Below are 72,089 nucleotides of genomic sequence, written 5' to 3' on the forward strand. Positions count from 1 at the left end.
ACCATGTGTTCCTAGCTCTTACAAGAAAAGAATTACAGACTTCTTAGTACATCATTTTATTGATATTTTCTGAAGAAAAAAACATTGTGTCACTTTTTTGTTACTTTCTCACACCCTCTACAACAAACAACAAATCCTGTAAGTTTGGGCCAGTTACTTGTGGAAAGAAAAGGGTGAAAATGTGGCCATCATATCACTTGTAACAAAAAAGTTACAATGGGATTGAATGTGACATACCAAAATGTCCAAAAAAAGGGCTCAGCACTGGAAGGGAAAACCCTCAGCAGTTAAGGGGTTAGGCAAGTACTCTTCCAGCCACTCAAGTGTGTTTGCCATTTTTGGCAAAATGTAGAATGGTGGTATTTGCTTATGAGAAATGTTTATATAATGAATGGTAATTGTAGAATAATAAATAAAGTATACTGACTATTTGGTTACAGATTATTTTCCAATGTGGTGTTGCTGTATCTCAATGTGTGTGAACTGTTGTACTGAACTGATAATATGAGGTGCAGTTATGCTTTGTGTTTGGTATATTCCATAAGATTGTCTTCAAGTGAATATTTTATGTTTACATTTGAAAATGTTGAATCGTACATAGATGCATATATGGGTGAGGTAAATATTAGTAATGTTGGTTTATGTATATGTTTTTGTTTTCAAATGGTACATAATGTTCTGTTGAACCCTGCACTTCTGGGTTTTGTTAATGCTACCATGTGTCCACATACAATTATACTGTCCACAGACACTACAGCTGCTACATGGGAGATGAGTGTGATTTTTGGTTATAATCATTAAAAATTGCTAAAGGAACATCGAGGAAATTAGGGTGCACTGGTAAAAACATATGAATTTCAGTGAAAGAAACATTGTTAAAGGGACATTATGGTTACAAGTAAAGTCGAATAACCCAGGAAAATCGCCCGTTTTTGTAAGCTATGCAATCATAACTCGCACATAACTAGCACCATCACCATACACTGCTAGCACTAACACCCAGGACATCAAAGATGGCATCACATATTATATTAATTATATTAATTCTAATGAAAAATCCCTACAATTGGTTCTGTTTACACTGTGGCTAGGAATATGAGAAGGCTGATTTGGAGACCTCTCACAAACTCTCCATGTATCAAAAAAAGTCCTCATTTAAAAAGAAATATCATAATGAAGTGTCGTTAATACAGACATGTAATAAAATGTACACATAGGCAATGGTTGCAGCATGGACCATTGAAGTACAATATTTGTAGTCTGGTACTATTGGCTAGTACATTTAAAAATCACATTTTATCTGAATCTTGAATAATGTTAAACTTTGAATTAACAGCGAACAAAACAAGAATTACTACAGACATGTCTTCTTCAAAATGTGCATGAAGAACATCAATGTGTACAAATCTGACGCAAATACAGAGAAACTCTAGTCAGGAGGAAAGAAATAGCATGACCAGAAAATTACAATAATAGTACATTTCATCGTGATGTATACAAATTAATTGTCTGCTTGAGGCCTGTTTATTGTCCCATATATGTGCACAATGAGGTGAGGCCCAAGCATAAAACAAGTAACTTAAGAAAAAATAACAAGTTAAATGTTTAGCTATGCAGCACCTTTATGATTTTTAAATTCTCACAATCACTGAACAAAATCATCTCTCCCAGATATGCCATGTCATCATTGATGTCATCAATTATGCCATGTGTGATGTCATCTTTGATGTCCTGGGTGTTAGAGTTAGCAGTGTATGGTGATGGCATGAGTTATGAAACTGGCACAATAAACATCACAGTTTGGCACAGATTAAATTTGTGATCCTCAAAGTGGTTCAGAAATACAATAAACAAGAAAACTTACAAAAGAGACTTGATCAACGTGAAACATTTTGGATAGATCGTTTGGGCACCTTGACACCGACGGGCATTAATGAAGAAACAAATTGCATGTGCTATTTGTGATCACTAACAGCTACCAAGAGTGATTTCCTACCCTTTCTAGGGTATCGTTTGTATTATCTGGACATTACAGCATTATTCTTTTTTGTAAATGCCATTATCGACTACCTTGAATTATAGTTTTTTTCATCTTGAGCCTTTGATGTACATTTGAGCATTATGTGTTGAAATATGACCGATATGGATCAGCTTTGCTAATAATTTGAAAACATAGATGTTTAACATTTACTATGTCAACATACTTGTGAAACGCCTCAGCGTGGTGACCCACATGAAATCCTAGCCAATTTTGGCTCTGCCTCATTGAATTTGATATGATAATATTCTACAAAAGCAACATAAAGGGATGGGAATAAACATTTCCTTCAAGCACTATTTTTGATTGTGCCAATTCATTGCGAATACTTTAATATATGTTCACGTACTGGATTACCCAATAGTGCAGCCCTCTTTAGGGCCAACTGAGAGCACCAGTTTTTAATAGAGTAGATTAACTCTATTTTTTCACTTTTTGTTGTTTGGTCCCGATGCCATCGGACCTCTTTATAAATGGCTGCCCCAGGCTAAAAACTTTTACGAACACAGAACACCGATTAATGAATACATGAGTTACACTGCAGTGCCCACCTTCACCCTTCATTCATGGTTGCATAGCTTACCATAACTGGCAAGTTTCTTGGGATTTCTGACTTCACTTTTAACCATAACATCCCTTTAAGAAAGTTTTTTTTTCACTGAATTGCATTGGCTTTCATTAGTGCAACTGAACTGTAACATCCCTTTAAAATATATATATATATATATTTATTGTATAGGGCAGCATAAGCCACCCTATATTTAAGGTGAGTGACTTCATCCATTGGAAATGCTGGAATTGTATTGCTAATAACCTTTGTTTTAAAGGACAGATTGGGCTGAAATTATCCAAACAATGAGTCTGTCACAGACCCCACTGGACATTTTAGGAATGATTTATTAAGAAATTCAAAAGTTCTTAAAAAAAGAAATATCATGTTGTTTTCAGTCTACTCCCATTCATGTTCCTATAGAGAACACGTCAAAATGTTCTGAAGCTGAATCACAAACACTGATGAAAGGAATTGGACCAAAAGATAAAAAAATTGGGCACAAAGGATTGACTCGATTTCCTGGACAAGTTTGAGGTAAATTCATGCAAGTGTTTTAAAATTATTCAACAGGGAAGGGGTTGCCCTCTAGACCCCAAACATTTCTATATCTCCCACAGTACTTTCCAGCAGAGAGGCTGAGATGCTTTTCAGAAATTGAATTGCAGGATAGATTTAGATAAAATGTTCAAAGCAAAATGGTGGACAAGCCCCTCCACCCCCGACCCCCAAATGCAAATTTTGGAAACAATAATTTCTAAAATGAAAAATGCATAAAGAAAACCAAACACCACAGTATTCATCACATTTGTCTTCCCATAGGAAAAAAAAAAATACCCGTAGCTTGAAAACTGCTTACCAGATTTGTATCAAATGAAAAAGAATGTGTGCACAACGCGTTTACTTAATTTTCTTTGCTGGTTTGGGGAAACTCCATTCAGTAGTTTTTTAAAATATTCAACAGAGAACAGGGTGCACCCTCCTCCTTAAAACCTATATGTTGTTCCTGGTGTTTTGTAGCAGAGAGACTGAGAGAAGCTAATAACCTTCGACTTTCTCAAAGGGTTTGGAAATTTTGGGAACAATTTGTTCAAAATGAAAAGGTTATTAGAAAACATAAAAACACAGATTTCATCATATGCCCATGTATTTTGCCATACAGAAAAAAAATGCTGTTTTTGAACAGCACCAGTATGGAAACCGCTGACCAGATTTAGACCCAATAAGAAACCATGTGGTCACTATACATTGACTTAATTTCCTTGACTCGTTTGCGGTAAATCCAACAAGTAGTTTTACAAATACTTAACAGAGACAAGTGGGTGCCAGATGTTCCTTGAAAACTTTATACATAGCAACCTTGACACTTTGAAGCAAAGAGGACGAAAGACTTTTCCAAAATAAAAAAGCCAAATTTTTTTTTTATTGAAGAACGCAAGTGATTCCCATGATATTGCGGGTATATGCTGCAAATGAAAGAACTCACAATGCTATTTGGAAGAGGACAAAGGATGCCATCAAACTTTGGAATTGCCTTCCCTATGGCATTACAGAGTCTAATAATGTTCTCAATATCAGAGAGAGACTCAAAACTTTTACGTTTATGTAGTAGCTCATAGGGGATCACTGATTGTTTTGAACAACAACACTTAGATTGCCGGGCCGTAGGCTCTATTTAAATACCCATAGCAATCACATCAAAGTTGATGTTTGGACACCACGTGGAGTTAGGGATTTGAGGGTGGGTTTGGTGAGCTACTTATGGGTAGAACATATTAAGTTTATTGTGAGAAGAATGTGTGAATCCCATGAGATCACAGTGGCAATGGCGCAAGAGGTGCTCAGAAAATAATTGATGCTACACTAAGCAGTGAGTGGTAGTGGGTAATGGGAAAGGGTTATGGAGTGGAAAAACTGAAACAATTGAGTGGAGTAAAGGGACAAGGAAAAAAAGAAGGGGGACCCATGTTTAGAGCCTCTGTGTACATGTAAGACTTTTTAAATCCAAGCAATTGTTCCCATTATCATGGGAATCTGCGATCCGTCACTACCACAGGAATTTCTGCTATTGGAAATGATTACTGTGAAATTAAGGAGTAAGGAGTTTGAAAAACAGGTTTAACATCTGCATTGCCTACATCTACTAGGCATGGGGCAATGGGTGTTTGGTTACGCATTAATGGTGTGACATGGCCAGTGGCCATGACTAGTGGGTCCAAAAGAAAGATATTGGTGTAACAAGTACAGAGGCCATGGCCGAAGGCTATAGCTAATGAGACCTTAAGAAATTATGCAACATGTTCGGCTGTGGCCATTGCTAGTGCACTCTGAAGAAACAAAGGTATGGAAAAACCCTTGAATTTAATTGTAAAACTATTTGTTGACAGAGTTAAGGTGATCAGATTTAACACAACAAAACCCCAGAAATGCAACACTCACATTTAAATCAAGTCCACCTCAGAGAGGAAAATCTGTCAAACAAACCAAACTGTGATAGGGGGTAAAGGCCAGGAGAGGACCAGGGAGGAAAAAAATCAATTGAAGGGTGGGGGGGGACTATGGAAAGAGGAGGGAGGCAATTGGTTAGTACCGGTGAGATTAGGGCAGAGTTTTGGATTGTCAAGCATTATCAGGGAAATCCATGGGCATGGTTAGTTCAATGCCACTCTGTGCATTTTGTTTGTATTATCAGGGGAATATTGGGGCAATCGCATGGGAACTGGGAAACAGTGGAACAAAAAGTAATTTTACACCTGCATTGATCTCATTTCCTAGGCAGGGGGTAATGGGTCTCTGCCGAAGGTCATGGCTGGTGGACATGTATAGTGGCAATGGCCAAAGGCCACGGATAGAGCACCTCAAAGAAACCAATTGTTGCAACATTTCTAGTGGCTGTGGACAAAGGCCAGGGGCATGGCTAGTTTGCTGCAAAGAAAACTATTGGTTCAGCATGAACAGTGTCCATGATTGAAGGCCACAGTTATTGTATCCTAAATAAACCTCTTGGTTCAACATGTACAGTGGCCACAGCTGAATGCCATGGCTGCTCAGCCCAACAAAATGTATTGGTGCAATATGTATAGTGGTCTCAGCGAAGGTCATAGCTAGTGGACGTCATAAAAACTATAGTATAACAAAACCCTTGAAATTCAGTGAAAAATGTTTTCTTAGGAGAGAGTTAAGGTGATGAGATTTAACGTGAAAAGTACATTGCAACAAAACCATTGAAATTCTGTCTAAAAAGATCTAGGTTAAGAGAGAGTTAAGGTGATTTGATTTAAGACAACAAAGCCATGACCACAATGACACCACAGATTTCATCAATGATGAAATCACTGATGGTGTCACTAATTACATCATGCATGACATCACTGGTTTGATTAATTACCTTTTGAAATATGACAACTGTTTTTCCACTTGACACATATATACATATTTCAAACATACAAAGTGCAATGCATTCTGCCCTTGTTTCTTTAACCCCTTAACTGCTGAGGTTTAATCAAGTTTACATAAAAGGGATAAGCATACTCCTTAGCACTTAAGGGGTTAAATGTATTATGCTGTATACAATTGTAAGTACATTCAGAAATTATTACAACAAAGAATGGTATGTAATATGGCGAGTCAGAAGAAAGACATGAACTCTGAGGACATGGCACACAATCTTTTATTAAAGTAAGACTAAAGGGCTGCCTTTCCTTATCGCTATGGGTGATCACTATCCATGTTACTAACTAAATAAGTGCTCATCAGTCAGTCATGAATGTCTAAAGAAATATATCAGTTGTCCAAAACTATCCTAAGTGAACTTACCATCATGAAAACTAACGTAGGTAAGGAAAATGACTCCTTTCTTCTGTGGATAGTTCTAGTACTAGCCTGAAGGATTTCTTTCAATACATAATCCTGAAATAGTCTCTTGTGACTTCTTGGATCAGCCTTTGTAGATTTTCAAATGGGCTACTGAGTTTTCCCTTCTCTTTGGGACAAATTTTTGGGGATCTTTTATAAGATCTGTATTCCTGTTTTTATGGTCTCAGCATATTCTTGGAAGGCACTATTGCTCTGTCAGGCTTTGCTTCCTTGTTTTGGTCTACCTTCGCCCTTTCCCAGTGTGTAGCTATGCACTGATCTTCTTTATCATTATTCAGACTTTCAGTGATTTGTTCTCCTATATCACAACAGTTTATCTTCATGGATTTCCAGCTTAACTTTGCCTTTTCACCCTTTTCCCACAGTATAGTAATCTACTGTTCTTTTCTCTCAGTATTCAGATTGTCAATAATTATTTCTCTTATATCACAACATTTGGAGTTCATTTGTTTCAATATTAACTTTGTCTCATGGCTGAGATGAGTAGCTTGTGGCATATAATTATTCCCTCTGGACTTCCCGTGCTTCCCATTCTGCCTGTTATCTTTGCTTTTGCTTGTTATCTTTGCTTTTGAAGGAGAACATCTATGGGAGCAATGTTCCTCTGGGACCTTCTCTCTTGTCATGGATCACTGCCAAATTATCTTCATTGTTGTTCCTTTCCTTATTATCTCTCACTTTCTCATGCTGTCCTGATGCTTCTCTGCATGACCCTGTGGCTCTCTATTGTCAGTAATATTCGTGATGGTTTGTAGACCAGCTCCCCACCATGGATCATCCTTCATGGTCTTGCCACCACCTTCCTCAAGGCTCCGGCCTGCCTGGCTTCTCAAGCTTCAGATTCACTGTATCTATGGCATCCACCTCTTCGGTACCTAGCTTCCACCTTTTCCAGGTGTTATGCAGCTTGGGGCCTTACGAGGCCTTTGTATGCTTTCCTCTCTCTTTTTTATCTCTCATCTCGTCTGAATGGATTGGATATTTTGACTTAAAGATACATGTTGTTTTTCCATGCGCTAATGGCATCTATTAGGTGTTTCTTTGTCCCAGTCTGGGTATTTAAAATTCTCTGGCATTCTGGAACATCTAATGTAGGCCACAGAATGCACAACTTTAGGGAGTCCCTCACAGGAACGGAAGTCCTTTTCCTGTAAGGGGGAGAAGTCTCTCCCGGTGAGGTCCCACTTGCCTCAAACCCTCAGCAGGGTGTCGCGGAACAGGCTCATCCCAAGCCTGAAAGGTGGGACTCCCCCTTGTGGGTAATTCCCGCAATTTGCCACAGTAAGCATGTATATACTTTGGAAGGTTATCTGATACATTGTAATAAAAATTCATAATTTATTTTCAAATGAAATGACTACAAATATTTGTAATACCATTGCTATATCTATAATTAAATATTTACTATGTAATCTTCATTTCATTTCTATACATATAATTATGTAGCATCTTAGACAAACTTTGAATTCTTAGATTATATATTATCACAATGAACACAAGCACATACTTTATTTTTGTAAGTGATTATTTTTTATAAAACTTTTCATCGGAAAATAATATATGCATGTGATGTTGTTAGGGGCGATAAGGGCATATAAGGAGTAGGGTGGGGTGGAGAATAGGGAATAAATAATAAGGTAGGGAGGTTTGGGGGGACCACAAATCAGAAAAAAAAACATTCAATTAGTTTTTTTAGGCAAGACGTTTTGGCAAATACACACCATGAATAAACAACTAGGGATGAATGAACATAGAACTGATGAAAGGTGTGTGCCCCAGCGGCTTATGCCACCAATCCTGTCTGGCCACTGTGTGACCTAACCCAGATCCTTGAGAACTGCATCAAAGGCAAACTGTAGATAGTCGCAAGGTGAGATAATTCATGTACATGAAGTTGCCCTCTGCCATTGAAGTAAACCATCAGTTGCCTTGTCAAGTGAACAATATATATATTTGGAAGGATAGCTCAGGGGAAAACACACTTGCTTTGGGAACAAGAGCATGCAGTGGAACATGGGTTCAGTTCATGTTCCAGTGCTTAAAAGCTGGAGGAGGCTGGCATTAAGCACGATGCAAAGGACCAACGAAAATAATAAAATTGGCCTTTTCTAGGGGCAATGTCATAGAGCTGCTCCTGCTGTTTACATTTGATTTTATTTTGTAAAACCTGCAACTCCTGTGACCTTCAACACATTCTTTCCTCTATCTCACATCTAAAAAAAAAAAAACAGTGGGTTACTTACCAAATAATCACAACAGAAAAGTGATGCTGGAAGTTTTCAAATCATTCATAACCACTGGCATAGCTCTGCTGCGTGTGAGGTGTGTGCCTCAGGCTCAATGTTATGGAGGATGGTACTGTAAACTTAAGATGTTGTACTAGTGATTTACAGATGATGGGAGTGAGATTTGTGTGATGTAATATGTTGTAAGAGAGTAAAAATGCATTGAATGCAGATATAAGAAGTTTGAGGAGGTTAATTGAGACTCACACTGTTGGGTTGCTGAAGGAGGGTACTGGAGACTTAAGTTGCAAGTTTGCTTGATTTTGATGGTGTTGGAAAAAGCTGGAGGGTGACACTGTGTAAACATGAAGGTTTTGGAACAAGGCATTGGAGGTGTGATGTGTTGGAGGGTGGGAGTGGGTGACAGACATTTAAAGCTGTTTGATGGCGGGCACTTAGCACCACTTAGCATTTTGCAGTGGATTGTGGGGTGCCTGAGGTGAAAATGGTTGAGGGATAATCAAGCTCTGGGTTACTATCAGGAGTGGGTTGCTGTGCAATTGTTCAAAGTACACAATTGACAAGAAAACCCCTGTACATAGTGTTCAAGTTTAAAAGCATCAAGTGGTACCAACTCCAATTGTTTTCAGGTTGGACTTGTGTTGGTCAGTGCTTGGCAGGCACTGGATGTCTGTGCTTTGGCGTTTAGGCCTCTTCGAGGTGCTCTTTCTGTTTACAGTTTATCCTGAGTAATGTGCAATAGTCCAGGTTGTTGTGTTGGACGTCTGCTTCCATTCACAGTAATTTGGAAATATGGGCCTATACAAACTGATATTAATGCTACATATGGTGATCTATTCTTCTCTGAAATGTATATCATATGAAAGTGACATAGTAACCATATCTTAGTGTACTAGGCAACAATGCTATATGATTGCACTTCCTGCTGTGCCAATGGGTTAAATGTTGTGTATCATCCCTTCCTGTGATGTCACTTGTTAGCGGGGGTAAAATGGCATCACTTCCTATCATGTCATCAGAAGTCAAGGGTTGTGTGCTGTGACTTTCGCTAAGCCTAGCAATTTGGTGAAACGAGATCCCTGCTTGAAGTATTGCAATTGTTTACTATTACATGAAATCGAAACCATTTGTATGATGCTACATATATTTTATTTTAAAGTTGATAAGTACTACAAATGAATGCCCCACATGCAATCATATCATAAGTCTTTATCAGTGTATTGTTATATGTCATGCTGTATTTTTAAGTGTAATAAATTAAAATATGTATCAAAATAGGTCAACAAACATATTTTAACTTATTTAATCAGTAACGTCACATGTAATGTAATTATTGATCTTATTCATGATGTCATGTGTGGTGTACTTGGCCAAGGCAGGAGGGATAAGCTTCCCTTATCTTGCCCCCAAGCTATAGAATGTGCTCCCTACTACTCACAGAGCTGAAATGTCTCTCTACGCCTTCCACAAAAATCTTAAAACTGCTCTCTTCAACTAACTTTCTACACTCATATTCCCACTATCTGTATATTTCCTCTACTATGCATACTATCTATTCCGAGTATGCTTGTCTGTATTTTTGTATGTAACTAAGATATGATCACCCACTGTAACAAGCGCCACGATGCCTCCGGGCTGCTGTGCGCTCAACAAATGTGAATAAATAAAAAATGTAATTAGTGATGTCAGTAGTGATGTCATCATTGCTGTCATACTATGTGCAACAAGGGCCCCATAGTTAAGATGGATTTGCTCAAAATATGATTGCTGAATATTCAGAGAAAACACTTAGTTGCAGGAACATTAAGTTGAGCAATACATTGCAACACAACCTTTGATATTCAAGGGAAACATCTTTAGTTGCTGAGATTTTAAGGTGAGCAATACATTGTAACACACACTTTAAAATTCAGAGAAAACACTTTAGTTGCAAGGATGTTAAGTTGAGAACTTAATATAACAAAACCCCTGAAATACATCTAAAGCCACCTTAAGTTTGTGCCCCCTGTTTCACAGCCTTTGACCACAATGATGACATCACTGATAACATCACTGGTGACGTCACTAATGACTTCATTTATGACTTGAGTAATAGAAGGTTTGATTCTTTAAATAGCAATTCTAAATTGTACTACTATTTTGTTTAACATTAAATACATATATATTATATGAAGGTGCATTATTGTTGTAATTATAATGTACATTTTATTTACCTGTCATTTATTGTAATGTAGTATATGGTATACAGTTGGAAGAACATACACAATTAAATATATTATAATGTAGGGTCATATTTAAAACCTCTTGTTATAGTGTATATGTTTTACTATCATTTTAATGTTAATATTTATATTACTTACAGATCAAAAACATAATGTAATCTACATCTATATCTACTTACATATGTGCAAATTAATGTTGAATTTCTAAAATGTATTTCTTTTTATACATAAATAAATTTGGAGCAGTAAGATTTATTTACAATACATATTGTTTTCTAGCACTTTCTCATGTCATCTACAACATCTATAACATATACTAAACAGAGTGCAACATGTGTGTATTTCTATTTAATAATACTATTTTTTGTATTAATGTATATACATATTGCATTATGCCATACATATCTTATAACTAACTACAGTCTATTCAATGGACTCTTTCAAATTAATTGTTTTTTTTTTAAAGAAAGTAATGACATTTATCAAATATTACACATTTATAATTCAATATTTTTCTTCTGCCAAAATAGTACAAATAAAACCTTCATAAGCACTGATATCATACATGTGAGGCTGTTTAATCTTTCATATAATGTCTTCAGTGTTATTAAGTGTACTGACAGCACATATGCACCAAGATAGGGGTGCATATGTGCTGTCATAAGATGCACAAAAGAGGGCATGAAGTTAAGGTGGATTTATCTGAATTTCAGTTTTTTGTTACAATAGATTGCACACCTTATCGTCCCTGCAACTATTTTCCCTCTTAATTTCAAATGTTTTGTTACAAGGTATTGCTCACCTTGATGTACCTGCAACTAAAGATTTTTCCCTGAATTTCAAATGTTTGTTATACCATAGTTTAAACATTGTCTTTGTTATATATTTTGTAAAAAAAATACATAGAACAAAAATGAAATAATGAATGTGCAAACATATTAATAAAAAAAATCCACTAATCAAAGTTATAGTTTGCAATATTTCTTACCTAAGTTATGGGAAAATAGAAGTATAAAACACAGTAGTAAAGTATATATTTTTTCTTTTCATAAGAGTACTACATGAATACTAAATGTATTCTTAGTGCTCAACCAATTAAGGTTGTGACTATTAATCATGTTATTGTAAGGGAAAAATCACCTTATTGGAGAGAAGAAAAACTGTACTCAGTCTACTAAAATCTGTGGTTAATTTAATCTTTAACATCTAAACTGTTTTCAATTTTTTCAGTACTAATCTAAAATAATATTGTTAATACTCATTATTTCATTCTACAACATTTGCTAAAAAATGTCAAACTATATACAGAAACTACTACTAATACATACATTTTCTATACATGATTTCCATTACTAAAAGAAATATTTTCACAAGAATTGGATTCTGGGCCTCATCACGAGCTGAGTGCTAATACCGTTGGGTTCGCCAGGGCTATTAACCTTACCGGCAAACCCCCAGGCACTATTAGCGCCGGATCACGGGTTTGGCTGAACGGTAAGTCCCCATTCCCCAGTGGGTCCATTCAGGAATTTCCCATTGGACCCAATGGGGAATGTTCGGCATTATTACTGCCAGCGGTATTACTGTTGGTGGTAATAGTGTCAAAAATCTGCAAATCGGCAAAACCACTGCATTTAAGGGTTACCACCAAACTCGTGATGGGGCCCTTTGTCTGAGTTTTCAGGTACCTTACTGGATGCCACACCCTATGTGGATGTTCATTTTGCAATAAATCTACATTATATGACTACATCTGCCATTAACGTCATGGGTCACAAATGACAGGTCCAAGCTAGGGGAGAGCCCTAACTACAGTTCTTGCTGCTTTTTCTAAATAAATGTAGCTCACAGAATGAGAACTCATTGGTATCCAGTGCTGCTATCTTTGCAACAGCAACTGGAGAGTGTCAGGGATGCCATGGAAATCAAAGCAACATATTTGAGAGGGTTGCTTTAAGGAATATCATCAATAAAGGAAGGAAAAAAAACAATGCAGAGGTTTGGCTTTGCAGGAAGATTTGTAGACAAACATTTCAAAATATGTTCTCCTACTTAATGTCCCACTTTAGCAAAGAAACATTTAATTTGCAGAAAATATACAATAAAAGCATCATAAAATATTTAACTATAAACAAAAGCCAATCCTTCATGTCTGTATAGCCTTCCTTTATTTTAAAACATGCAAAATGTGTTGAGTAGTTTATGCAAACTTTACAATGAAACTGAAACATCTGTAACATATGAGACATATAACTATGTCACTAGTTTTACAAACAACATATATAGCCATTACAACATTGAACAATTATTTTGAGTGTAAAGCTTCTTAATGTATAGTCGTACTTTTTTTTTAAATAATAGGAAGAGAGTAAAAAATACTCTATATTTATATATAATAATGTTTACTATTACCTACTGTATCTTAGAAATATATTTAATTACAACATTCTAAAATAAATACGTAATATTTCAATCTTTAATTTCTTACATTCTCAGCTTTTTGAATGCTTAAATGTACACAGGCAATTGAATATAACTGCAGAATACCTTCCTGAACTTCTCAACCAAATGGCAAATTGCCATTTTGAAGTATTCCAGGACTCCATCAACTAGTGTAAATTGTACAATGTTCCTTGAATGTTGCAGCTCAAGGGGCCACCTAAAATAGTTATTGTGCCATCCAATTTGAAATACTGTTGGTTTTCCATTTGCAAACAAGACACAACTAGGGATCCAGGATGATGAGTAGATTGCCTTGTTTCTGATATCTTGAAATGTACTTAGTAGTTTACCAATGATCTCTAAATTGAAATTAAAATACTTCTTTTAAAATGTGTGTGTATAAATATTTTGGCCACCTATACACATAAGAAGTTAATGACACTATTCTACAATGTATACTGCAAAATTACATTTTAAAATTTGAAAAAGTATGTTCTTTTTAAATAGTGTATTTTAGACATCAGCATCCACAACGTAAATATACAATACATTTCCAGACTTTTCTCAAAAGTAGCACAGTTGAATTGGATGTACATCAGAGAATCCACCAACTAGCAGTTAAAGTAGGCATATTTGAACACACAGATGCAGCTGCGCGACAGTGTGATACTGTGATCTGCAAATGTACCCCAATATGTTATTTGTTCAAGTCTTTACATGGAAGCATCCCCAAAGGCTATAGGCACACATGTTTAATAAATGTGGAGGGCCCAATTAAAACTATATGTTAAAAGTTAAAAATAGAAAAATATTTCATAAAAACAATAAAATCTTTCTGTTAATTGTCATTATGATACATCTTGTAAAGTATGTAAAGTCTGGTGTGTCAATATTTTGGTCACCTACACACATAAGAAGCTAATGACAACACAATACAATCTTTCTTTAAAATGTATTTTTTTTGTCTAAAATGTCTTTTTGAATACTTTACTTTTCTTGTTTGCTCTGTTTGCTACTGATTACTTGTTTCATAATAAACAGGTATCTGTAACTACACCCCCTACCACTCAGAATTATGAACATGGAACAACTTACATAACTTATTACTTGTATGGATAACTTTTTCACGTACAAGTATGCACTGTGTTTCACACAATAAGCAGAAGTAAAAGATTGCACAATGTTTTTTAATAATTTATAGGATGACTATCTATTATTCTCATTTTTTTGCAGTGATTTCATAATGCAATCCGGTAGATGTATATTGTTTACCATTTAGAAATGACTTATTACCTAGTTTACCTTTTGAAATAACCATATTGGCGGTTTATATTAACAATGAATATACAATGTACTTTCAAATTTAGAACTTATATTCTAGCAATTATAAATATGCATTCTTTAAATCCATTGGCAATATAGCTTGCTGTGCCACTATTGAGATATTGCATACAAGTCAATCTACTTCTGTACGCACCCATGTTGTGAAATGTCCACAGTAAATGGATGCTCCCTGATGAAAAAGTATTGCACATGTTTTAAATATTTTCTTAAAAATGGAAACCAATCTATTTAAAGGATTGCAGAGCAGTGCTAATTTTCCTATCATCCGTACTATCGCTTTGAAACATTATTAAAAGGTACTTATTATAAACTAGATTTTGTAATGTTGATTGTAAATTACAACCACACTCACAGCATCTCTTTTTATGTTATGATTTTTTTTCTAGATCAGAAAAAAGCACACTTTTCTGATCCGGGACAGGAGGATATAGACATCTTTCTTTAAGATCTTCCAAAATGTCCTGTTTATGGCATTGTGGACACTCATGGTTCCACTCATAAGGCATTACCAAATAATTACCTCCACTTAGGGCCTCATTACGAGGCTTGCGCTCCTGTAATGAAGGGTGCCGGTACGGGACCGGCACCGTTCATTACGGGATGCCTGATTATGAGGTCCCCTAGTAGCACCCGGAACAGATGTCTGATAAAACCAGACGTCCTTTCCGAGTCCCGCGAGGGGACCAAGGAGCTAATAATGGGCATGTTATTAACGGGCCCGTTATAAGCTCCATCCCCATTCGCATTCAGCCCTAAGGGAGCTCAAATGGGAATAGGGATTGGTTTTGTGCATGAGGATATACTGGGTCCTCCAAGGTCCGAATGACCCGGTAATTCCTCACTCACAGAACCCGGTACTGGAACCCGGAATGGAGGCAGCCATAACCTTATTAAGGGCATGGCTGCCTCCATACTCGTAATGAGGCCCTTACTGTTTCCTGCCCTAACACCTATACACCTCAAAAATAGTCATCATAAATTATTGATAATCTTCCTGAGTATTTTCTGAAAAAATGATCTTGTTCACTCTCTACAGCAACTACATTTCGGATTAACATTGACAAATATATGTTTATTTATTTTTTTCATCTACAGATACTTTAAGAGTAGAAAGTTCACTGCATTTTTTTTTCTTCTGTTGAAGCTATTTCATGTATCAGTGGTGTTATTTGAAGGACATGCATAATGCGGCATTTGAATAGCCTTCAACCCCGGTTTCATTACTAAATCTACAGTGGGAGTATATCATATTTCATTTACTATCCAACACTGGTACATTGGGCCTCATTACAAGTTTGCTGGTAGCCTTGCTAGTAAACCCGGCAGGATGCTGCTGAACTCACAAATTTTACCGGCACCCGGCAATGGGCAATTACCGGGGCATTCCGGCCGCACTGGACCCGGTAATTACCCATTGCCGGGTGCTGGTATTTATTACTCCCAATTCCTGTTTGAGCCTCATAGGGCTCAATGGGAATGGATAGGTCGGTAGTGCCGGCATCGTTAATAAGGGTGCCGGCATTATCGGGTAGATCTACTCACGGGTGCCGCTCCACCTGCCGGGCTGACACTCAGCGTCATAGTTTGCCGGTCCTGTAACTACAGTACTGGCAAACGTACCGGTACCCTAGTTACCAGACCGGCAAACTTGTAATGAGGCCCATTGTCTTGTTTTTTAGACTGTTGGGGAGTATGATATGATATGATATGATATGATATGATATAGCATTCATAACGCGCCTATGCACAAGTGTTTGAAGGCGCGATGAGGCAAGGGAGGGGGAACGAAGGGAAAACAGAAACAACGATCCTACTAGACCAGGTATCATTCAGATTGCGCAAGTGCATGGGGAGGGGGAATGGAAAAGTGCGAGGGGAAGGGAGAGGGGGAAGTGCAGTACATGGGATAGTAGAATAAAATAAGATAAATAAAAACGGCCACTGGTGCAAGTGCAAGGTAAGTGCAGACATAGTGCTGGTAGGTGGACTGTAGGGATCCAGAAAGTAAGAGAGTATGCAAATATGGGTAACTATAGCAACATTGGAGAGTACATCCAACGCCCTAAACGTGCATGAACATACTAGCTGTGAAAGACCTTAATAAATGAGCATGTGGCATGGAAGCCAGCAAGCAACACACACATACACCCAGAAGAGATTTTCTTATTAAGACCCAACAATACAGAAGCAACCATGCTTTAATGAACCATAACCTATTCACCCTATACCCGAATATAACCCCATGCCATAGTAATCACAGCTGTCTTGAGCATTAACTAGGGAAGTATAGCATGCTGTAACTATAATAATGAATGACAGTAGCTTCTTAAATTGAACTGAGTAAACGGCACATGTAGGCCTCAAAATCTAGTTAGCCACATCGCAAGAATGGATTTACATCCTTGTGAGGAGGTTAACTAGATTCAACCCCAACAGCAGGAAAAATCAACCAAACCAATTTGAAGGAAGCATACACACATCCCAACTGTAACGTTTAAGAGCACAGTTAAACACTGCACAATGATTGGCTAAGATGAGGGAGGTGTATGGATTATGAAGCTCGACACGTAGTGGGATAATGAGAGAGCAACATATAAATTGTGTACCCCATTGCAAGAAGGACAGAACACTGAATACATACTGATTGCTCATAATATTTGGGTCTAGTTGAGTTCCCAGGCAAGCATTCGATAGGCATGTAATAAATTGTGTTCCTGAACAGTATGTCAAACTTTATTACAACAAAGGTCATAAACCTGTACGAGCAGAACCATAACTAGTTGAAGATAGATCTGGCAAGAAAGAGTGGCTAAGGTACAACACTGCCCTTTGTAGGATATGTGCACTATTAGGCCTCCATTTGGTAAAAAGATGTCACGCAGAAAACCATTACACATGAAGTATGATTGATGAGAAATAATTGATGAGGATTCCATAAACTCACACATAACTCTCATGGCATTTACATAAGATACCTTCTTGAAGTCTCAAATTATATAGCCACATGTACATATAGGCAGATACCGACATACAAATACCTTTGTCATTATAAGATAATGAAACTCCCAAGTAGCTAAGTCCCAACATCAAAGGTTAAATAGAGCATATATGAACTCATGAGAAATGGAAATTTGGCCAGCAATGTTTTCACCGACGAGTTGCAAAGTGTACCGGAGACAAATAGTTCATAAATAAGGGGAATGGTAAAATGGCAGAAAAGGATGTCAAGTTACAATTATAAATGCACACTGTCTCAGCTCACATACGGGATTGTTTGAAATATATGTAATCATTCACTCCACTCATACGTCTTGTGAAGCAACCAATTGCAAGATGTATGGAGCTGAAACATGTTTCAAAATTAGTTAGTCAATTAGAGCACATAGAAAGGAGATAAGCTAAATGCTAATTAATGAACGTTTTTGGGATAATCAAAGCTAGACATGTGGTCAAATTATTCCAATAGAATTAGAAAATGCATGGAAATGTGTATAGCAAAATTAATACAGGCGAATCAGAAGCCTGGAAATGCAAGCAACTTGTTACATTTGTGTTCGTTTCCTTTCTGTAACACAGTATAAAACCTGACATTTTTTAGAAAGTGTATGAATGTCTGTTTAGATATAACCCTGCCTTAGCATTTAATACTTTGTTGTTCTTCTCATATCTCATGCATTTACTTTTCCTTGGCTCTTTTTTGATTGATTTTATACTTGGATCTGGAGTTACCCAACAAGTCTTAAGAGGACCCGCTTTCTTTAAATGTAGCTTTACCTGTTGCTTATTTTTTATTGTTATACATTTTGCAGGAACAGGAGGAAGGTCAATGTCAGGAATTAGGGCTTGAGAGCAGCCAGGAAGCCTGTGGAGCACTAGAGACTACAGTTCCCAGCATGCTTGGGGAAAAACTGTAGTCATCCACGCTTCGCACAAATTAACAGCTGAAGGCTGATTGCAGTTCCTATTTCAACCACTGGCCGCCGTGCACAGGTGTGTCTTATTGGGAGCATGCAGCACGGGCAGTCACGGTGGCGTTCAGGAGGAACTTTGGAGATCTGAGGAACGCCGAAGAAATGCTTCACTACATTCATTCTGGGCTGCGGCGGTGATCTTCATCTGGGGGATTCAACACACTGCTACATTTGGTTTGGGTCTTTTCCCACAGGAGGCCCGGGCCGTCAGTTAAGTGCTGGGAAATCTTATATGGGCATGTTTTCGATGTACAGTGTACTCATTTTTCTGTAGGCTAATAAGCATTGGGAATCAGCGGGCATAAAGAAATTTAGTGAATTTAAATGCCATTACACGCAGAGTTGTCCAGTATGCCAGTATGAAACATGCCTTCACAATTGCCTAAAAACTACACCTTCAGTGTCACATTCATTTTTGGAGTGCTAAGGGCAGCATTAAGACGCTGTATTCCATGTTTGAGGTTTATGTTTGCTTATGCTGTGTGTGTCTCATTCATGAAGGCAGTCATTCCCATGTATGTTTCATCCCACTTGCTTTAGTAACTAAGTGTGGCAATGTCCCAATATGCAACATGCTGCTTGTACTATCTCAGTGTGGGAATATGTTCTGTGTTACTCTGTGAATCTATGCATACACGTCATGTTACATGTATCTGCTTCATGTGTCAAAGTCTGCTAAAGCATCAGGTTGTGTAAGGAGGTACATGACAGGAATTGGTTGTGGGAATTTAGTTAATAAAGGTGCAAAGGAAACTACTGAAGTCCCAGGTATTAGGGTGCACATGTGTTTCAGTAGGGTGGTGTTAGAGTGCATATCTATGTGTTTTTGTATCTTCCCTTGCTACCCCGTTACCCTGTTTCCCGGTTACCCTAATATCCCTTCCCTATCCACAACCTCTCCCTAATCCCTCCTTTGGCTGCCACATGGTCCCCTGTGATTCTAATATCAGGATGCAAGTTTTTAATATAATAGATTATAATCATGCGCCACTGGTAACATTAACAATTGATGTACAGTAACACCACTTAAGTTGAATGCTGCTAAGCATCTAGGAGCAGTTACAACACATGACAGAGGGGCCAACAGTGACCTGTTGTAAAGCAGATTTTCCTTTTACAGCTTGCCCACTAACATACATCAATAGAGGTTTGTATTAGACAGAAGATCATTCATGCTTGTCATATTTTACCATAAACCTCTTTCTGCTCTTTATTTAGAGTTTGTATTAATGTATCATAATTTGGGTGTGCAATTTTAATCTCTTGCATTGCAATTTCTACTTCTTCCATGGCAAGCTCAACATCGGTTTGCATAATTGTAGAAGCTTGACTCCCATCAGGAGTCTCTTTTGCCAATTCAGCTGCCAAATGTTCTTGGCACAGCTCTAAGTACTGTTCACAATTTTGATATGCAATAATTTCTTTTTTTGCAAAAGATGACTGTTCAATAGTTTCAAACTGTCCACGAAAATAACTCTCTCACACCATGGGAAGAACAACTGTAAAAAGGCAAAAATAAAATAATTAATGTTTCTCTGCAGGTTGGCAAGACCATTACATGTGATTGATGAGATTTGGCTTTTAATGTCTCACTGACAACTAGTACATCATAGTACTTTAAACTGCCCTTTCAATATTTCGATATGAGTGGTTGGCTGCTACTTTATACAAAGATCTTCCAACTTGACAGACCTAATTGGATAAAAGATATCGATCAAGTTGGATTTCAAGATCTCTGTACTATCAAGTACTCTTTCAGCTAATGATTGAATTTCACTCAAAGAATTTAGCACCGATTGCTTGTAGTACATGGGCCAAGACGTAGCCATACTACATTAATGCAATGGCCACACAGAGTCACACCTCTTAGCCAATCTACAGCTTCGCAGCTTCCACACTGGCTGTGAGAGAGCATCTTCAGACCAAAGCTTAGAATTTTTTGACTACAAATTGAAAAGTCTGCTCACGCTTCAGCTGCATTGTTCTTTTCAGAGTTTGTCATGTATGCTGTAACATAGCGGGCAACAGCTGTTGTATTCTCTGCAATATACTCTACATAATTATTTGAATTTCAAGGTTGCGCAATGACAGGATTATACTAATTTATAAATTGGCATTTGTGATGCTGGAAATGCATTGGAGGGATGGGGCCTCTCTGTACTTGTCCTGTAGTCCTTTTTCATGTGTGTTCTGTATTGTTTTCTGCCCAGGAGTCCATGTGGGACCCATGGGATACCCTTATGGCACTCATGGGTGGGGGTACAACCTGGTGCCCCAACTGTATGTTTTTGGGCACCTGTGTGTGCCCCACAGAGCAGGGTATGGGCTGGTGGCAGCTCAATGCTGAATTTGAAAGGTGCTCTGAGTATCTTCCATTTTGGGGATATCCAGGCTCTGCCATTGGAATCAGTTGATTCCTGATAGGAAACAAAATGGCCCCTGTGGCCTCTTGCGTTCTATTGCCTGTTACCTTGTTTTCCCAAAGTCCTGGGAAGCCCTGACTCTGTCCCTTCACCCTGACTGGCTCTTGGGTGGAAGTTCCATATATGGTATTGTCGGGAAGTCCCGGAAAGACTGGCTGGATCCTTCCCAGTGACTGTATGTTGTGGGTACACCCCGTGGGTGGGGCCTGGGTGAATGGAGTGTGTGACCAATATGCTCTTCTTGTTGCGGATGTCTGGTTTCTGGTACGAAACACAATGACCGAGACAGCCCTGCCCAAAACTGTTATGAATGCAATGTGTAGTGCTGAATAGCTGGGTATTTGTCCCAATACACATTCCTTGTTGTGAGTGTCTGAGAGGGAGGAATATGGCCTGAATGCACTGTATGCCAGATTGGCTTCCTGACTGCCTGAATGCCCTTTGAGTGATTTGTTGCCTGACTGTGACCCAGCACAATGAATGTGAGACAGAACAGTATATCTGGAGGCCTCTCACTGCTCGAATTCATTCAGAAGCTGAAGTTGATACTTGAAGCTTATCCTTGAAGCCCAGCTGGAAGAAGAAGATTTGCTGCTGCATTTGCTTCAACCCAATGCAAAAGCTGTCAAATTCATTGAGGACTGATCCGAGAGAGGACCTGGTTAGGTGCCCTCTTCCCAAGCTCAGATGGACCATTGAGCACTGTTAACCTTTGCTGAAGCTCCCTGGAATTCAGACCCTCTACAGGCTGCCGACCGGAGACGGGGATTGCCGAGGAGAACAAAGAGAGAAGCACCGGACATTCCATCCACTGTCGTCGACCAGGGTTTGCAGATTTGTTATAATAGCTGTGTTGCCCAGAAGCAGGGACCGCTTGATGCTGTGCCCTCGATGACCAGAGCAGCAATGATCCCTTGATGAAGACATTCGAATCGAAGGAATCTATCGCTAGCACCGCCCACCACTTTGTCCTGTCGGAGAAAGTCGAGGCAGTTGACGCGCCAAGGAGAATCCGCCAGTGGGTTTCCCGCCACCCGAAGACCGCAGAGATGCCGGATGACTCAACTCCCTTGCTGGGCCAAAGTTTTTCATAGACTCTTTACAGTCCTGAACTATCGACATCGACGTTCCCCGTACACCTCATCCTTGCAGGATGACTCATCGTCGACGAGCAGCACCAGGACTGAAGCTGCTGCCTCGATGCCACCGAACTTTCCATCGAGGATCATCAACGGCAAGTTCACTTTCTTCGAGGCCCATCGACAATCCGTGGCTCCTGATTTAAAGGGAGTTACTCAAGAAGGATCCATCGACACCTCCTTGAGGAACTTTTCTTTTCCAGGTACATTGAGGTGGTAGAAACATTTTAGAAGGACATAAGATTAATTGAATGATATATGAAATGGACTTGTAGTATATCTTTTTATTTTACAGGTTGCCCATGTGGGGGGACCCTCATAAAGAGTTGTGACTTAGTAGCTAAAGTGCTATTCTGCCAATTGTCCTAACCAACTGCTTTTCCTCCTATGTCTTTTGTTGGTAACTTTTATTAATTGATTTGTGTGACATTTGACCAGAGTACAGTTCTTTAATAAAATCTGATAATAATTGTGGTACGACTTAGAACTGTATATATTTGCCATTGTAGATTAACTGAGCACTGAGCACAAAGTGAGTTATTGTGATTTTGTATATAAACTTGAACCTTAATTATATAAAGACTGTGTTTTCACTAATACAGTGTGTGGACATTCCTTTGTGGGTGCTTGGGGACTACACTGTACTTAGGAAACAACCCGCATTATCTGATGAGAATCCAGGTGTTACTGAGAATTCTCCCGAATGGCAAATTTCCCTTACCTACTGAGTCCCTCAGCAGCTTTGCTGGATTTCTAGGATTTTCTTTTTCACCTGGTAAGAGTGTGAGCCTTTTTTCCCACTCTTATATGTGTTTTGCTGTGTGTGTTTAACATGTTTGTGTTCATATACTGTGGAGCCCCACCTACTCCATATGCTCCATTTTTTACTGTGTGTTACACAGCACCTTCAGTGCAGTGAAACAGGGTTTACTGTCCTTCAGAACATGTAAAGTTGCCATTGACTTTATTAGTCTTTTTAAATTCACAGACCCAGTACACACTATCTTGCATAGAGTACTGGAAAGGGTTACTAGTTATCCCTCTTTGTCTGTTTCTCATGGAACATTGTTTCGTTCCCTTTTCATTAAGACTTGGCTGGTGGCAGTGGTAACTACTCTATTTTTCCTACTGCAGTTATTTTAAATAGCCTTGGCATTGTTTTAGGCTATCTTGGTAGCCTCAAACTTAAACCCACTGGACCATATTTACTTTTATTCGGTTCCGGCTGGGTTTATTTGCCATTTCTTTTTGTAAAAGTCTTTCTTGTGTTTTACTCTGTGTGCCAAACCAGTTTTGGTTCCTTTGTTCACCAGCCTTTTGCTGGCTTCTGCACAGAAGCCCTCCTTATGCACCTGTATGTCTGAGGGGGACAGGATATGAGGGAGGGGTTTGAGACTCCCTGCACAGGGTCTCCTTGGAGACCCATGTCACACTCTGGTATGATTGGCTGTGGTGGCTGTCCCCCCAGGCTGGGTGAATGGGGGAAAACTGCATAAAAAGCAGGTCGCTGGGACTGATAAGGCAGAGTCGCCACTGGATCAAGAGAACCAAAGAGAAGCTGACAGAAAAGGACCTCTACCATGACTGCACCTCCCTGGTGAAGCCCTGCTGTGGGTCCGAATCTCCAAACTTCGATGACGGAAGATCTGCAAGGAATCTTCTCGCCTTTAGCTTGTGGGAACAACCAGTTCACCAAACTGCAAGCCAGGCTTCCCTCTTCTGGTCGAATTTGCTGTGCACAGCTACAGTGAACCAGCTAGCCAGGAAGGTCGGAGCCTGCTTGAGATTTAAGGAGAGCACCTTTTATTTGTCGCTTTGCTCCGCTGCTGGTTTCTTTCCTGGGCGGTGCAGGACCCTCCAGTCTTCCTCCTTCTTGTCAGTCCGACAGTCCCTTCAGGATCCGTGAGCCTGCAGGACCTTCCAGGAATGTCTGACTCAGCTACAGCATTCTTCTGCTTTAAAGGGACTGTGCTAACCCGGTTGTTTGTTTTGTCCAGCCGTGGTGAAAGTGTGTGAAATCTTTCACCAATCTGAGGACTTTTCATCTGACCAACTTCGTTCTGAACTCTTGGCAAAGACTTAACCACAAACTACCCTGAACTGTGTGATCCTCTGCAAAGTCTTTGTTCCATTGACTTTGGCCCTGGCCCCTTGATTTGATTTCCTCACTGTAGTTCCTTTTTCTAGAATGCCCTGCTTACGTACTTGTTGGTGCTGCTCAACTTCTGTCTAACTTTGTCTTTCCCTCCCTTTTGAATTACTGGAGTGCCATTTTGCTCACACTTCATTTGAGCCTAACTTGTCCAGAATCTATTGGGTGTGGTGTTGTGTTTTAGAATCGTGATTTTTCAACTGCTTGATACTAGTGAAATGTTTAATAACTGATGTGTAAATAAATGCATATTCCTTTACTCAGAAACCTTGAGTCAGTGTTTGTTTGAATCATAGTAATTGCTGTCCTTTGTGTAACTATTGATACTGCTCACTTTATTGCTGAGATAGGTCTGGCTGCTCAGCCACCACTACCACTTTACTGTGTAGTACAGGCTTGCACCAAAGGTGAATTTGTTCTGTCACTTGTAGTCCTAATTGTGTGTGGTGTTCACAAACGGTACTGCATATAATTCTGCCTAACACTAGGCCTTGATTGCTCGTCCACGTTTACCAAATAGAGAATCTTGCCTGGGGTCCTCTCTGCCTCGCGTCTACAATATACAGAGCAGGAGTACAGACACCCCCACTCCAGTTTTTACAGCATTCCTTATATCTTTATAAGTGGTACATGATCCTTGGTGGCTTTACAGTCACATGGTGTTGAATAGATGACATAAGGTGATTTGCTTGACCAACTGGTGTAATAGGCCTGGGAAATATGCAGTCTAGTACTTGTCTTTGTTTTTATATGTTCTCTGGCAGTGCTTTCCACACAAGTGCCTTTGGAACCTTTCTATCTTATTCCATAGAAGAGCATTGACAGGCTCAGCAGGGATGTATTTAATTATTAATTTATTGTGCATGTGTTAGGCGCTTATACAGTAAGTCAATTTTGTTTCTAAGTGCCCGCAGGGCAACAGGGAGGACACATGGGATTGAAAACAATTAATACAGTGGAAGATAAAAGATAGACCTACCATGCCTTGTGTGCGTTCTTGTGCAAGTGCAGCCAGAAGAGGGAAAGTGGTGGGAGGGGTAAGTGCTGGAATGACCGTGCTCATGGGTGAGCAGCACACGAAGTGCATAGTATGGTAAGAGGTATATGTCCCGGTACCGCATTACATAGAAAGTCCAAGCCTACAGGATTGAGGCTGGTGGGTGTTGAAGCAAGTGCTGAGAGGTAGGCAGAGGAAGGGGCGATTGGGTATGGGAGGCTATGTCTCTGAGGGACACATAAGGGCCCTGGCCACCAATCACAGCAAATGTGAGATTAGCAGAGGAGGGACGAAGGGAAGGAGTTGGTGAAGAGGAACGTCTTGAGGAGCTTCCGGAATTTAAGAAAGTCCTGCTCAAGACGAAGAGCAAGGGGGAGGCTGTTCCATAACAGGGAGCCAGCTGAAGAAAGTTATCGACCTCTGTTTAGCTAAACACTTTACACAGAGAGAGTTTGTGCCAGTGGACCGTAGAGGTAAAGAGGGAGAGTATTTAGCAAGAGAAAGTGGCAGATGGTGTGGTTCCAGGCCCTCGACTGCCTTGTGGATGAAGCAGAGGGATTTGAATTTAATCTGTGCCACAAATGGAAGTCAGTAAAGAGTTTTTAGGGCCAGAGATATGCAGTCCCTGGGCTCAAGGCCAAGGATTAGTCTTGATGCCGTATTCTGGGTCAGTTGGAGGGGTTGTAAAATGGCAGAAGGTAGATTCAGGAGAAGACTATTGCAGTAGTCAAGCATAGAAAGAACTAGGGCTTGGGTAACATTGAGCTTCTGGGCTAAAGTAAGAAAAGGGAATATTTCTTTGAGAAGGAAGAGTTGAAACTGAGACTTCTTGGCAATGTCCTGTGTGTGAGGGAGGAATGATAGAGAGAGGAGTCAAAGATTACTCCAAGGTTTCTGACTTCGGAAAAAAGAGCTGGGGGAGTGAGGGGAAAATAGAGGGAGCAAGCAGGGGTCCCAATGGGAATGATCTCAGTTTTGCTGGCATTGAGGGAGCGATCATAGGAAGTTCACCAGGACTAGATAGCAGATAGTCAGGGATGATGTAAGATGTAAGAGGGTCAGCAGGAAGTTTGAAAAAGATTTGTATATCATCTACATAGCACAGGAATTTGGTGGAGAAAGGAAGAAATGAGGAGTGCTATCTGATCAAGGTAAGTGTTGAAGAGCTACCAGGAGAGGCTTGTCCCTGGGGGACACCACAGGCAGAGAAGGAAGTGGATGGGGACAAGGTGCCCAAAATTAATTGGGACAAACAGTGCCTGCTCCGAGATACCAAGGGTATCATGGAACCATTTTATGAGGATGGAATGGTTAACCATATTGAAGGCAGAGGAGAGATCGAGTAGGGGATAGCTAGAGAGTTAAAGTCCAGAGAAGCGAGCAGTTATTCACGGGTGTTCTGAAGAGCAGTTTAAATGCCTCTGGATGTTTGGAATCCAGATTGATTGTTTTGAAGACCACCAACAAGTACAGTGTTTGAGGTAAATTGTGGAAATGCCAACTTCTCCAGCAGTTTCTCATGGAAATGAAATTATATTTTATTTATATTACCCTCATACTCAAGTGTTTAAGAGCGCGACCAGGCAAAGAGAGGGTAACAGGGGATAACAAAAACAACGATCTTACTAGGCAGAGTGACATTAAGAGGAAGGGTATGATAGAAATAGGGTTGTAGTTAGCTAAACAGGTAGGGTCTGCTGAAGTTTTTTCCAGAGGCTGCCCACAAGGGAGTGCTTGATGGAGGATGGGAAAGATCCAGTGTCAAAACAGTGGTTGTAGAGATCAGTGAGTACATGGGCAAGAGAGCCAATGTTTTTCTTGATGGTTCTGGAGGAGCAAAGGCGAAACCTGTTTGGAGAGACCTTCATGGAGCGGACAACTCTCGTGACTTTTTCAGGTATGACAGGAGAGAAGCAGGAGAGAGAGGAAGAAGGGGGTGAGAATCCATAGGAGGCAAGGGAGTGAGAGAGGTTTTGGGCATGAGGGTAGCAAGAGTGCTCAGGATGTCCAGAGTTTTAGTGGTGAAGTGTGTGGCCAGTGCATTGCAGAGGGCCCGGGATGGAAGGGGGAGACAGAGACTGCAATAGGGTTGGCTAGTTCCCTGCAGATTTGAAAGAGTTCAGCCATGTTATTGGATGCACCTGGTACTGTGCCTTGATGTGGGCCCTTTTCTTGGTACATATGAAGAGTCTGTATTGCCTTTGGAGCAGGCAGCAGGCCAGTTTTTCAGAGGTTGAGCCTGAGGTTGGCCACTTCCGTTCCACAGCTCTGCACTTGTGTTTCAGGGCTTCAAGTTCAGAGTACTACCAGGTGTTATGTTTGGAGGTGGGTTTCAGGCAGATTCTCATGACTGGGGTATGAATGTCAAGGGTGTTGGTAATGGCAAAACAGAGGTTGCCTGAAGCAGAGTCAATTGAGAGTCCGTGGGTGGGGAAAAGAAGGGGATGAAGGTGGATGCGAAGGCAGCAGCTGACACTCGTTTCATCAGACAAATGTTCATGAACGAGGTTGGCAGGGCTTGTGGTGAGATGGTCGAAGGACTGAGGGGATCGAGTTGTGAGGAGACGAGTGACTGGTCTGACCAATAGAGTGGAGTGACCAGAAGGGGGCAGAGAGAGAGATCAGCATGGACGAGGGCATCCAGAGTGTGTCCAGCCAAGTGGGATGGGCCAGAAGGTACAATGGAGAGGGATAGTGCAGAGGTCAAGGAAGGGAGTGAATGCTATGATAGGGTAGTCCAATTTGATGTTGAAAGTACCCATGAGGAGATTATAGGTGGTTGATAGTAGGGAGGAGCAGAAATCAGCCCATTCAGAAAGGAACATGGTGGTAGCACCAGGAGGCCTGTAGATGGTAGCAATGGCCAGAGAGGAGGGAGAGATGGCCAGCTTGCAGATCAAGCTCTCAAATGAAGAGTAGAGCTGGGCGGTTATGACACAAAAAGGAACCCACTCAGGGAGGATTAAGGCAACCCCACCAGTAGCACTGCACGGTAGTGGCTTGGAGATGTTTCTGAAGCCATTAGGGAGAAGGGAGTCAAAAGCAGTGACTCAGATGGCATTGAACCATGTCTCGGAAAGAAATAGAATGTCAAGGTCAGTGTCTTCAAGAAGCAGGCAGATGTCGGCAGAGTGTTTGTTGGCTGAACGGGCATTAAGAGTAGCCAGGTGAAAGAGGTCTCGGCCTTTGAAGGTTTTCTGAGGTGGAGTACAGGGACGTGGTACACCAGTCAGAGGTGGAGGGACAGAGGGAGTGGTAGTTGGAGAGGCAGGTGAAGGAACAAAGTTAATAAGGAATGGAATGCACTGGTCAAAGAGGAGGAGGTTGGGTTGAGGAACCTGAACCAAATAGTGCCTGTGTGGTACACTTTAATGATGCAGCACTATGATGATGAGAAGCCAGCCACTTCCCACTTGATGCTACCATTAATGGGAGATGATGTGGAAGGGGGAAGAAGGGAGATGAGATGATGAGTCCATAGATCTGGAGAAGGGACACAGAATAGCATGCCGGTGAATACCTGTCTGGAAGATGCACTGACGTAGGTGATTTTTTTTTAATTACATCTTTTTTATTATCATTTATAAGCATACAAACACCATACACATACATACATACATACATACTAATTGAAGGTATGTGGGTGTTTTTGATTGGTAGGCAAGGGTTTGTGGACAGGATGGTTGTTTTGTGCTTTTTCCTTCCAGACTTCCTGAGAGAGGGAGAATAGGTGATAGTGTAGCAGTTAGAGAACATGGGAACATGGGTGAGGTGGTGAGTGCAATAGGGGCAGCAGAGGTTAGTGGTGGAATGAAAGAGAGTGGCTGTTCAGCACAGTTCCAGCTAACCTCACCAGGTGGCCTAGTAGTCACATAAGGTACAAATACAATCCAAAAAGGAAATTCAATTTCAAGAAACAAAGGGCAAAATGCAATGCAAAGAGGGTGCAGAAATGTAGGAGCACACACACACACATCTAAATTTGATTTTCAAAAATAGTGGTACAAATTTAATGCAAAGAGGGTGCAGAGATGTACAAGCACACATAACTAAATTTGAATTTCAAAAATAATGGCACAAATGCATTGCAAAGAGGATACAGAGTTGTTTGAGCACACACACCTAAATTCGAATTTCCAAAATAGTGGCACAAATCCAAAGCAAAGAGGGTGTAGAGATGTAAAAGCACACACAACTACATTTGAATTTTCAAAAATCGTGGCACAAATGCAATGTAAAAAGGGTGCAGAGATGTAGGAGCACAAACACCTAAATTCAAATTTCAAAAATAGAGGCCCACATGCAATAAAAAGAGGGTGCAGAGATGTAGGAGCTCACAAACCTGAATGTCGAATTTCAAAAATAGTGGCACAAATCTAATGGAAAGAGGGTTCAGAGGTGTAAAAGCACATACACATAAATTTGAATTTCAATACTAGTGGCACAAATGTAATGCAAAGAGAGAGTAGAGATCTAGGAGCACACACACCTACATTAGAATTTAAAAAATAGTGGCACAAATGCAATGCAAAGAGGGTGCCGAGGGAAGAATTAGGCTGAAGAGGCAAGAAATGCAGGGTAAATAGGCACAGTAATTGGTTCAGAAAGTTAGTGCAGGAGGCAATGGGAGAGTTCAGCCATCACTCACTGGTAGATCTGCAGGGAGCGTAGAGGTCAATGAGTCCAAGTTCATGGGGTAGGAGTATGCAAGTTTGGAGGCTGATTCATAGTTTGAGGAGTGGGGACAAGGTGGAGGAGTACGCGGCCCTGACAGGGTCAGACAAGGCATTTGAATGAGGGTCTTCGGTGTGGGGGCCGGCTAAACAACCAGCTGTCTCCCATTTGGCTTCTTGTAGCATGCTGTGCCCGATCAACGTACAGGCATCGGCGTTGCTGTGCATACTCCTGGAAGTGCTGTGTTGCCAAGGAAGGGGCCATCCATATTATAGTGTGGTAGACCCCACTCCTTTTGAAAGCATGTGTGCTCTTTTTGGAGGTTTCAGGGCAGAAACAGGGTGTCTAGCTGCCCATGGCTGATAAGCACGGGAAGTGATGGTAAATTGCAATGATGCCACTGCAATAATCAGCAGAACATAAGTGCTTGCTCAATAAAGCCTTGCCTGGGATCGTTCCTCTCCGTACCCGCCGGTCCTCATATCAGAATGAGCTCCTCTTCCCAGCGGTTACTGTGCTCTTATGGCTCTTGTGTTCCTCCTTCGATTCCTGTGCTGAGGCTGCACAAAGTCGCCAAGTCAGCCAGGTGGCCCCCAACTCCCTGGGGCACTTCCTAGGAAACCCAGGCTTTCTTGACCTGTTCCTACACCGCCTTCTGCACAATTCTGGGGGTCTTTGCTCAGCCTCTTTCTTCCCCCGTCCTGCAGGTTATCTTCCCCTAAGAGTCTGCACCTTCTCCTAGTCCTTCCCTTCTTTGCAGCAGCTTGCAGCTCTCACTCATTCCTCTTGAAGCACACCAGATCAAGGTATGCACCATCATTCAGCAAATGAAGCTTCTGCCATGTTTCATATGCCGCAGGCCCCACACTTGCAGGCATTCACTATGGTGTTTCACAAATGCTCCAATCAAAATGCTGTTGCAGGATTGCCTCTCTTGTGATCCGGGAAGACCATACCTGCTGTGAAGCACACCACCATCCTTCCGTGTTGTTCTGAGGGTGATTGGTCTTTTTCCCACACAGCAACGTACTGGGAGTCAGCAAAACTAGCGTGATGGCCCCCAGCAGCACATTGCTCCCTGTGCCTCCTCAGTTGCCTCAGTTTGCATGAACTCCATCACACAACTGTCACTTTCTTTACCAAGCTGAGGAGCATGTTTAGCCTATTTATATGTGAAGCCCCTCATGCCTCGCTCTCGGTCCACAAAAATAAATTGTCCATAGTACCTGCTAGACCATTTTCTTTACTACATATAAATGTAACAAGGCTAATAATCAGTGATGGAAAAATCATGTAACAGAATTCTGCTGGGGTCATGTGTACTATCCATTCTTTATTCAGATTTCCTTCACAAATCCACTCTACAAGATCATCCCAACCATACTCAGCACAACTTAAAGTCACAAACCAGGCTGGTGGCCCAATTTCCTGATCATGCATCTAACCTCTGAATCTCTCCCATACCTATATTCCTTAGCTCCTCTCATTGTGGCAAGGATATTGGTAATTTTTCCTTCTAAAATGTTATTTTTGTGTTATCTGTAGCAGCATTGCACATGCAGAAACATTTTGAAATCTAGTTCCTGTCTGAAATGTATGAGCAACAGAATAGCATAGTGTTGAAAATTCCCTTTCATAGAGTAAGTGAAAAATGTACGGCAATACTAGCTAGAAAGAGGAGGAAGAGCAGCTGGGAGAGTTGCTGCCAGCCAGGAGTTGCTCTAACAGAACCGCTCCCTCCTCTCAGCCCCTGAGTCGCGCTTCTCTCTTTGACTCTCCTTTGTGTGATGTGTCATCCATTGGAATTTGGAAAAACTCCCTAAAACAGAAATGAAGACCTCTTGCTTTGCAGTTAAAAATCATGTATGCTAAATTTTCAGTTAGCCCAGCCATCGACTTTTACACTCTTAAGGTAGAATCGATCCTCTTATATGGCTTAAGTATGTGCCTGCTGATTTAGATAACTTGCAAGGGCAAATTTGGAAACGTACACTGGGAATGGCCATTTCTTTGGCAAACTCCATTCTAAGGCATGATCTGGGCCTTTATTCGTTGTCTGCTGGTTTTCATTGGAAACAACTGAATAACTATGCGAGGATGCTCAATTCGCCTAGAAAATCTTTGTATGAAGATCTATCTAAGATGCTTTGTGATGCCCATCCAACCTCTATGGTACGATTTTACAAAAAAATGAAACAGCTTTTGTTCAACATTAATGCCACTGCACATTATCTATAGTACGTCTACCATATGCAAAAAAGAAATTATATGAATTTGATTGGTCCTGCACCATTGACGCATTGGGACGTTATAGCATGTATCAGGGATATGCGTGCTTCAGTAGAAAGAGACTGCTGCGAATGTTATATGTGTTATGCTTTCCATGTGATAAAGCTTGGGCCCTGTTTATGAGGTTTGAATTTAATCAATTTTACGCCAACGAGCGTGAGCATCTCGTGATCCATTGTCCACATTATGAACAGGTTAGAATGGTAATCCTGTGTAAACTAAATATTGGGACTACTCGTTTTTCCCAAGAACTCCTTTGGACACGATGTGTGTGGGGGAGTAACACATTTATTGTTCTTTCTCTGGAACGTCTGCTGAGCGTAATCAATGCTAATTTAACATGCACTCGTGAGTAAATAGAAGTCGAGTATACTGTTGATACCCTTGCCAATGCTAATTGTGACATACTCTACTTTATACTGACTCGTTGTAACATGCCACAGGTTCTCTTGTTTTGCACTATGTGAATTGCTGTTTGAGAAATCAAAGCACTAGATACCACGAATAATGCAACATTTGCTAAAAGGGTATTGCCATTTGGGTGTAGTTTGGCGTTGCAAAGAACTTATTGTATTCTCCAGTTATACAAAATTGTAATAATTAACATATTTTCGCTGCAATTAAATGCACTGATTATGTGAATGCAGAAGCTTTGTAATGTTTGCACTTTGCACTTTCCTTGCTTTTTAAAGATCCTTTATGAACATTGTGATTTTAATATGTATTTCTATGTTTTTATGAAAATGTTAAACTTCTGTTTGTAAAGGTTTTGTATAAACCAAGTACAAATAAATAAAATGTACACAATATTGGTGAGGAATCTGGAATCTTCAGAAAACACTCATGTACCACTATATTCTAACGAAATCAGAACCTTCAAATCATCCAATCTGTCTCCTTTTCCAGTGGGAAAAAGCAGAGGGAAACAATGAGCTTCTAAGGTGTTTTAAACAAACTGTGTTTGATGCACCAGTTGTTGGTTTCATCTGGTATAATTCTAAACTGTCACCCATTAATTCACATGAGCATAGAGGATGACTAGTGTAATGTTCATAAAAACAATTCCCTTCTGCAACAGTTAGACGTTGGTACTGACCTTAATTACTCTTGCTTGTTGATTCAACATCACGTATGGACCAGTCTGTCTTTCTACAAATCATTGTGCTTCATTAGTTTAGTTTAGTTTAGTTTAGTTTATTAATTGTTGAGCACACCTAACCCTGAAGTATCTGGGCGCTTGACATAGAAGAATTGTTACAGTTACATGTGCAGCATTATGACCAGGTTACACAGTGGTCAATGTAGCATGAAAGGACAGTCCTAGTTGCAGGATACAGTGGTCAGAATGGCTACAGAAAAGTGAACGGTTAGAAAGAGACCAACATGGGTGGAGCAGGGAGCAGGGGGGTAAATGAACAGAAGGTGGCCAGTATAGTTCAATTCTGTCTCGTACTCATAACCAGTAAGAGTCTTGTCTGGTGGTGGAGATATGGCTAGACCGTGGTATGTTCAGGGCACAGTGAAGGACATTGTTCTGGAGAACTTGTAATCTATTCAAGTTATGCTCCGTAGAGCCTAGGAATAGTGTGTTACAATAATCCAGTTTAGATAAGATCACGTGAGGCAGCTGTTAGTGGACAGAAAGGGTTTGCAGGCGTTGATTAATTTGTTAGTGTATGCTGTGTTAGAGGCTGTAGAGTTTACTTGTTTTTTGAGGGAGAGGGTGAAGTCTAAGTAAACGCCAAGGGTTTTAACCTCTTTGGCGACTTTGATGATATAACCATAACCAGGTTATCAAGGCGATCAAAAAGGAGCTTAGTGAAGATATTGTAAAGCGTTGGTGAAACACAGGAACCTCCGCAGTGGATGGGTAGTGGATCACCAGCTGCAGTAGGTGCAAAATACTCTAGTTGTTCTATTTGTAAGGAAGGATTGGATCCAACTGGCGGCATTCGGTGAAAATTCTGCCGCAGTGGAGAGATGTTCAGTCAGGATTTGGTGGTCAACGAGGTCAAACGCTGCTGATAAATCCAACAGGAGCAGGATGGCCAGATTTCCCTTGGCATTGGCTTCGTCCATATGGATTTTTAGTTCCAGGAGAGCTGTTTCCATTCCATGCCTGGGTCTGAAACCGGACTGACGCAAGCCGAGAAGGTTGTTATCTTCCAAATGTTTTTGAATTTGGAGATAGTCTACTCTATCTATTATCTTTAGAAGGAATGGAACCATTGTTATGGGTCTGTAGTTTGTCGGAATATTTGGGTCTAGGTTGGGTTTTTTGAGGAGATGCATGGCTCATGTCTCTTAAAGGTTGTTGGGGACTACACAATTTTTGAAGGACGTGTTAATCAGCGCAGTGATAAAGGGTGCCAGTTCTTTAGCGCCTTCCTTGATGACTGGAGCTGGGCAAGTGTCTCCCTGTCAGTTAGATGGTTTGAGGCCCGATATTATGTTTACCACTTCTTCGACAGTTACTGGGGAGAAGTGGAAGGGGGGCAGGCGGTCTTTTGTGGTGTGATTGGTTTACGTGAGTGGATGCTGGGAGCGAGGCTTTAATTTGTCTGATAAAGCTTTCTGGATGTTTGCACACCTTGCTTTGTCTTAAATGCAGTTCTCTGTGGGAGTTTCTGGAGACTCCAATTGTCTTAGAATGGAGAAGAGCTCTTTATTGCCAGATTTAGCATTCTGAATTCTGGTGTTTGTATATCTCTCTTTTAGTGTCAGTGATGGCAGCTTTGTTAGTAGCCGCAGCAGATGAGAACATTTTCTTATTGGAAGAAGACGGGGTGTTTATCCAATTGGCTTCAGATGATCTTTTAAGGTTACAAAATGCTTTTAATTCGGTGGTAAGTCATTTGTTTAAATGGGCAACCGGTTTAGCCTTTCTCATTTTCAGTGGTGCAATTTGATTTAGTGCTTGTTCTATGGTACCGTTGTACAGGTTACCCAGAGAAGAAGGGTCCAAGTTATAGTTGTGGGGGAGACCAGTGATGGATGAAACATACGTAGGAGGTTGTCTAGTGTTATATTGCGTTGTTTCTAAACAAGGATTGTGGGGCGAGGGCAGATTATGTAATAGGGTTTGTGCCGTTCAGTATAGAAAAGGTGATGCAGTGATGGTCCGACCATGCACAGGTTACATTGTTAAGGATAGTGGTGGAGCAGTTAAAGTCAGCCAGCCAATCCAGCATTCTACCTTTAAAATGGGTAGGTTTGTTGATACACTGTTTAAACCCAAGTTGTGTCATAGAGTTGTCTAGAGTGGTAGCATTGGTATCATTGGAGTCATGAAGGCCTAGATTAAGGTCTCCAAGAAGAATGATTTGCGAGCACGGTTTAGTATTTTAGATTAGGAGGTGGGTAACATCTTTCTCAAAGGAGGAGATAGTGCCTGGAGGACGATAGATGAGGTGAACAATGAGGGTGCGGGTGTCAGAGAGTGGACGTTTCACTGAACAAAGTTCAGCTGACAGTAGGCCTTTATTTGGGAATTCTCTGAGGTTCAGGTGGAACTTGGCTATGAAGGCCACTCCACCACCTTTACCTGTGTCTCTGTCTGAGCAGATGATAGTGTAGGTGTCAGGGATTGCTAGAGATAGGGAGGGTCCTGCTGCCGGGTGTAGCCAGGATTCTGTTACAGCAATGAAGTCCAAGTTGTTGGATCTGATGAGGTCGGCAATGTCAACTGGATGGGTGACCAGGGAGCGTGTATTTATAAGGACTCCTCTGAGTGTTGGGATGTCGGTAGCTGTGGTTTCCTGAGTCGGACTGTAGTGGTCAGGAGGGCAAACCTCCTGACCACTACAGTCATGGAGGGAGGGGTTATGGTTTGAGAACTACTGGTCCTGTTGGAGTCCGGCGAGGCAAGTACTCTATGACACATCTTACTGGGAAAGCGAGAGTCTAGGCTCGTGTTTCTCAAGCTTAGCGGGCATGAAATTAAGGGAGTGGGTTGTGAGGTGAAGTGGGTGATCCATTCAGCCGGGGAGATGGAGTCTACATTGGTGATGGAGGCTTTTTGCAAGATCTCTGTAGATCTTGGGTGTATGGGTTGTAAGGATGGTAGGGATTTAGTTGAGGCTATGGAGTGGAATAGAGGTAAGAGGGTTGCCATGGTGAGCATAACTCTCTGAAGGGAAGCCATAGAAGAAGTGCGCAGGTTGGCTGGGTGTTCAATAGTTAGGCGGTGCACGGCAGCACAGTGATACAGTATGCTAGGTATAGGCAGCACAATAATGCAGTAGGCTAGGCATGGGCAACATAATAATGCAGTGGACTAGGTATGGGCAACACAATGATGCAGTAGACTAGGTATGGGCAGCACAATAATACAGCAGGCTCGGTATGGGCAACACATGAATGCACTAGGCTAGGTATGGGCAACACAATAATGAAGTATGCTAGGTATGGCCACACAATAATGCAGTAGGCAAGGTATGAGCAACACAATAATGCAGTAGGCTAGGTATGGGCAACACAATAATGATAACACAGGTTAAGGTGAGGGATGAGTTTGTAGGATGCATGAGGAGACATTTAAGAGTGATACGTGTTGGTCAATAGTTGAGGCAGGACCACAGGAACGTTGGGTGAAGGCTTGTAGTCATGATCAAAGAAACAGTTATTATTGTTCTAGACACAAAGGTGATATGGTTTGCAGAGGGCACACAGGTAGTGCTGACCGGTTCTAGGGTAATCGGTAAAGCAAGGGCTAGATGACAAAAAGATGGTATGGGTGAGGTGCAAAAAGTTGTAAGGCACCTACTTGCTGTTTTTGCTTTGTGCTAAAAAGTCAAATCTTGCTGTTTTTGCTTTGTGCTAAAAAGTCAAATCGTGCTGGCCATTGTGAAATTCTCACACCTACCTGCCTTAGCCCCCCAGTATCTCCATATTCTCCTCGCTTCCACCTCTATAGCACTTTCGGTTTCTCCTATCTTTTCCAACTGCTTCTCCATTGACTATCCTCCCCTTCTCACTAAGTCTGGTAGGAAGAAGTTCAAAAAGGATATCTTGGCCTCTAACCCTGGTCTTCCTATCGCCGACACCTACTCCAATGCTTCCGCCAGACAAACCCTCACTGACATCCTCTTTGTCTTTCCTTCGCCAGATCTATGGACTCCTCATATGGTCTCTGTGCTCTGCCCTATCTCCTCCTCTCCCATTAATGGTGGCACTTGCTGGGAAGTTCTCATGGCTTCCTTCGACTCCTCTAAAGTCATAATTAATGTCTACCTAAATGGCACTGTCATTGTCCAAGGCCCTCAGGCCAATCTCCTCCTCTTTGATAGGCGCTTTCCTCGCCTCATCAATTTCCTCTCATCTCCTGCTGTTTCCTCCTCTCCCACCTTGGCTACCTTGCCCTCTCTGTCGTCCTCCTCCTCTGCCCCTCCTAGGGCTCTTTCTCCACCACAGAGCATACCTCTGATCTGTACCCCTCCCCAGAAGGTCGTTAAGGCTGGCAACCTTCTTCATATTGCCACTCTCAACTCTCGCTCTGCTGTCAAACACTCCTCTGACATCTGCCACATCCTTGAAAAACTAGACCTTGATGTCCTTGGTCTTACTAAGACATGGTTCACGGCCAGCTCTGTCGTGAGCTTTGACACTCTCCTCCCTGATGGCTACAAGATCATCTCAGCACCCAGATCTCCGGTCCAGTGGGGGGGTAGCCTGATCTTTCCTGAGTGGATTCCTGCCTCTATCATTCCCACTGAGACCTTCTCCTCTTTTGAATGCCTTGTCAGTAGGCTTTCTCTCTCGCCTACCCATTCTCTTACTGTGGTAATCATCTACCGGCCTCCTGGTCAAATACCCTAACTTCTCTCTGAGTGGGCAGACCTCTCCTCCTCCCTCCTGGCCTCTACCACTCAACTCCTCCTCCTCGGTGACCTCAATATACATTTAGACTCTCCTTGCTCCTCCTCTGTACTCTTCTGTGACCTCTGTGACTCCCTCTCCCTGTCCATCCTCCCCTCTGGCCCGACTCACTCTGCAGGGCACACACTCGATTTCTTGATCTCCTCTGACCTCCCCCTCTCTATCCCTCTGATCACTCCTCTCTCCTGGAGCGATCACTCCCTCCTCTCCTCTCATCGATCCCTCTCTTCCTCCCAAGCCAAGCCTACCTTGACACTGCCACCTACCTTCTCGGACATCTGGCCCATGAAGCGTGTGTCAGTTGAGGCTTTTGCCGCCACTTTCTCTTCCCCCTCCATTTTTGGCTGTCTCACATCCTGACACAGCCCTGACTCTTGATGCTCTTGCCCCTGTCATGAGGATCCGTTTGAAGTCCAAAGCCAAGTGCAATTCCTGGTATGACTTTGACCTAGCTACACGTAAACATAAGTGTAGGGCAGCTGAGCGGAAATGGAGTACTTCCCGTTCATCCTCTGACAAACTGGCCTGTCGCCTGCTACAAAGGCAATACCGACTCTCTGTCCTCACCAAGAAGAGAGTCCACATTCAAGTTCGTGTCTCTGCGGCATCTAACAACTCGGCCCAACTCTTTAAAATATGCAATGACCTAGTCAACCCTGCTGCAGTGTCTACCCCTCCTGTTGCCTCCCAGGCTCTTTGCAATGCCCTTGCCTCTCACCTCATTTCAAAAACCCAGGACATCCTGTCCACCCTCTGCACCCACACACCTACTGTGCCCTATCCATCTTTGCTTGCTGACTCTCCTTTAACCACCCCCCCACCATCCTTCTTGTCCTTTCCTCATTTCTCCCCTGATGAGGTCGCTAAACAAGTCTGATCTATTAAAGCCTCGTCAAAACAGGTTAATTCCTGTTCCTCTAAAACCATTAAGGACCACATTGACACCCTTGTTCCGGCCCTTGCTGATATTTGCAACCACTCCTTTGCCTCGGGATCCTTCCCATCCCCTCTGAAGCACTCCTTTGTGCATCCTCTTCTCAAGAAACCCACAACTGATCCTTCTTGGCCAGCTAACTATCGCCCAATTTCCATTACTCCCTTTCTGGGCAAACTCCTGGAGAAGTTGGCCATCTCTCAGCTTATCCTTCATTCCAATTCTGTTGGCTGTCTCCATGACCAACAGTCTGGCTTCAGAGCTGCCAGAAGCACGGAAACTGCTCTCCTGAACATCCATGAAGATCTGCTCTCCAACCTTGACTCTAACATTCCCTCTGTCCTCATCCTCCTCGACCTCTCTTCTGCCTTCGACACAGTCAACCATACTATCCTTCTCAACTGTATCTGTGAAAACCTGGCTATCACTGATCAGGCTCTGGACTGGCTGACCTCTTCCCTCTCAGTTCGACCTTCCTAAATCCAACTTGGGTCCTTCCTTTCATCTATCTTCCTCTCTACCTGTGGTGTTCCCCAGGGGCCTAACCTCTCCCCCTGGCTTTTCAACCAATACCTGGCAACTCTTGCTCACTACATTGCCACTTTCTGCTCAAATTTCCAGTGCTACGCTGACAACACTCAACTCATGTTCAGGCTGCCCTCTGCCAACTCCTCTCCCTCTCTCATCTCTGATTGCCTAACTGCCATTCAAGATTGGTGTGCCACCAGTGATCTTTGTCTGAATGCCAGCAAGACAGAGATCCTCCTCATCGGCACACCTTCACCATCGTTTCCCTCACTCTCTGGCCGGCCTCCCTTGGCCCTCCTCCTACCCCCACCTGCTTGGATAAGAACCTCAGGGTCATCTTTGACTCCACCCTTTCCTTCTCCGCCCATATCTTTGAGGTCTCTAAAAAGTCAAAATTTCTACTGCTCCTCCTCAGAGGTACTTTGCCTTTCCTCTCCTTCCCCCGGAAGCTCATGGTATCCCAACCTCTGGTTCTCTCTAGCTTGGACTATTTTAACAGCCTCTTTCTAAATCTACCTGCCTCTACTCTCCACCCTCTGCAACTTATCCAGAACAGGACTGCAAGACTTGTCCTTGGACTCAAGCCCTGGCATCATAGCTCTCCAGCTCTGCAATCTCTCCATTGGCTCTCAGTAGATGCAAGGATTAAATTCAAAACCCTTTGCATTGTCCACAAGGCTTTCTGGGGTGTGGGTCCAAAATACCTTCAGATATCCCGCCACAAATACCTCCCCTCTCGAGCTCTTCGCTCCTCTACCTCCGACTCTCTTAGGGTCAGTCGTTTTTCAAAGAAATGAGCTGGGGTAGATCTCTGTCTTCGGCTGGGGGCCCCCCTCTGCAACAGCCTCCCTGCCACTCTAAAACTTGAGGTGAACCATCTCCGGTTCCGGAAGCACCTAAAGACCTTCCTCTTTTCTTCTGCCTTCACTCCCCCTCCCCATGCTGATCTGTTCTCTCTTGGCACTGTGAACCTGGCCACCCTCTGTCCTCTGGGCCCAGGTACCTGCTCACCATGCCACCCTCCCGCACTGCCTCCGGGCCACCCCTTGCACTGGGGTCTGTATCTGTACCCATACAGCCCCCCCTTTTTCTTCCTGCATTTACCAGACCTACCCTGTCTGCTGACTTAAACCTAGCACTTGCAAATTGCTGGCTGCACTAGCACTGTTTGTTGCCTTTATTATTTATTTATTGTTATTTATCTGTTTCTCCTCTGCTTCTCACTTTTCACTTCTCCCCCTCTCCCATGCACTTGCACGCTCTCAATGTCACTGGGCCCAGTAAGATCGCTGTTTTGTTCTCCCCTGTTCCCCTCCCTTGCCTTGTCGCGCTCTGAAACACTTGTGTACGAGCACAATAGAAAGAAAATATCAATATCAATATCAATACCTTACAGGACACCTCACTGGGGCAGTGGTGGCATCGGCGGAGCGCTCCGATGCGCGAACAGGCACAAACAGGGCCTTTTCCTCTGAGGGCCTTCGCTGCAGCGGTTCGGCTTCCGTCTGCCGGACAAAATGCAGGTGTTGCCTAGCAACGCATAACCAGCCTCATCCGAGTGATGTGAAGGTGGCCATTTTACAAACAGGCAACCACAAATATTGAAACAAGTGAAAGCAAGAAATGTTCCGCATTAATGGAACTCAGAGGCTGGATCAAGAGGCAGGTTGCGGCTTCTAGCACAAGATGCTCACCTTCTTAATGGTTAGTGCAGAGAGTGCACAGAATGATCCAGCTGCTCTTGCAGCATGTGGGTGGGATCGCAGCAGCTCTGATGTCCGCTGATCGAGTAGGGGGAAGGGCTTGTGCCCTCTGTGTGTTCCAAAGTGATTTGAATGATGCAAGGGCGCAAAGAGGGCTTTTTACTCTCGTTGCGGGCCGGCTTCCGCCTGCTGGCAGAAATGCTGAGTTTAAAAGCTACAGGCACTGCATGACCTAGAAGTCCTGTTTTTTTCCCAAACTCCAGAGTCATTAATTCTCTGCAACACCCTGATTTGTCTTTGTACATTATCATTTTTGTGCAACATACACAATAATCTCTTTAGGAGTTTACAAGAAAACGTGTCAATATTACACAAAGAATTACATGTCCATACCCAAGTTTGTTTTCTTACTTGTATTGCACATCACTATCCTAAGGTTTCTACTTCGCTACTTATTGTCTTTTGGATTTCTTCATTTCCAGAAATCTCATAATTGTTTAGTTCATAGCCACATTCACTCTAGTCAATAGCAAGAGTCACATTCCTTTGTTGAATGTAACTCTCATCATTACAACATCTACCTCTATAATATGTGGGTTTCCACTCCCCACCAAACACATAACAAAAGTTGTCTTGTGCAGCTACATGTACCATTTGTACTTTTTTGTACAATGGCTTTGTGACTTTAATTAATTTGTTTAGTTTATTCAACACTAGGATTAACAATTGTCTTTTGGAGATTTTATTTGATTATTCCTTATAGTTTTTTCTTTTGCAGGAAACACTTACCTACATGCATGGATTCTAACTTCACACTTCTCAAGAGATTTGTGAAGACTTGAGAGTGGAACATTTTTTTATGAATATTCTTATGCCTATTTCTAACAAGTAATGAAGTTCCATTTTCTATTTTCTTGGCACGTTTGTTTTTTAAGGCTCAATATTGATATTGGTACAGTTTTCCTATTATTAATGTGACTTGAAATGTCATTGGTTCCATAAACGTCATTAGTTGACATGTCATTTTTCTATCTGTCTTGATGAGGAGTTTTTACATTCTTGATCAGGCAACAGGAATGTGTACATTGCTATCAGAGCATGTTTGTACACAAAATGAAAGATCAGCATCAACGTTTTCAAATTTAAATGTTTTACTTCCCTGCAAGCGATCCTTCCTATTTGCACTTAGATTCCAGAACATTCTATTTCAATGTCCAACTAGAAAGTAAACATACTTATACAAACCACACTGAAAGCAGAACTTCAAGTATGTGAACATGTTCTGCCACTTACTTTCACCTTATGTAAAAGATCCAAAGATGTGCACAAATATAAATTGGACAGAAAGATGACTATAGAGTAAGAAAACTAGTGAAATGTCTGACACATGTTCACAGGCAAGTATACAATTGGCACAGTAACATCAACCAATTGCAAACACCAAAACACAGATATCATGCATGCCCCACACTTACTATTAGTAGAATTTCAAACTAGAAGTCAATTTGCCTGCACACAGAGAAGGGCATGCAGCTATCAAAGGTAGTCTTAAAACAGTGGGGCTGTTTGGAGACATTAGGCTGTTTTGGTTACTGACTACTTTTTGTAAGAAACCACATATTAACATGGACATGGGTTTGACTGATTTTAGTGTTAAATGGTTTGGATTATGGGGGGTGCTTGGGTCCCAAGTGGTTCCTAAGTAGTTTAGTCTCATTAGCAAAGGACACCCAGATGGCATACTCATTCATTGTGGTGGCAATGCTTTGAGTAATGTAAGATCTATGTCTCTTACTTTAATGATGAAACAAGATTGCGAAAAACCCTTTGAACTTTTCCTTACACCACCTTCATCTTTTCCATCCTGACTCAGAGGCAACAATACAAGTGAACCACCAGATTTAATTCCAAAATTGAGAAATCTTAGAAAAATGTTAATAAGGTACTCCAGCTTTCATCAGAAACTGAAAGCAATTATGGATATTGAACAGCATCCAGTTCTACATGTCTAACCTGTATAGACATGATGGGGACCTAACTGATGAAGACAATGGTCTCTTCCTTCACAATATTAGAACAATACTCCAAATGCTCTGTAATACAGCAGTCAAAACAGTCCTTTCAAGGACTAATTATTACACACATTTGCATATAAAAAAAGCTCCATACAATATTTGTTCGAGTATAGCCGTGGCTATAAAAAATAAAATCACACATTTGACAATTCACTTTATGTATACTAATATATATGCGTTATGCTTGACTCTTAAATGAGCATTTATTTATTTATTTATTTAAAGTGTTTCTAAAGTGCACCTTCATCATCAAGGGCATCATAGCGCAACTGGTAAGAGAGGCTAACTAAACAAACCTGTCAGAAACTGAAATAAATCTAAACACTAAGTTTAAAATGAAACATCCTTAGTACAGACGAAATGACAGATGCACCTGCGTCATGCTCAGGGTCAGCAGGAGAGAGTACCATAGCCTAGCTGCTACCACCATAAAAGCTCGATCACAAGCTCTAGAGTGGTAATAGCAGGGTACCTGGACCAAGAGCAAGGAGGCAGAGCGATGGGACCGAAGATGAACATAAGTGAAACATTACTCCTGCAAAAACTCAAGCCCCGGGCCATATAAGGCCTGGTGCACCAAACAGAGTGACTTACAATCAACACATCTGGTTATGGGCAGCCAGTGCAAAGAGGCCAAGATGGGAGAGGCTGAGGCATGAAAAGGGGCCCATGTAGCCATACTTGGGGCAATATTTTTCAGCATCTGAAGGCGGCAAATTAGATTAAGGTGCTGAGCAAGATACAGTGCATTACGATAGTCCAGGATACCTGCCACCATAGAAGATATTACTACAGGATGGAGGTGAGAAGGAAGGTAAGACGGTACTTTATTAAGAGCCTTACGTTTGAAATAGACCGACTGGCACACTGCACTAACCCGCGGCTCAAAGGACAGTGTGGATGAGAGTTGAATGCCTCCATTTTTCATGACCAAAACTGGCTCTGGCAAAGAGGCCAAAGAAAGGGACTAGAAGTCAGCAGTCCAGAGAGCCAGTGGTCGAACTCAAGACATAATGAGGGGATTGCAAGTGCATCATAAAAAAAATACCATGGATGAAAAAGAGAGGTTAAGGAAGCATCAAGGGGAAGCAGAGAAGCAGAGAGCATGTTATAGAACGTATGGTGGGGCAGTGGGGACATGCAGGATCTTGGATGTGTGCACAGAGGAAAAGGACACTTTTTTAAATGTTATGTTTACCTGCAGCTACTATGTAGGGCACCAATTATAACTGCAGAAATGTTAAAATATTTTAAATTTTTTTACACACACTCTATAAAATTGATCACATAATTATAATTGATCCATTTATACATTGTGTGTGTTCTTTCTACTTCTATAACTGAAAGGTTGCCCCTGGTTTAATTCTCCCATAGGACATTGTCATTGTGTAAATGACAATTCTATTACTTCATTAGCTGAAGATCACCTGAGGTACTTGAAATCCTATTGTCTGCATGTCACTGCACAGACATTAAATAACCAATCAAAAATGAAATACAGATTACCCTCCTTCATTGTGATTTTAACATATTTTAGTTGTTCTTTATAAGAAAACAGGAGATTGTTTAGAGTATTTTGTGGAGAATTACAATATAGAAAATAATCAGGGCTCGCTAGAGGAGAATTTCCCCTCAGAGGAAAAAATACAAAAGGAAGAAGCTGAGAAGCAGCCACCATAAGAAGAATCAAGCTGTTCTAGATTATGTGAGTACATTATCAATGTTTGTATGAAATGGATTCACCAATTATAAATGTGAATAATAGAGAGCATTTTCCTTTTAAGTAAGCCTCAGTATTCCAAAGAAGACAGTATTCAAAGTGAAGTATGTTAGAGACATGTATATTTAATGATGTTTTCCAGTACAGCTTATTTTAAGTCCATAGATAATTCTTAAGATTGGTACCATGTTCACTTAGAAACATTCCCCCATCATAATAGTACTATTTATTTCTTGGCAACACACTCATTTTTGCATAAAAGTTAAAACATGTGTTCCATTTGGATAAGTAATATAATCTCATCTTTTCTATGGCCGTCAGAACTAGTGAGCATTGCAGTTCTTGCCCTTCCATTCCATTTTAAAGTGCTTGGTATTGAAAGACAAACATCTGATTAAGGTTCTTATGTTTCAATCTGTACTTTACAGTAGCTTAGGTTTACAGCACAGTTATGTATTTAGTATATTTTCCATTTAGAGGTATGAAATGATATGGCATTTTTAAAGCACCTATACACAAGTGCTTCAAGGCGCGATAGCCACATGACACTATGATAATAGTCCTGAATACCTCTAAGCAGGGTAATGATTGATCCTAATTATGATATCATTATATGATATTTTATTTATAGTGGGCCTATACATAAGTGTTTCAAGGAGCGACGAGGCAGGGGAGGGGAATATAGAGTACAAGAACGATCTTACGAGGCCCAGTGACATTGAGATCGCTCAAGTGCAGGGGAGATGGAAGGGGAGAAGTGCCAGGGGAAGGTGAGGAGGAGCAAGTACAAGACATGGGATTAAACACTGAAAACAAGAAGTGCAGCCAGTAGGTAGAAGTGTTGGGTTAAGTGTGGAAAACAAGTGATATATAAGTGCAGGTAGAGGGGTTGCAGAGTTGCAGATACTGCCTCAAGTGCAAGGAGTGCAGATCTGCAACTTGTAGGGCAGGGACCTGGGCCAGAGGGTAGCCAGATAACCAGTGCAGTGTCATAAAGGATATCAGCAAGGTAGCAGAAGAGAGAAAGCAGAAGCAAAGAGGAAATAATTGAGCAGTTTACCAAACCAGAGATGGTTCTACTCAAGTTTCAGAGAGACGGGGAGGCTGTTCCAGAGAGAAGAGCCAGCCAAAGAGAGAGATCTGCCCCCAACGAATTACTTGAAAAAGCGACAGACCCTCAAGTAGTTGGAGGTGGAGGAGCAAAGATCTTGAGTAGGAAGATACTTCAGAAGAGAAAGCTGGAGATAGTTTGGTCCCAGGCCCCAGATGGCCTTGTGAACTTGATCCTTGCAGCCACCGGGAGCCAACAGAGAGATTTCATTGCTGGAGCGATTGTTAAACTGTATTCGTATAATACCGTCTTGTTATGAATATTGGCCTAAGCACATTCGCGTTGTACAAAAAACCGCGTTTGAAATGTTCCGATTCAAATCAACTTCGCAGCCATTTTAAGAACCATCCGCCACCTTGATTTTAACTCCTGATTTGTGTCCTAAAATGGTGGACTATGTTTTCAACTACAGCTGAGCCGAATGACCTTTGAGTTACATCAACATTTAGGCTGCCGCGAGCAGAATGTTTGTTCTATGCAAAGAAACATTGCAACTCGTATAAACTGCAATCTAAGAGTTGTCTGCGCTCACAAGCCTCATCCTCATATAAACAAAAAAACAATGTAGAACAAACTCAGACCGTGTGTTGTTGCTGAGCTGCATTGTGTGCATTCTTGAAACAAGGCTCACTGTGGATTGGAGAATCAGCATTACCATTGAATTTTCATGGACAAGCAAACTTGTTAAATATGTTAAACAATATTGTCATATTTGTCATGTGAACTTGGCATAAACCCTAGAATGTAAATTATTAGTTTGGAGAGGGGCTGGACAATGATTGTACTAATGTATAAAAGAGCCTGCATTGAGATGTCCAGCACGCTCACCCCTCACTGTGTCTGCTGGTACACACTATGAGGTGTTGAGAGCCAGATAGCTATCTGTTTTGCTTTGCAATCTGTACAGAAATAAAGATACTTCTAGCTTTTGACCCGTGATTGGCATATTTCCTTTTGTGGTACTAAGTCTTGATGTTTCTTTGGTCTTTCAGATGGCGCCTGAATAGGGACCGTCAAGATTGATGTCACCTTTCTGAAAAGAAGACGCGGCTACCGGACCAGGATCAGAGAGTGAAAAAAGGGGCCCCTTTGTATGAGATGCAACACCTCGACAGTACTGCATGATCCGATCCCTGGACGGTGAGCAAGCGGTTCGAGAGGGCATCTTGACGAGGGTCCCCATATCGAGGCGGAATCTTTGTCAAAATTGCCAACCACAAGGATCCTTTGTAATCCAATAGGACCTCCTTAGACTTTGAAATCAGGTGAGTCATGCCCCAATTCTGACGAATCCTGATATTAATTGCAGTTTTGCACTCGCGAGTACAAACAACGCTAGGTATCACCAGTAATCTGACATGCCTGGGAAATTGTCTGCCTGTTTCAGGGGTTTATTCTGCAGACACAGACTATCTTTGGGACAAGGCCAACCAGCGCCACCTTTTGGCTCACCGGCTTGTTTATTGTACTGTAAGTACAGCCTAAATAGTATTGTATTTAACGCTATTTGGCACAGACAAACTAGACACGCTTCCAAATTTCAGTGGCCAGTTCATGGTAGTTTTGAAATTGCCCTATAGAGTATTTAGAGTCTATATTGTTGAAGAAAAAGGCTAGGCCTGCAGCATTTGATGTAGTTAAGAATTGGAGAAAGGAAGCTATGTAGCAACTTAAGAGTAAAGAGAAGCATGCACGTTGACATGTGTCTAATACTGAAAAAGAATTATTGGATGATCAACAGACACAGTCAGAATAGAAGTATGGGTAGGGCTTCTCAACGTGGAGTACAGCAAATAAATCCATCTCAGGATTTTCATACCTCAGACGATCTGATCAATAAGCTATTGAATTAGCGTAGGTATGTTGCCAATGCCCCACCTCCTTATGTGACTCTCCCTTTTGTTTTACCTCCTCCAGCTGTTGCACCTCCTCCTGTTGTTGTTCCTTTTCCTCCCGTTGTAGCTCCTCCTCCATCTGTTGTTCCTCTTCCTGTTGTTGTTTCCCCTTCTGCATCCTTGCCCTTACCGATAGTTGCTGTTCCCTTAATTCCGCCTTCACCATCAGTGGTAGTGTCTCCACTGCCTATTGAACAATATTTGTCTGAACTTTCTTTTCCAAGTGGTTCTGCTCCACTTGCAGTGATTGAATGGGCGAGTGATGATTCAAGAATAGTGACTCTTGGTACAGTAGTTAAAGATAGAAAAAGAGAATTGTATGCATGGGCTAAGAAATATATAGAAGAAGGTGATAAATTAGCTGTTTTAGCTGCGATTTCTGACCAAGACAGTATTCCTGAACAGGCTATTTTGATAGAGGGGATGGGAAAGCACTTGGCTGATATTTGGAGTGATTTGACGGACATGAATGTCCCACATGGTTTGAGGGATTTGAATGTCTTAACTCGCTCAAGGGACACTGCGGAGAAAGTACATGAGCCTGTTGAGAAGGTATTTGAGTTTAAGAGAGAGTTAGATTGGTTACAGAATGATGAAATAGATGGTAATAGATTGGAAGCCTTATATGTGCAGAAACAATTTCTTCCTTCATGTAAACCAATGAGTGAAGAGGCGCGTATTTGCACAAGAGAAACGCTTAAATGGATTTTGGATGTTTCAATTTCTCCCATTGAAGTGTATGATACGTTTAGTCAGTATGTTCCGGCTATCCAAAGGAGTGCCTACACAATGAGTTTATGAAGAAAAAGGTTTGTTGTCCTGCAGATTTGAGGGTCATTTATAAGGGAACATTTTTGCCCAATACTGCTCTGGCTACTTTGTCACTTGATTTAGCTTTGTTTCTTAATTAACGTTCAGAATTGACTACTTCCCAATTGCAAATGAGGGAGGTTTCTCTGACATTAGTTCCTAAAAGAGAAATTCCAGTGAATGGCGTAACAGGTGCAGCAGCCACTACTATTGAGGTTCATTATGTCTTGCAGTTTTTTCATATTACATTTTCTAGACAGGAAGTGAATACATCAGACAAACAATTCCAGATATTACGAAAAATCCAACAGGATTTTTTAAAGAAATTGAATCTGTCTTGCATTCGTCAGTTTTGACGCTGGATGATATAGATTTGATGTACCCTGTGATCCTACCTCCTGATTTATGGAAACAGATTAGAACTGTAGATGATCAGGCAGGACTGGGTGACACATGGGTTAACTTGGTACTGAAAGATGGAGAAAGGAATGATGGTGAAAACCCGCTACAGGTGATTTTGACACTGCCAGACAGAATAATAACTAAATTAAAAGCGTTGGTCTCAGAGAGAAGAATAGTTTGGGACAAGCTTGCAGCTTGCATCCAGGGGAAATCTGAAGGTGCTGCCAAATTTTTTAATCGGTTCGAACAAGAGTTTTCAGATTTCAGCGGTCAGGACTTGAGAACCGAGTCAGGAAAAAGACTGTTTGTAGCCAAATTTGTGTGTGGATTGTTGCCTGATATCCAATCACAAATGATCACTTCCGAAAGTGCCTGGCAAGCAAAATCGCAGTCTGATGTACTGCATATTGCTCAGTATTATGAGAATGGGGTTAATACTGAAAAAGAGAAGATAGAAAGGAAGAAGGGAGACTTGAAAACACAAGTATTGTTGCAGCAAATAGCAAGAGGAACTAGAGGTGGGAATACACAGTTTAGAGGTCAATTTGCACCACATGGTATTGCGCAAATGGGTCCTGTACACATGAATCAACGTGCCTATTGCAGACAGGAAGGACAATGCCGATCCTTCAGCAGCGATCGAATAACACATATGGGTCCATGCGTCCAGAGGCCGTCCTGGGATAGGTTGTCCTGGTAGAAGTCAGTTAGCTCAGAATCAAAAGTCATTTTCACAGGATAGTCATCAGCATAGTGTTAATAATGGGAACATTTTTGATAATCCTTCGACTGTCTATTTTTTTGAGGATCTTGCATTTGATGATGTACTGTTCCATTAGGACAGCCCGAAGAAGAGTCTGGAACCAGTACCTATTCCTGTCGATAATAAAGGGCTGAAGGTGGGGAATAGGAAGCATCTATTTGTGATAGGTACATGAGCACAGAAGTGTTCCGTTGATCATTCATGGGCTCCAGATATTCCACTGTCAGGGCAGAACAGCATTTCTGTAGGGTTCTCTGGTAGGCCAGTTGTTAGTTCGGTCTCTCATCCGGTACCGATTTCACTGGGGCTGTCACTTATTCAAATGTATTTCTTTTGACGACCAATTGTGGCGAGAACTTGTTGGGGTTGAATCTGTTGAAAGAATTGAATGCTGTAATTTACTGTTCTCCGGATGAAGTACATTAAACGATTTGACCTCAACAAACTTCTGTTTCACAATTCTTGATTAGGCCTTTACCGACTGAATTGGATAAGGATCCGGCCTGTTGATGGGCAGTTGATGATAATGACATTGGTATTTTAAAAATTGAGCCTGTTAAAATTGTGTTGAAACCCGGTGTTAAACTACCACGTATTCCACAGTTTGTTGACAGATTTCAGTTGACAGTGAACAAGTTTTGAAGAGTATAGTTTCTGATTTGGTACATCAGGGAGTAATTCAGGAAATTGAAGGAAGTTTGTGTAATAGTCCGATCCTACCAGTGAATAAGAAAGGGGATAATGCAATTCCTTTCCATTTCATTATTGATTTGCGTGCTATTAATAAGATTGTTGCTCCACAATTTCCAACTGTGCCTGATGTGACTATAATATTGACAATGATTCAGGCTTCAGATACTCATTTTAGTGTTGTGGATCTAAAGAATGCTTTCTTTAGTATTCCTGTACATGTTGACAGTAGATATTTGTTCGCGTTCACCCTAGGGGGACGCTTGTTTACATTTACTCCTGTGCCACAAGGGTACACTGAGAGTCTGAGCATTTATAGTAGAGCATTGAAGGAACAGCTTGATCCGATTGAGTTGCCGTCCACCTGAACGTTGTTGCAGTTGACGATCTACTTTTAGCTGCAGATTCTGACATTGCTTGCAAGGAGGGCACGGTGTTGCTGCTTACCCATCTAGCAGAACATGGGCATAAGGCTTCATTAACAATGTTTCAATATTGTCGACAGGAGGTTGCCTATCTAGGCCATCTCCTGTCAAAGGAGGGGAGAAGACTGACACCTGAACAGATACAAAGCATCTCTAGCATGTCTGTCCCAAATACACAGAAAGAGGTCAGAGCCTTGATAGGCATGGCTTCATACTGTAGACAGTGTATCCCTAAGCTTTCATTAATGATAAAACCAATGTTGGCATTGACAATGAAGGGCATTTCTTTGCCTTTACTATGGAACATAGATTGCCAGAAATCTTTTGATCTGCTCAAGGCTGCGTTGTGTTCAGCACCAGTTTTGGGCACACCAAATTATAAAGGCCTTTATACTGTATGTACATGAATGTGATGGATGTGCTTTGGCTGTGATAACGCAGGAACATGGGGAAAAAATAGACTGTGCAGTTATTTTTCTTCCACGCTTGACCCTGTTGCATGCTCTTTGCCGAGATGTGAGAGCGGTTGCTGCTGCATCTGTAAAACAGAGTGAAGGTATGGTTCTGGGTCACTCCTTAACCGTGATGGTACCTCACTCTGTAGACGTTCTATTAAACAGAACGCAGACGCAACATCTCACATCAGCACGACTAACAAGGTACAAGCTGATTCTATTTGCACTGCATATCCAAATTTAGAGATGTTGCTCATTACATCCGGCTGAACTATTGCCTCTTCCACAAGAAATTGATTACAGTGACAAAATGTCACATGACTGCCTCTGCACCACAGAATAAGAGACTAAGTGATACAACATAGAACGATCCACAAGGGGAGCTGTTTTGCAATGGCTCCTGCTTCAAACTCCCGGAAGGTACATCCACTGCTGCTTACACAATCACTACATTAAGCACTGTTGTGGAAACCAAAAGAATTCTGCATAACTCCGTGCAGGCCACAGAGATTATTGGATTGACTCAAACTTGTGAACTTTTCGAAGGGATTACCGTGAATATATTTATGGACAGTCAGTATGCCTTTGGGGTGGTTCACAACTTCGGTTGATTATGGGCAGAGAGAGGTTTCTTGGCCTGATACGACATGGTACTCTAATAGTTTGGCTACTTTCAGCACTTGTGCTTCCTACTCAGTTAGCAATAATGAAGTGCGCAACACACCAGAAAGTAACAGATGATGTGGGGAAAGCAAATACTTTTGCTGACAGAATAGCCAAAAAGACTGCCACCGATTTGCATTCAAAAATGTATATAACGAAAGAGGTCACTGACACTAGTGTGATAGATGTAGGAATTGGTTGCATAAAAGAAATTCAGGCTGATGCCACTCCAGAAGAATTTAAACAGTGGCCTGAGGGTTCATCAAGTTTTAGATGGTGAAGGTCGTTGGGTAGATAATGGAAAACAAAAATGGATACTGCCCGATGCTTATGTCACTGCTATGGTTATGATGGCTCATGGTCAAACTCACACATGTGCCAAAAAGTATCGTAAATTGTTAAAACCTGTATGAGTTAATGTAAATATTTTGAAAACTGCTGAGCGTTTGTTCAAAATCGCATGGTATGCTTGCAGCATAATGTTGAGAAAGGTACAGTGACACCGAAGGGTAGTTTTGGTCCCCCCCTATGCCGTTTGAGGTTATACACTTTGATTTTATCGAAATGGAGCATTGTCAGAATTATAAATATGTTCTGGTAGTTATTTGTGCTTTCAGTAAATGGGTTGAAGCTTTTCCTCTAAAAGATGCCACAGCAATGAAGACGGCGAAAACCATGCTGAAGGAATATTTTCCTAGGTTTGGTTTGCCAAGAGCCATTTGGTCAGACAATGGTCCACATTTTATCGCTGCTGGTATCCTGCAAGTATGCGCAGGATTACAGATCGATAAACAGTTCCATTCGGCCAAACACGCTCAGAGTGCCGGACTTGTAGAATGCTATAACAGTATACTAAAGAATAAAATGGCCAAAGTGTGTGCAAACAGCAATTTGAAATGGCCAGATGCCTTACAGATAGCTTTATTGTCAACGCGGACGACCACACAATCAAAGACAGGGCTCTCTCCTTACAAAACAATCATGGGGAGACCAGCCAATATTTGGAATCTACCTAAACCCAAGCTGCTAAAAGATGTAGAGCATTTGCTCCTTTCTGAGTAATTTGATCAGTTAACTCAAAACTTGTATTTGATTCATCAACAGATGCGAGAAGCCCTCCTAGTAAAGTACGAAGATCCAGGTCATCGACTCCGACCTGGCAACTGGGTGCTCTTTAAGTCGTTTGAAAGAGCCTCCTGTTTCGCACCTCGCTGGAGAGGACCGCACCAAGTCCTCTTGGCCACACAGACAGCCATACGAGTGGAAGGGAAAAGACACTGGATACACACAACTCATATCATGAAGATTCATTTTCCTCTGCCCCACGACAAAGGTGAAGAGAAGGAGATTTTTCACTTTGATGCTCACCACAAGCCTGTTTTGTCCACGGAAATCCTTGCTGAGCCCTCGGGGCCTCAGGAGACTGCTGCTTTACCTTCAAGTTCTTCTTTGGGTCTTCTTCACTGCTGAGCAACCTTGCTTCTTCTTCATCACTTTCTTCAGGAAGCAATGACACTCTGTTCGCAGATCACACCGTACCTGGAGTCTTGAGGTAAGATCTGCGTCCAAGACATCAGATTTACAGCGCAGCATCGGCTGTGCCTACAAGGAATCATAGTTGAGCCAGTCCCTCGTCACTCTTACGTTGAAAAATAAATAAGTGGGAGAGACCGGCCAAGTTACCTTCCAGCAAGATAGGCCACATGGTCAGGAGCCACCGACAGATGAACTAAAAGAGCCTAACGGAGACCTTCTAAATGAACGCTGAGAAACAATGTCCTTTCCTAAATCCACTTGTGCGCAGCAAACCATGGGTCTCGTAGCTGATAAAGAACCTGTTCACTGAAGATCATGGTCCTTGAGGACCCACTGTTTTCGAGTCATAGTACTGATATGTTTCATAGTTATATTTGCACTTGGGTTCTGGCACATAGAACGGGTGTGTCCACTTGATACCTTGTTACCACCTGAAATAATCCCTACTGTCTCTCCACCTTTCATGCATCTGCACACTCTTCCTCCTCGAGATTCCCAACATAGACAGGGTTACCATAATAACACCCTCTTAATGATCATGAATGCAACCCTTGCTCTTCTGAACAGAACGAATTGCTGGGTGTGTTCACATTTGCCACAACATGGGGAAAGGGGACCTGGCTGGTATACTCATCTTCTTCCTTTAACTACTGCAAGCTATGCATCGCTCAGGGTACTATTCTCTGGTCATTGGAATGATAGTATTTATGGGAACTTCAATGGGACTAATCTGAATGAATTTGAAAAGTGAGTTTTAACACCCCTGGGATGTTCTCTCTTTGGAAATAGAAGCAAACTCAATGTTGCTTCTATTAGGCATTCTGATAGACTCTCTAGACCTATTCAGTCATTGATTTCCTTCAAGATGGCTCCCTTAGGCAACCGGGATGCCACGCCTCCTTCCTATGCTATTAATCATAGGCCCAACTCTGTTTCTTTCTGTATACAGAGGGAAGGTTCTCAACCAATGGGTACATTCAAGGGTTGTACTAACATTGCAAATCTAACCAGTGAGGACAGACCTCTTATTGTAGGAGACCTCGTTTACTTTGTTTGTGGCAATGAGGCCTTTCCTTGTTTACCCAGAGATTGGCAGGGTACATGTTACTTGGGTATCTTCTTACCAGGGGTATACGTGGCTACCACCACTGAAGTCTCTAGAGCTCGTCCAAGGCGGGATGAGACTGGTGATACACCTTCACAAGCCATGGGTGATGTAGCAAAATCCTTTGTGCCATTTTGGGGACAGATAATGAACTCCGAGGATATTAGAAGACTAGCAAGGGTACTGGAAAAGACCATCAGTAGGACCACTGATATTCTTTACAACATGACGCTGGATTAAAAGGCAATTAGATTAGTGGCCTTCCAAAATAGGATGGTGTTAGACGTTATTCTAGCTGAGCGTGGTGGGGTATGCACATTTTTTGGGATCCGCGCGTTGTGTTTTGTTGCCTGACTCCTCACTACTATATTCAAGGCAATACAAAACCTACATATCTTGAGTACTGAAGTACATTTTGCAGTGGGAAACTGGGATCTAAGTGCTTTGTTCTGGGACTTAATACGGTCATGGGGTTGGAAAATCTTTGCAGTCCTAATGATAGTTCTTGGAATTTTAGTGTTTTGTTGTTGCTGTGTACAATGTCTCCCTGTCATATGTTCGATATTAGGAGGATGTTGTGCACAAATGATAGGTACACTAGGACCAAGGGTACATACGCCCAAGAAACCTGCTAACTCTTTAGTAATGGAGGATATTGCCATTAAGGAACTAATGGCAATTGACATTTCTGAAGAATGTGATTCAGGATGTACAGACATTGAGGCGTGGGTTTTTGAATAAAGCAAATTTTTGGGTAATGTGCTTGGCCTAGGCCAAAAAGAGGGTTGGTTAAACTGTATTCGTATAATACCATCTTGTTATGAATACTGGTCTAAGCCCATTCGCATTGTACAGAAAACCTCATTCGAAATGTTCCAATTCAAATCAACTTCGCCGCCATTTTAAGAATCATCCACCATCTTGATTTTAACTCCTGCTTTGTGTCCTAAAATGGTGGACTGTGTTTTCAACTACAGTCAAGCCGAATGACCTTTGAGTTACATCAACATTTAGGCTGCCGAGAGCAGAATGTTTGTTCTTTGCAAAGAAACCTTGTGACTCCTATGAACTGCAATTTAAGTGTTGTCAGTGCTCACGAGACTCATCGTCACATAAACAACGAAACAATGTAGAACAAACTCAGACCGTTGTTTTTTGCTGAACTGCATTGTGTGCATTCTTGAAACAAGGTTTACTGTTGATTGGAGAATCAACGTTACCATTGAATTTTCATGGACAAGCAAACTTGATAAATATGTGAAACAATATTGTCATATCTGTCATGTGAACTGGGCACGAACCCTAGCATGTAAATTATTAGTTTGGAGAGAGGCTGGGCAATGATTGAATTAATATATAAAAGAGCCTGCATTGAGATGTTCAGCACTCTCAACCCTCACTGTGTCTGCTGGTGCATACCGCAAGGTGTTGGGAGTCAGAAAGCTATCTGTTTTGCTTTGAAATCTGTACAGAAATAAAGATACTTGTATCTTTTGACCCATGATTGGCGTATTTCATTTTGTGGTACTAAGGCTCGATATTTCTTTGGTCTTTCAAAATACAATCCCTGGGTTTGAGGTCAAGCACAATTCTTGCAGTCCTGTTCTGGATGAGTTTCCTCTGGAGGAGAAAAGAGGTAGGCAGATTTAAAAAGAGGCTGTTAGAGTAGTCAAGCCTAGAGAGAACCAGAGATCTAGATACAGCGAGATTCTGGGGGAAGGAGAGGAAAGAAAGAATACCTCTGAGGCAGTGAAATTGGTAGTTTGACTTCTTAGAAATGTTGGTAATATGAGGAGAGACGGAGAGTGAGGAGTCAAAGATAACCTTGAGGTTCTTAGCCTCACAGGTAGGAGCAGGAGGAGGGCCAAGAGTGGCCGGCCAGAGAATGGCAGTAAAGAGGGGTGCAGGTATGCCGAAGAGGATGTTCTCCATCTTGCTGGCGTTCAGGCAGAGATCATTGGCGGCGCACCACTCCTGGATTACATAGAGACAACCCGGAATGAGAGAAGGAAAAGAGGCAGCAGAGGGGAGCCTAAAAGGGAGCTGGGTGTCACCAGCATAGCATTGGAAGTTGGAGCAGAGAGCAGCAATGCGGTGGGCAAGAGGTTCCGTGTATTCATGTAGAGAGAGAGATAGAGGAGAGGAAGGGTCCACGTTGGACCTTGGAGAGAAAGTCAGAGAGGAAAGAAGTGAGCCAGGCCAGAGCCTGATCAGTGAGCAGGTTGAGCAGGATGGCATGGTTGACTGGGTCAAAGGCAGAAGAGAGATCAAGTAGGATGAGGACAGAGGGGAGATTAGAGTCAAGATTAGAGAACAGTTTCCATGCTTCTGGCTGCTCTGAAGCCAGGCTGTTGGTCATGGAGACAACCAACAGATTCAGTGTGAAGATTAAGCTGGGAGATGGGCAGCTTTTCCAAGAGTTTGCCCAGGGAGGAGTAATAGAGATACAGTGATAGTTAGCCAGAAGGGAGGGGTCTGCTGAGTGTTTCTTGAGAAGAGGCTGCACAAGAGAGTGCTTCAGGGGGAGGGGAAAGTTTTGGAGGTGAAAGAGTGGTCGAAAAAGTCAAACAGGGCTGTAGCGAGGGTGTCAATGTGGTCCTTGATGGTTTTGGAAGAACAGGGAAGAACCTGTTTTGATAAGGTTTTCATACATCGGACTTGTCTGGAAACCTCATCAGGAGAGAAGAGAGGGAAGGCAGAGAAGGGAGGGGGTGGCCACAGGAAGGATGGAGGAAGAGGAGAGGCTGGAGGGAGGAGCAGGAGAAGCTGAGAGGGTGAACAGGATGTCCTGGGTTTTGGAGATGAAGTGAGAAGTCAGTGTCAAACAGCGGGACTCTATGGAACAGGAGATGAAGACACTGCAACAGGATTTGCCAGCTCTTTGCAGATTTTAAAGAGTTCGGCTGAGTTGTTAGATGCTGCAGAAACACAGGCTTGGATGTGTGCTCTCTTCTTAGTGAGGACAGAGAGTCGGTATTGCCTTTGGGGCAGGCGGCAAGCCAGTTTGTCAGAGGATGCACAAGATGCCAACCATTTCCTCTCAGCCACTCTGCACTTGCTTTTAAGGGTGATGAGGTCTGAGTCGTACCAGGAGTTGCATTTGATTTTAGGCTTCATGTGGATCCTCATGACAGTGTCAAGTACATTGAGAGTATTAGATAGCAGAGTGAAGCATGGAAAGGGCTATGTCAGGATGTGAGTCAGTCAGAGGTGCAGGAGGAGGAGAGAAAGGTGCTGTGAAGCCTCAACTGACACATGTATTTTATTTTATTTTTTGCATTTATCAAGCGCACTTGCAGCCCATGAGGCATTGAGGCGCTGTTACATTGGATAAGCGGACTTAAGATTATAGGCGGGTGCCCAGTGGACTCATGGCTACACAGTAACAGGCACATATGCAGGAAATGGCTGATACTGATACATGCTTCATGGGTCGAATGACTGAGAAGGTGGGTGGCAGTGTGGGGGTAGGCTTGACCTGGGAAGTAGAGAGAGAGAGTGATGAGAGGAGAGGAGAAAGTGTTGACTCCAGGAGAGAGAAGTGATGAGAGGGTTAGAGAGGGGGAGGTCTGAGGAAATCACAACAATAAGAGTGTTCCCTGCAGAGTGAGTTGGGCAAGAGGGAAGAATGGAAAGAGAGAGAGAATTGCAAAGGTCGTAAAAGAGTCCAGTGGTGGACAGGGAGCATCCAGGAGGAGATGAGTGGTAGAGGTCAGGAGGGAGGAAGAGAGGTTGGCCCACTCAGAGAGGAAGGGGGTGATCAGACCAGGTGGCCGTTTAGATAGTAGTCACTGTGAGAGAGTGGAGAGGAGAGAGAGAGATAGGCTACAGACCAGGCATTCAAAGGAGGAGTAGGCCTGCAGAGGAATGATGGAGACATGAATCCACTCTGGAAAGATCAGAGCTACACCCCTACTGTAATGTTTGGATCTAGGGGCGGAGAGGATCTTATAGCCATCAGGAAAGAGGGTGTCAAATCTTGTGACAGAGCTGGCCTAGAACCATGTCCTGGTGATACCAAGGACATCAAGGTTGAGTTCTTATGGGAGATGACAGATGCAAGAGGAGTGTTGGAAGACAGAGCGAGAGTTAAGAGTGGTGGAGTGGAGAAGTTTGCCTTCCTTGAAAGACTTCCGGGGTGTGGTACTCCATGTAGAGGTGTTGAAGGAGCCTGAGGGAGGGCAGGGGAGGTAGGAGGAGGTAGGAGGAGAGGGCAAGGTAGCAGGCAGCCGAGGAGGAGGAAAATGGTGCCATAGTAGGGGTAGCAGGTGGAGGCAAGGAAGCCGAGGAAGGGAGAGAAGGGATAGTGGGAGGGGGGAGGAAATTGAAAAGGCACGGGAAGCGTCTATCAAAGAGGTGGAGGTTGGCCTGAGGGCCTTGGACCAAGACAGTGGACCAGGAGGGCCTCCCACCGGGTGCCACCATTAATGGGAGAGAATGAGTAAGGAAATACAACAAAGACCATAGGAAGAGTCGATAGGTCTGCAAAGGAATTCCAAAGAAGATGTTGGTGAGTATCTGTCTGGAGGTAGCACTAGTGTAGGTATCAGTGATAGGGAGGTCTGGGTTGGAGATCAGGATATCCTTTTTAAACTTCTTCCTACCAGACTTAGTGAGGAGGGTAGGATAGTTGATAGAGAAACAGATAGAGAAGATAGGAGAAACAGAGAGCACATTAGGTGATGTGGGAGAGGAGAGAGAGAGGGTGTGGGTGGGAACACTATGGGAGAAAACAGGAGGGTGGTGTAAGCAGAAGAGATGGAACGAGATGGGAATAGTATGACAGATGAAAGCACAATGCAGCCACTGGGCACAACTAAATTCAAAATCAGCAGGACACATGAAAATCAATGCAGCCACTAGGCACAACTAAATTCAAAATCAGCAGGGCACATGAAATCAATGCAGTCACTAGGCACAAATAATTCCAAAATCGGCATGGCACATGAAAGTCAATACAGCCACTAGGCACAACTAAATTTGAAATCAGTAGGACACATTGTAGAGGAGGTCCCAAATAAAGCCTGCACTCCCATCGCCCATTTTTTTTGTTTGTTTTTTTTTTTCCTTTATTTTGGTCGGTTATCTTAAATTAACCTTTCAAAACAAATTTTTACATAATACTTCAAATTACAATTCACATCAGGAAGAGACAAATAACAACTTAAAAAAAAAAGAACAAGAAAAAAGAGATCATAAAATGAGAAAAGCCACAAAGTAAAAGGCAGAAAAAATAAAGAGGTCAATACAACAGAATACTTAACAAAACTCAATTTGAGCGTAGAACCACACACAAATTAAAGATAAAACCTCAACATGTGTGAGATCTAATATCCTAGAATAAAATCACTATATAATCAGTCTATAGGCAATACTGCACTTACAAATTGCATAGTGGATATTCTTAATGAGATTTTAGGAGTGGCAAATAATTCATACCATAGTTCATCATCAGACCACATTACATAATGTTTTTGAGTTAGCTTTTGGAGGACAGTTTTCCTTTGTTTCCTCAAGGCAACACAAACAATTAGTATGTGTTTAATGTCTCTTCCATGCCATCAATTTTACAAAATCGACAGTACGAAGCATCAACATGGATTAAACCCCTTCTTAATAAGATTTGGTTAGTTGGCCACAAGTTCATACGAAATCTTAGAATTTGACTTCTAAGTATGTATGACGGGCACTTCAGCAAGTAGTCAGCTATTTGCCCAATTTTTTCATGACCAAAGGATGATCTGTCAAAATCTCTCAGCAATAAGCATTTCTGTTGGGTATAATGCCAATCTAGTTGATATAGTTTGACCTTGGCTTTAGCTGGATTATTGAGCCAAAGGTCTAGCGAGATGTTTGCTTCAGCCAGATCCGAGAGGACACTAATTCTCCAATTTGCTGGAAAAGAGTGTGAGGAAAGCAAGAGATAGTTTGCAAATATTGTAAGCAAATTGTTTGTAGCAAGACCCAATAAGCATTTTCGACAAAGGCAACATTTGACAAAATGCCCAACTCGAATCGCAGGAGAGCATTTGGTGTTGTGTTGGAAAGTTTGAGTACTTTTTTCCTAAATTGGGCTTCCACTCTACCCCAATACAATGGCTTTTGTGGAAGCCATGTCTCAGCCCCATAGGTGATAATGGGGATTACCTTATGTTGAAAAAAGGTTAGAACATGAGCACAAGAACATTTACCAAACTTGGCCTGGAGTACCTTGGGCTGCGATATTACGATGGAAAGTTTGCCAGTTATGCTACATTTGTGAGGGTTATTTATAGGAGAGTTACTAAACATAACACCAAGATATTTATAGTCAATGACTAAAACCAGTTTTTGATTTTGAAGGAACCACTCATAGGCCCTCATTCCGAGTATGGTGGTAGCCAGGGAGCAATCAGCTCCATGGCTGCCTCCCATACCGGTGCTGCCTCCGGTGTTGTTCAATGGGGAATTACCGGTCCATCCTGACCCTGGAGGGACCCGTAAGTCCCCATTGCACAAACCATACCCCATTCCCATTTGAGCCCCCATAGGGCTCAATGGGAATGGGGAGGGTACAAATAATGGGCTCGCGAATGGCAAGCCTGTTATTTTCGCCCTGGTCCCCTAACGGGACCCGTAAGGGATGTGTGGTCTACCCACACATCCCTTTTGGTTCCCGTTAGGGGACCTTGGAATCAGGCAGTAGGGGATTACCGGCACCGGTCTCATTACCGGTGCCCGGTATCCCCTACCGCCCGACTCGGAATTAGGGCCATAGTGTTTTGTTTGTTTCAATTTACTCATTCCCAATTCCATGACTTGGGTTTTCTCCAAGTTGAGTGTTAGATTGTTTTTGGTAACAAAGATTTCTAGTTGGTTAAGTCAAATCTGTAATCCACTTGGCGTTTGTGAAATAACAACCAGGTCATCTGCATAGAGGAGCCATGCGATGGCCTGGTTACCAAGCTTTGGCACATCATTTATTACCTTCAAAAATTCCACCCCCAAGCCAAAAATAAATAAATTAAACAGAGTTGAGGCAAGAATGCAGCCTTGTTTAAGGCCGCGTTTGATATGTATTATTTATGATAATAGCCCACTCAAGTTCAATTTAACCTGCATTGTGGTGTTTGTATGAAGCAGATTTATAAGTGAAATAAAGGAAGGTGGGCAGCCAATACTCAGCAATTTGTTAAGAAGTAGTTGGCGGTCCACAGAGTCAAACGCAACTTGAAAGTCTACAAAGGCCAAGTATAGAGGTTGCCGTCTTGTCGCATAAACTGCTTTAATGGCATTAAGCGTGGTGATATTAATAGCAGTGCCAAGGCCCGCAACAAAGCCAGTTTGAAAGGGATCTCGACAATTTTCACTAATAGCCCAGATGTTAAGATCTCTCAGAATGATTTGTCTAAAAATCTTCCCAAGTGCATCAAGAAGTGCTATGGTGCGATAACTTGCCGGATTTGTGCGATCACCTTTTTTGTATATTGGCACTACTACAGCTTGGCACCAAGATGTTGGAATAGTTTGCTTCGTTTGGATGGAGACAAAGATGGTGTATAGGATATTTGCCCACAATTCAGGGTGTTGCTTTAAGACAAAATTTGAAAGGCCATCCGGTCCAGGAGCTCTGGAAGAGCTGACCTTATTTATATAAAACAGCACATCCTCTTGATCAAAGTTGAGAAAAAAAGGAAGATTAATCGGCCTAAACAGCAACTGATTGGAACTAGTTTGTGGGAGATCAGAGATGTTTGTAAAATATTCCACCCAACTCTTTTCCGGCACACCGTTAATTTGGGAAGATAACTGAGAGCACGTTGTGGGCAAATTAATTAACTTCCAAATCTGAGAGGTGTTTTTACCCTGGATCGCGTGCAGCCACCGCTCACCATCCCTTTGATACATTTCGCCTTGTGACCCCGTGTCCAATTCTTATAGTCAGTCTTCAACTTGCGTAAAGACAACTCACGATAGTGTGCTGGAAGAAGCAGGAACTGTCTTTTTGTCTGCGAAAAAGAGACTTCCTGAGTCTAACAGATTGATCAAAGACATGAGTTGGACAAGCATTATTGGATATCCTGCCACTAGATATACAAGGGCATACAAATAAATGCATTTTATCATGATATTCCGGTGGATCATATCCCTTCTCTAGGAGGAGGTGATGGTCCTTCACTAGATCATGAATAAATGCTTCCAAGGCAAGGTTGGACCAATGCAGTCTATTCTGCTGAGGATTTATGGTCAAAACTCTCAACTGTTGCTGTCGGAACTGCATTTTGGCCTGGGCATGAACCATAATTCCAGCCGACAGCATCAAGTGATCACTGGATGAAGAGGGCAAAATAGTGAACTTAGAGATTTGACCAAATAACGCTCTGTCAACATACACATAGTCAGTAGCTGCTTTATGTGATCTGCTTGACCACGTGTGGGAAGGAGGGATGTCACTTTTTAATGCCACATTCAACATAATCAGATCCCATGTTTCTACAAAATGAGACCACAAAGTGACCCTTTCAGAATTCTTTCCCTTGGATAATTCAAAAAGGTGAATATTCAGATCTCCAGCGAGAATGATATGCACAATATTAGGAGTAGCGACAATCCCTTCCATAAGTAAATTGAGGTCCTTAAAAAAGGTAGAGGTTGAAATCGCAACAGGATTCCAATAAAGATTAATGACTGCAAATTTAAGTGTTTGAATCACAATTATTGCACATTGCATAAAAGAGTTTGGAGAAGGACAATCCACTAAACTGGTCATGGTGGAAATATTAAAAATGGTTATCAGGCCAGACATTGGTCTGCCTTTTTGACCTTTCAAAGCAGGGACCTGGTGAACATGGTGATTGTCCCAAGATGGAGGTGACAATAACCAAGTGTCTTGTAGGAGCACTAGGTCAAAGTTTGTTAGAGTGCAATTTGAATTATTCAGTAAGTGCTTATGCCCTCTAGTATTCCAACTCAAAAATGCGATTTTATGTGTCAGAGTGCATAGCTCATCTGATCCTAGTTACGCAATCTTACAGCCACAACAATTGATGGATTTTGTAATAGACACTGCACGTTCACCTGATGAAACTGAGGGACGGGATCCCACATCACCAGTTCTTTCAAGCTGTTGCGAGACCTCAGTTAAAGGACTTTCACTAGTGTTAAACGGGATATCATATTGTACCTCCTTTATTGTATATATTGGCCTAAGCCCAGTCGCTCTGTGAAGAAATCCGCGTTGCAAGGTTCCGACCTTAGATCGATCTAGCCGCCATTTTAGGTCCATCTACCATTTTGATTTCCGTTTCAAAGTCACTCTTTGTTCTAAAATGGTGGACAGTGTTTCCCACTTGTAACCTAGCCGTTCTGACCTTCGCACCAAAGTTAATGTCTAAACTTCCCGTAGGCCAAATGTTAGGGTCGTGTAATGAGACCTTGTTGTACGGTTGACCTGTAGATCGAGGATTACCCACGCCAACAAGTCTGATCCGCGGACATACATCAAATACAATGTTGTTATAATACTAAACGTGAAAACTTGTTGAACTACATTGTATAGGACATGTACTAAGGCTTAATGTTAAATCCAAAGATACACTTTTGCCATTGTGACTTGTTGTACAAACTGGAAATAATCCACGTTTATATACTTGGATAAACTAGAGGTGAACTCTGCACGACACCTAGACCGAGAATTATTAACCTCTAGAGGGGCTTGACATTGCGATTGAAAAATATATAAAAGATGTAAATATCTAGACATCCAGTACCTCTCACTTCTCACACCGAAAGGGCTGGTATTCGCTGTGATGTTCTGAGGGACAGATAGCTATCTGATACTTTGTTTCTTTGTACAACTGTACAGTTGTTTGAATAAAGATCTGTGAATCTTTATAAGCCCATGTTTGGTGTATTTCCTTTTGGGGTACTCAGCCTAGATATTTTTCTTTGCTTTTACACTAGTAGTTGGTGTTAGTCTAAAACCAAGGCCAAAGAGAGTAGATCTTACATACCAAATGGTGTTGAGGATAACGCGCGATCTTATCCAGAGACAGGATACAGTTGAGTCCTTATCATCGGGAAATTCTACCTGCTCAATGTCTCCTGAGGCGATATGTTTTAATGTTGGAATGATAGAGAATAGTTCCATAATGCTTTTTCTATTCATAATGAATGTTGGAAAGGAGCCACCACGACAGTTTAAGAAAAGTGAATAAGGTTAAGGAGACTTTCTGTTCTTAATGCCTGGTGGTACTAAGACCTCTTTTCTACCACGAGATACCTCCGAGGGAGAGTTTGAGTTCTCAATCTCTACTGGGGATTTGAATGTGACACTCTTAGAGCTCACCCTCTGATCTGAGAAAAGTAAGGGATCAGAGTGAGAGCCATGAATAAGTGATTTCATGGAGGACTTGAGAGTCTTCTGTTCCAAAGTTAGTGCCACTAGGCAGTCTTTGATAGGAGATAGTATATTATCCTGCGTATTCACCTGAGATGAGGGAGCATCTGCTGTTAAGGGCACATTTTCTATGACTAGAGCATTCTCTTCGCACATGGGAGGAGAAATAGATAGTCCGGTGCCTGTTTGCGTGCTCTGCAGAGGAATTTTCGAGATAGTAGGAACAGGTTGCATCAATGGATGAGACACAACTGGCGCCGGATGAAATTGGCGCATATAATCATCTACGGCTTTCCTAAGTTCTTGTGTGTTATGCGTCAGGACAAAGGATTCTGGACTATTCAGAGGAATGCCCTTGGATGGTAATGCAGAATGGACCTCATAAGGCGAACCTCCGGGCCCAACTTCAAATTCTTCAACGGCCTGCACCAGCTCATCCAAAGGAGAGTGTGTTAGGTCCACCTGGGGGTTAATAACCTTGTTTTTTACAGTTTTTTTTTCCATTCTTGTGCCAGGTTAGAGTATTTTTTGGTTATAGCATTAGAAGCGAACATAGAGCACCTAGCTGGCTTTGACAGTGATTTAAATAACTGTTTCGATTGGCCATTAGAAGCCACTCCTTTAGATTTAAGTTTTTTTTTATTTTTTTGACTTCACATTATGTTTGGGCCTAGAGTTAGATGCATTCATCAGCCCTTTTTTCGAATTTTTGGCAAAGATGGTATACGCCTCTTTATGAGGCAACACCATTTTTGCTGTAGATGGTTCATCAGCAATAATGGCTGCAGGTGGTTCATAGGCAAACACCGGAGACGGCAATGGTACTACCACAGCCGCCTCCATGGGTAACTCACGAATGATACCATCAACAAAAGGAATAGCAGCCATTAGACATTGTGCTGCCTTGTCAACAGAGCATAACTCAGGCTGGGGTTGCAGATGGTCAAATGCCACTTTGAGCACAGAAATGGTCTCTGGAATCTGATTTGTGCCAAAATGGCATCCCTATCATCAAAAGTCTGCCTCTGAGCCAGGGAATCAGTATTTGATTTTTGCCAAATGGCAGTGTTTCTAAGGCTGTCAGCAATAGAATTTACTTTGGAATCAAGAACTTCAAATAGGTTAGCCAAAAACATTATCACAATGTTCATTACTTCAAGCGTTATCATGGGGGATTTCTTTGAGAAGGACCCCATAGTCACGGCAGAGTTTTCTCGAGCCGGCCTCCTTGGGGTAGGTGGAATGAAAGAGATTGAAATATCTGATTCTGATGGACTTTCATTCAGAAATAATGCGGGAGATCTAGATAGGTCGTGAACATCTTCCCTGGCTGAGAAGCATGAGTTTGATGAGTGTAAATGAATAACACCATCATCAATATTATGGATAGCACTGTTAGACTTATTTAACAAAGGTACCACATTGCCTGAATGAGCATTTTGCAGAATCATAGTATCAGATAACGAGATATTACAAGGTAGTTTGCAAGCCTTGTTACTGGCAATTGAATCTGATACTGATGGTGAACTCATTAAAGGTTGCTTTGTAACAGAACATTCTTGATTAGCAGACAGTGGCTGTGCCTCTACATTCGAAACACTTCATTTTGTTAGTTCCGGCATCTGGGCCACAGGTCGAGTGGGTGCAAAGAGCCGAACACAAAGTCCTGAATGTCGCCAGCCAGAGTGTTGGAGCGGGTACTTTTCCTCCCCGCTTGTTTGTCCAAGTTAGAGCCTTTAGCAAGAAGACAGGAAGACTTTGGTTTTAACAAAGGTCCTTCCCCACTCAGGGAGTCACACAACTCTCGCAATCGTGCGGGGCAAGTCATATCAGTGCGCAGTGTGTAGATTTTTGCACTTCTATTGACCTTGGCGTGGCTAAAAACGGGCAGGCCAGAAGGAGGGATGTAAAAAAGAAGCGTTGGTGTGTAAAATCACCCACACTTTAACAGCAAACAAAGAAGAAAAAAAATGCAAAAATTAATTCATAAAAAAAACATGTTAAAGAAAAAAACACCCCAATCAAGAAAACACCTCGCACCAAGCGCTGCAGCGAAGCGGCAAAGGTGGACTTTCCGGGGCTTCCACGGGTGCGCTAGTAAAAATAGGCACACACACTATATGCGAGGTGCAAAGCCTAAACAAAGAAGAAAAGAGTATCAATAGCCATAAGTAGCCATAGTATTAAGTTAGTACCATCATATGAGGTCCTTTGTATCTTCACCTTATGGAAGTAATAGTCTTTAAAGTCTGTGCAGTAGTAGAAATGCAGCAATCTGTGAGGGAAACAATTCAAGGTGCAGAAAACAGGTCTGCAGCAAAGTGGGATTTTCCTGTGCTTCCACCAGGCACATTCACACCAAAATATGTGATGTATGATGAGCAAGTAAACCAGCAGAGAGCCGCAGTAGGGCTCTGCCCAGTATCCATCAGAAGAGCAACACCTAGTGAAGTACCAATAACCAGACAACCATGGACACTAAGGTATCCATTGAGAAAACACTACCAACAAATGAGACAAAATGAAGATTGCCTAAGTACCGTCCCCGAAGAAACCAAAAAGGTCTTAATGGAAGATGAATGGTGACTCACAAGAGCCTGGACGGATTCACAGATAGAACAAATGACGAACCCAGAATGACACAAGGGACGAAACACCATGGAAAAGAGATTGTGAGCTTAAGGTTATAGAAAACGATCAAAACACAAGAGAGTTAAGCTGTAAGCAGGATGAAGATATTCAACCAGCTAACACCTGTACATGTTCTTGAAACCATAAGAAAGCTAAGAAAACAGTGCAGCTTGCTATGCTAAGTAGAAGAATAGCACGGCAAGCACCATTGTAGATAATGTAACTCAAAACGAAGCACAGTATTATAAGGGCGATTCCACTTTACATCAAAAGCAGAATCAACTCAGGTTACCAGAGGTGAAACAAGACAAGATTCATATTTTAGCAAAATGAGAAGAGATGGCTGAATCGAAACTCAGCAGATGCAACTCATGCCAAAGGAGCCAAGGCCATACCAATAGAAGGAACAAACAGTAGCTACATAGAAAAAGAACAGAATATCCTGCCTCTGAAAGGTCAAGATAAGGAAGCATAGGCAGGTGGCAAGCCGAATAAGAATTAAATGCACAAATCGAGAAAAACTAGGCAAATTCACGGTGTCTGCATCACGTGACCATCCGAGCAAGGAGACGCATGAGTTCACACCTGCGTGCGGCATCCGCCCAGGAGAAGATAGCAGAACTTTCTCAGACAGAAGATGTAGTTTCGAGGCCAACCACAGTAACATAATTGACGCGTTGTTGTTGAAGTGATGATTGATTTTAACCTTAATTGAGGAAGGCTGGGTAGCTGAGGGGGCACCCTGCACCTGGCTGACCATTCTGTGTGCTGCTAAGGCACGTGGAAATGTATGCATGGGGTTGGTGGCAACCCAATCACAATGGACCACACAATCTAGCGTCCTGTAGTTAGTAGAACCAATGGGACTTCATACTTTTGGTGACGCCTACAGTACTCATTTTGAATGAAGGGCTTAGATGCCCACCTGACAGTATCTACCCAATCCCCTCACTCTGTTACCATATACAGGCATATTAAAGTTACCTTTTCCTAACCAATAGAATTGCATGTTAACTTTTGAACGTTACACATCAATTATGACGAGTTTTGAGTATAAATGTTGCAACTTGTATGAAGTTCAATGGAGTGGAATGGAGAAGGACGATCACATCACTGGTGACTCCCCGTTTTTTGTACTTGTCATTAAAAAGACTCCCCTTGCCAAACCATTGAGTTTTCCTTATTTATTGGTGTTGGAGTAATAAATCTGCACCCCCATCCATCCAAAGCTGCAGCTATCTTGTCTTAAAGTACTCTTGGAGCAAACCTCGGCTATATGGGCTGGCCAGGGGTCTCCTGAGTACACTTGGTAGCAGACACTGATGGTTATTGATTATCGATTATTGATTTGAATAAGACACCTATTGACCATCGACATACAGTAACTCTAGGTCTTCGGCAATATCACAAATCCTTTGCCATTCGGCTGAGTGGATTGTGAAGCTCCCCGTAGACAATGGCAGCATAAAGAGACTACAGTCAGGGCCTGAAGGGACCCGTGTTCCCCACACATCCCTTCCCATTCCTACGGACAGCTGAACGGGCATGAAAGCTGAAGAAGGCGGTAACAAAGGCTGTGATCCCGAGGGTCCAGCAGGAGTGGACTGGTCTATTGGGAACTCAGGAGATTTCCCGGTGGGCCTCTGTACCCTGGGCCTCTTTTGTGTGGTATTTCCAAATGTTCTCATAGGAAAAGCATTGGGCTTGCTGAAAATGTCTAACATGGGGCCACTTTGAACTTCATTTCCAGGGCCTCATTTGGTCCCCAGTAATCATTTCCAGGGCCTCTTTTAGTTCCCAATCCACCCCTGGGGTCCAGAGAAGAACCATGTGAACGGTGAGTGAAAAATACTAATGTTCGGGCAAAAGTGCATTCTATAGAACAAGTAACGGGAAAAGGTAATGGAGGGAGGCGGGAGAAAAAATTAAATATAGTCAGAAGTAGAGAAGACTGTATATATATATATATATATATATATATATATATATATATATATATATATATATATTCAGTGAAAAAACTTTGTTAAAGGGACGTTATGGTTAAGTTGCGCTACTAAAACCTATGAAATTCAGTGAAAAAACGTTGTTGAAGGGACGTTATGGTTCAAAGTAAAACCGAAAAACCCCTGAAATTCGGCAGTTATGGTAAGATAAGCAACCATAACTCGATGACATCACATGTCTGGCTCCACCTTTTTTCCTTTACTGACATATCTAGGCCACATGGTTTTGCTCAGTAACAGTCAAGGGGCCTCATTACGAACCTGGCGCTAAGGGATTACCGGTACCGGTACCGGTAATCCCTTAGCGCTTGATTACAAGGTCCCTTTGCGGGTTCCCACCTTAACGGCTGGTTTTACCAGCCGTTAAATATTGGACCCGCAAAGGGACCTTGGTGCTAATTACGGTACCTTCAGAGTGTGCAAAACTCTAATAAGAAAGCAGTTATCATTTCACTATTCAACATGGCAAGATTATGAATATTACACCTTCATCATGTATGCTGCACACACTGCCTATGTTTCTGCATAAGTAGCTTAGTATACTGGATAGAACTTCATAATAGAATGCTATTTATATCAATGCATTGCTTAATGCACTAATTAGCTCATGATATTCATCCCAATGATCCTTAACAGTTTTTTGGTTAGCATTATAAGAATCCCTTGTACAGAGTTTTCATGAAAGGTAAATGCACATGTGATGTCATCAGTGATGTCATCAATGACATTTGTGATGTCATCTTTGATTTCCTGGGTGTTAGTGTTAGCAGTGCATGTTGGCGCGAGTTATGGTTGCTTATCTTACCATAACTGCCGAATTTCAGGGGTTTTTCGGTTTTACTTTGAACCATAACGTCCCTTTAACAAAGTTTTTTTCACTGAATTTCATAGGTTTTTAGTAGCACAACTTAACCATAACTTCCCTTTAACAAAGTTTTTTCACTGAATTTCATAGGTTTTTCGTAGCACAACTTAACCATAATATCCCTGACTTCATATACATGTAACATAGAACATACTGAATCCCCACATAGTTATTTTGATGTACGCGGACTACCGCCATGTCCGCGGACATATCGAGAATCTGAGCGTGGTGAATGTAAATTTAAATAGTGTGCCCCATTTCCCCTGTGAAGTTGGCTCTTAAAAGAGACCTTTTTTTTTGTTTTTTTTACAGATGCTTGTTATTTTGTATTTTTTTTCTTGTTTTTTTTTTACTTTACTCCTAAAGTCTTCACATAACCTTCTCCAAAGCAACCCTTACATTCCAAAATAGAAAGGCATTTCCTGTAAAAGATAAAGAGATGCCATCTTCTTTAAAATTAACAGTATTACTGGCATCAATATTCTCATTATTACAGAAGAACATACCAGCTCTAAGCATGACGGCACACATGCCTCGGTTGATGACACCTAGCAATGTTTTGCTGAGGACAAAAAACTGAACTATTGTCCCATATTGCCCTAGGTAGTAATCAAGAAAAAATTACTTTCGCATTTGGAAGGATCTTCATTACGGCTTCAACCAAGCATTCCAAATCAGCCAACAAAGTAGGGGCACTGACGGTGCCCAAATGGAAAGCACCATAGTGCAAAACTACCACATGCGGACTGTTCTTCATGGCCATATCCTCACAAACTTGTACAATTCCCTGTCCATTGCAATCAGACACATTGCTCCACACCACCTCCACTCCTTTCACATCAAAGTTCTTTTCAACATGCCTGCATCGAACATGCTGTTGTAAAACATGCACAAACATATCCCCAAGCACAAATACCCTGACTTTCTCTACTTCTGCCATCTTCACCACACACAGTCTCTTTCAACACAAATCCACAACCTTGACATCTGATTGGCTCATCCGTACAGTCTTCTTTCCATGTTGGATTTGCTGGAAAACCCCGGATGTAGCACGCCCTGTCCACGGACAGCCGCGGTGTCCGCGGACGAGTAACTCTTCGACACCCCTTCTACCATTTCCACTTTACTCTGTGCCATTCCCTCATTGCATACAG

Source organism: Ambystoma mexicanum, chromosome 11, assembly GCF_040938575.1.
Source record: "Ambystoma mexicanum isolate Mex_15411 chromosome 11, UKY_AmexF1_1, whole genome shotgun sequence".
Lineage (NCBI taxonomy): Eukaryota > Metazoa > Chordata > Amphibia > Caudata > Ambystomatidae > Ambystoma > Ambystoma mexicanum.